General features: G+C 38.1%; 2 protein-coding genes across 3 annotated transcripts; one reads left to right on the top strand and one right to left on the bottom strand.

Moving 5' to 3' along the window:
- Positions 1-29,384: 29,384 nt before the first annotated feature.
- On the bottom strand, positions 29,385-37,446 carry LOC121266100 (50S ribosomal protein 5 alpha, chloroplastic-like). The gene is made up of 3 exons (XM_041169826.1): positions 37,146-37,446; positions 36,439-36,810; positions 29,385-29,557 (listed from the first exon to the last, which is right to left on the bottom strand). Exons 1-2 carry the CDS (start codon positions 37,237-37,239, stop codon positions 36,494-36,496), a joined length of 411 nt encoding a protein of 136 aa, XP_041025760.1. The 5' UTR covers positions 37,240-37,446; the 3' UTR covers positions 29,385-29,557; positions 36,439-36,493.
- Positions 37,447-64,537: 27,091 nt separating this feature from the next.
- Positions 64,538-68,559, top strand: LOC121263976 (protein ROOT PRIMORDIUM DEFECTIVE 1). Of its 2 annotated transcripts, none has more exons than XM_041166987.1 (2): positions 64,538-66,399; positions 68,227-68,559. In XM_041166987.1, the coding sequence occupies exon 1, from the start codon at positions 64,867-64,869 to the stop codon at positions 66,136-66,138; it is 1,272 nt and encodes a 423-aa protein (XP_041022921.1). In that variant the 5' UTR covers positions 64,538-64,866; the 3' UTR covers positions 66,139-66,399; positions 68,227-68,559. The 2 variants fall into 2 exon arrangements, with proteins under 2 accessions (XP_041022921.1, XP_041022920.1); XM_041166986.1 differs by lacking the exon at positions 68,227-68,559 and adding an exon at positions 66,574-66,877.
- The last annotated feature ends 3,530 nt before the right edge of the window (positions 68,560-72,089 follow it).

Raw genomic sequence — 72,089 nt, forward strand, 5'->3', positions numbered from 1 at the left:
TTCACTAAGATCTAGAATGTTATTCAAATTGATAGATATCGAAGATGCATTCTATATAAGGAAATAAAAGAAACTCAGAATAAATAAATATCCCATCAATCTTGAAGTATTAATGAACAAATCATAATTTTCATCATAAAAACTTTATTCCTAATGAACTACAAAACCAATCAAACAACATGACAAAATTAAACCAAAAATTTTATGGTTTTATAAAAGCGGGCCGATATGAGATACCTAGTACATCATTGCAATCAAGTATTTGGACAATAACTACAACATGCAAGTGGTCCTCTCCCAATAAGGTTGGTAATCATGAATAATGCAAAAAATTGTGCCTGGCCAAACAATAACATTCCTTTGAGCTGACTATTGAATGCCTAGGCTAATTCCAAAAAATTATACAATCTGGCCAAAGAATCTTCTTGTAGGCCGATTATTGAATGGATAGGTTAATTTGAAAAATTATACAACTTGGCCAAATAATAATCTTCCTTTAGGCTGACTATTGAATGCATAGGTTAATCCTAAAAATTATGCAATTCACATATAACTACCTTATACCATCTATGACCGGCCAAACAACAACCTTTCTTTAAGCCGATTGTTATTCACATGGATATAGACTTGATGCAATTAATTAAACTTCTACATTTGAGGCCAAGGAGAAAATTTCCATGACAGAGGTCACTTAGGTGATACATCATTTTAATTTCTCTAAGCCACATGTATGAATTGTCACTTAATATCTTAAGAAAAATAATCATGCATACAAATAAGACAATATTAAACATGTCTACAATAGGGATATTCAAATTTTTTTAAATTATTAAAATAATAAATAATAATATTATATTATGTTAGATCCAGGTCAGGATCCGAATTTGTGTCAAACTGAGCTGGTCAAATGGGTCAAAGTCAACAGTCAAAATGGTTAAGGGTCAACCTATAGGTATGGGCTGGTGTAGGGCTGAGCACCGACCACTTTGGAGTCGGAGGGCCCAACCTCCAACTCCGACTACGACTTTGTCGGATGTTGAATCCGACCTTCGACTCCGACTCCGAGATATACATAATCCACTTCACCTCTGACTCCGACTTATCGGAGCAGAGTCGGAGCGGAGTTGGATTTTTAGACTTTCTTTTTTTATCTTTTTTAACTTCATATTTGACCCATTTTTTAAAAAAAAAATAATTGTGGGCTTTCAAATTTTAATTTTCTCAAAATTACAATTTAAACTAATTAAACTTTTGATTATAACAAAAAATACAACTAAATATAACAAGTAACATACTAACATGCATTCAAAAATTAAAAATAAAAGAAAGTTCTATTTTTACATGTACTCCCATCATCCATGATTCCATATCCACATCCAACTAATTGCTACAATAAACATCCACACGGACCACACCTACCATCCATCATGCACACCCATTATAATAATATTTACTTACCACTACTACAATAATGTTTTCTAAGTTCCATTCCAACAACAAAAGAAATCCAAAATTTTCTAAATGCCAACCAAAATAAATGTTCCCAACAACATTTAATTACAAACGTCCAAATGCACCAAAATAAAATAAATTACAAACTTCCAAATTATAATATTCTAAATGCCCAAAAAATGAACCAAAATATATTAAATGTCACAAACTTCCAAATGTTTCAACTTTCAAGTTGTGCTTGAAAAAAAAAATGAAAATATTAGTAAGAAAAACAACCCAACTTTAATTACATCTGAAAAATAAATTTAAACAAACATAAAAAACATGTATATATCTTATTAGGAAGATGCAGAATCTTACATAGTTGTAATATTCTCAAAAAGCCTATTTGGAGGAATTGATCCATTTAGCTTGTCTGAAAAATAGTAACTCAAACTAGGGTTGTGCAAAATTCTGAAATTTTTTATTCCGCCCAACATCAGCTCCGCGGAGTAGTCGGAAAATGGAGTCGAAGTGCGGAGTGGCTCTGAATAGGGAGTTGGAGTTGGAGTCGGAGCTCCAAACTCCGACTCTGATTTTTCTTTTAAAAAAATCAAACGAACGCCATTGTTTCATCATACGGGGGGTCCAAAACACAGGACCCCCCTTCCCTTCCCTTCTCCCTTCTTCCTCCTTCCTCCTCTCTTAAGTCTCACGTCTAGCGGGCTGAACCAGTGAACCTCCACCTCACAGCCTCGTTCCCTCTCTGTTGCCGCCATGAGTCTTTGCTCCTCCATAGTGCGTGACTTCAATCCAAGCTTCAACTTGCGGTGAGAACCCGATTCCGAGCTCTAAAATTAAATTGCTTGATTTAATTTTATGTATTCCGTTACTCATACTCTCATACATGCATGTCTGGGTATTTTGTTGTGATTGAAATGAGTTTGTTTTGTAAATTTGTAGTAAGGAAATGTGTAACACCCCCTTCCCAAAGGCTAGGAGTGTAACGTACTTTTCATAACAATAAATCCGGCAAGAGATCTCAAATTTCATAAATGAAATTAGAAATTTATTTTGTAGAAAAAGTCTAATAAAAAGTCTTCCAAAAACATTAAATAAATAAACTGATAAAATCCATGTCATAAAAACATGTTTTTATTTTATTAAATCTGAACTAAATATTATATGCTCCTTCTATTCCTGGCCTGCCTTTATCATTCCGAACTACACCACCCACACCAGAAGGACCCGGATTCCCAAACGAACTTCCATCTACATTTAGTTTAAACTACCCAGTCTTTGGCCTTGACCATCTTACTTGTTTCATAGCCAACAGAGATATCTATGTAATCGGCAGTTGCAGATTTTTCAAAATTTCTTCATCACGCCTTGATATTCCTTTTGAATCCTTCAACCTCAAGACAATCCAGGAAAGCCAATGCAATATCGAATACCAAACTGAACTTACAGACTCAAATTTTCCTTCCATCTGTGCCTTGCAGTGTCGCCACCATAGTCTCCACGTAATCACGGAAGGAATAATACCCAACAGTTAACCCTTTTGTGTGGACCCTCTAGCAATTCGGTGCCAACTATCTACCCGTCCTCTCCAATTAATCCCAGACATATTTCTCATGCCAAGTCGAACAGCACACAAGCTCCAAATCTTCTCTGCAAATTCCCTTGTTGCAAGAACATGACTCATATCCTCATAAGCCCCGAGTACACAACAATCGCATCTTGAAGCAATTTGAATTCCCACTTTACGGATCCTATCATCCACAACCAAACATTCATGCATAGCTTTCCATATTGTTATTGAAATCTTATTAGGAATAGCCGAATTCCATACCCATTTAGCCCAAGGAACTTCCAAAGCTCTTGCCCGAATACACTGCCAAGCACTACCAGTAGAACACTCCCCACTTGGATTCTGAAGCCATATCAACTTATCCTTAGCATGTTTCAGACAACCCAGTTGTTCGATTAACTCTTCTGCTTTTTCTATTCCCTCTAAGTGTGAAAATAACTCTCCATTCCATCCACTCTCCGTTTTACAATCCTTCAATAATAACTCCGGCCTCTCACTGATTTCTTGCTGTACATAAATTGGGCCATTTACAAACCAATTATCCCTAAAAAAAAAAAACGTTTCCTTCCCTCACCTTCCATCTTGAATTTTCCAGCACCTTATTCAACGTCTGCATAATACTTTTCCAGAACTTCGAACCTTTATTCATAGGCACCAGAGTTATATGCTTTGTCCTAACATATTTGTTCCTAAAAAATGACGCCCATAACGATGTTCCTAGAATCAAATTCCAGACCAACTTCATTTGTAATGAGCTCTGCACTTCCTGCAGATTACGGAGACCCAATCCTCCCTCCGAAACTGGACTACAAATACTACTCCAAGCTTTCCATTTCTTTTTTTCCTTCCCCTCCTTTATACCCCAAAAAAAGGTGCTCATAAGTTTTTGAATTTTATCCACCACTGATTTGGGTACTTTTATCACCGCAAGACAATGAATTGGGAGACTCTGTATCACATGTTTTAACAATAGAAGACGAGCACCAGCAGACAACAAACGAATTTTCCATCCATCTAAACGATTTCTGATCTTATTTATAATAACTTCAAAATGAGCACTAAGCAACCTACCAGAAACAATTGGAACTCCTAAATAAGTGAACGGAAAAACCCCTTCCGAAAACCCCATCATCCTTAAGATCATCCGACTCCTTCCTTCCGAAACTTTTTTGGAAAAGAAAATCGAAGATTTCCTATTATTAACAACTTGACCCGCCCATTCCTCATAGACTTTTAGAGTATTAATAATCGCTCGTATTGAAGCTTTTCCCCCATTAGAAAATAAAACAATATCATCCGCATATAGAAGATGTGAAATAATAGGCGTACCTCGAGGCTGAGTAAACGGCTTGATCTTTCCCAGATCCAATGCTCTCTTTGTCAACCGAGTAAAAATCTCTTCAACTATCGTAAACAGATATGGCGACAACGGATCACCCTACCTCAACCCTCTTTCACTTTTAAAAAACCCCTTAGGAATCCCATTCATCACCATCGAGAACCAAGGAGTAGTGATACATTGTCGAAGAATACCGTAAACTATTTCTGAAAATCCAAAAGCCCGTAAAATATGCATAAAAAATTCCCAATTAATACTATCATAGGCCTTGGCCATATCAATTTTTAACATAACATTTCCACCACGGCATGATTTATTCATACTATGGACCATTTCTTGCGTTAAACTAATATTCTCGAAAATGCTCCGACCTGGAATAAAGGCCCCTTGTTCAGGTGAGATTATTTTTTTTAACAATGGGGAAAGCCGATTTACCAATATCTTTGAACAAATCTTGTAAAATACCGAACACAAACTGATCGGTCGAAATTTATCAAAACTTTCAGAACTTTCCACTTTCGGAATTAATACCAAAAAAGTGGTTGTATAAAATCGAGGAAAATCCACACCGTTAAAAAATTTAGCTACTGCGTCAACCACCTAGCTACTGCACGATAAAATCCCGACCCAAAACCATCTGGACCCGGACTACTGTCACTCGGAATAGACAAGAGAGCATCAAAAACTTCATTTAAACTCGGCACCCGACGTAACTCTTCATTATCCTCTAGTAAAATGACCTCTTGAACCAGCCCATCCAAAGAAGACAAAGAACAACTAGCCCCTGTTGCTAAAAAATTATGAAAATGAGAAATAGCACCATCATGAATATCCTCTGGCGATGAGAGTATAGATCCATTCTACATTTTCATTTCACGAACAAAAAGGGACTTACGACTTCGCATAGCACTGAAAAATTCTGACGAAGCTTCCCCCGATTTAACCCAAGTTAACTTCGACTGAGAAGCAATTCTCTGCTCTTCACGATCCAGCCAAGTGGAAAGCTCAACCTGTGAAGCCACCAAGTCTAATTCAACATGTTTCGAATACCCTACCTGTAAATCCCGTTCTAGCCCCTCAATACGATTTTGAAGATTTTGAATATGTATTTCAGTTCGACCAAAAACATTTTTATTCCATTCCTTCAATGCTACCTTAACACGCTTTAACTTAATCATAAGTTTTAGTAAAGCCGATCCTGCGAACACCTCCCCACCCCAAGCTTTATCGACACAATCCAAAAATAAAGGATGGGAAATCCACATCTGCTGAAATTTAAAAGAAGGAAATCCATACTTCACAGCAGGCCTCTCCATAGAAATTAACATAGGGGAATGATCAGATGAAGACCTATTTAAATATTTTAATTGAACATTCTGAAATACTACCATAGCAGAAACATTCATCAGTCCTTTATCTAATTTCACCCAAGATCTGCTAAGACTTGAATGACCATTACACCAAGAATATTTCGGACCAAATGATTGAATCTCCACCAATCCACAGCCCTCAATACAATTATTAAAATCATCCATCACTATCACCGGTCTTGGCCTACCCCCACGTCTCTCATTATCATTCCGAATGATGTTAAAATCACCAATCACCATCCATGAACCTTGCTGAGTGCTGAAAGACAATAAACTTTCCCATTATCTCCTACGCTCCTGATAGTAACATCTCGTGTACACAAAAGTTAAATAAAGCTCTTTCATACTTTCCTTTACCACTATAGAAATATATTGATCACCCATGCTCACCAAGGTTACTTCAGTATCCTCTGACCAAAACATCCATAACTTACCCCCAACCCCAATATTCGAACAACAGTTTGCAAACTTCATTTTATCCTTCCAAATTGCCATCCGAGCATGATCCAACATTGGCTCCGCAATGACAAAAATTTTAGGATGAAATTTAGAAACTAATTGCTTTAAAAGCCGCTCGAATTACCAACACCGCAGACATTCCAGAAAAGATAGGAGGAATTCATAAATTAACTCTAGAGGGTTTACTTTTAACCCTTGTTAAGCATCGTACTTTGACTTCTTTGATACTACTATCCTTCTCCTGCCTCATATCAGAATCCAAAAACACCAGTTTCTCCTTGACCAAATGTTCTAATTTTTCTCCCGCCTTTGTATCGGACCCAATGTTTATTTCTATATTCCTGTCCAACTCAAAAACCCCCTCCTTCCCCTGCACCTCCTCAATCAGTTCACCACCATTTGTTGTAATTTGCATATCCCCAGGACCCCCCTCAGTGTCCCTTACAATCTCCTCCAGAACACAAACATCAGTCAGTAATGAATGATCATTCACCAAAAAAGAATCCACCAAAAAATTGCTTGAATCATGTTCTCCCATTTGTTCCACTGCTCTACCAACCTCCACATTCCTACTTGAATTTAGGCACAACTCCCCACATCCAACTGGTATATCAATTTCCAAACCACCACCACTTCGATCAACCCTTCCCTCCTTTTCTACCTCTTTTCCAATAAGAATAGGAACCACCTATGTATCCTGTGACACTGGTTCTTCCACGAACAACTCATTATCATCCATTTTACCTTTTCCTTTATACAAAATCTCTGTCTCCAGCAAAATAAACCCTTCATCCTTTCCCTCCTTTAACATTTTATCGGACTGATCTTCCTTTGCATCCTTTCCATTCTGTAAATACAAAACATTACCAACCTCTAGATTCTTTCCAGACTTATCTACCTTTTCATTACCTCCATCCTCCTTGTCCTTCTCCTTAGACACCCAGACTCTACTCGATTTAATGTGCTTCCAATTCTTGAACTCTTTTCCTTCCTTTAACTTAGATTTACACATCTTTAAAGTATGGCCTTGCACTTTACAGCAAGAACAATAAGTCGGCAACGTTTCGTACTCCACCTCCTGTAAAATACTTGTTGGGTGTCTCGACGTCCCAATCTAAATGGAAGAAATTGGATTTTGATCAATCTTCATAAGCGCACAGACCCTTGCACCATCAGTTATGGTCGCACACCATGTTGCATTATCTCTTCGAACGAAGACACCAATAGGCGCCACAATGTTACGTAAATATGCTTCTTGATATAGATTAGGGGGGGGGGGAGACTAGGTAGCATAATCCAGACTTGCACCATAGTTGGCTCCTCCTTTTCTTTAAAGTCTGTTGTCCATTGAAAGGTCTGGTAAGCAGCCCCTTCAATATCACAACTCTCCCTTGAAATAGCCTTCAGGAAATCATCTTCATTCGAGAATCTCACAAATACGTTTCATGTCTTTCACATCACAGAAACCACTGGTTGCGCAGCAAGACCCCATCTGCTATGAATAAATATTCTAATACGATCCAGAGAAGGCCTTTGCCGCAAAAACTTCAGTACCAAAGAGAACCTAAACAGAACCGCAGAACGATCCAATTCTTCCTTCGTAAACTGTACAAAAATATCTCCATTCACATACATGGGTTGCCGAAACGGAATACTCACCTCAGGAATGGCCTGAGGGTTATGTCTCAGCAAGTCCACATACGATCTTTGCCTGGTTTGTGACGCTGGCGGGGGTTGGGTACCCCCTGCAGAATCCATACACGTTAAGTCAAGTCCCTCCCTAGGCAGGGAGAACACTTTCTGTGAATTTTATTTCTTGGAGCATTCTTGCTTTATTAGTACGTTCTTTAGTCAGTGTTACTGTAGTTTATGCAGTGATTCATAATGTTTACCTCTGAGTTGTCTCCACTTTCCCACTCAATTTACCTTTATACTGTTCTCTTGCCTTTGGTTTTTCTCTCTTTCTTTTCTTTTGCCCTTGCCTGCTGCCTCGGTAAAGTCATCCCGGCCCCCATATCGCCAATAATGCTAGTTGATGCCCCTCTCTGCAGTATCTCTCTGCTTTGCTTTCCAATATTGCATGCATTTGCATCTCTTTACATATATAACATATGATCATCTCCATCTCTTCCTGACCATGTCTGTCCTAGCTTATCTTCTATGCATGGCACAGGAAGCTAGGTCATTTATGCATGAAATATCCATTTATATCTCATCTAGGTTGATCTGGATTTTAGCTCCACCTTAATTAAAACCCTATTATTGCATGGATGCTACTCATTAATTCATATATAGGAGTACTAAACCCATCGTCTGCATGACTGCATACAGGCTTCTTGACTATCATATATTCATTCAGAATGTAAAGTTTGACAACCAATGCAGATGCATGACAACCTTAACAAATTAATGTCTTTTTTGACTTATTGATCACATCATCATGATTACATATATTCAAAAAATATATTTAAAGATTGATCACATCCTTCATTCTGATCCTTAGGTTTTCTTATCTCTCTGCATAACCTTTTGAGATACAATACTGATTGATATAAAATGAAGATGATATTTATCCCAATATTTATGATGAATAATAATAACAATAATAAAACCCTTGCTGAGAAAAAAATAATAAGAATAAAAACGTTTAAACAAATCTCGTTCACTAATCATTAATATAGGATCCCACTTAAGGTAACAACACTGAGTATAATAATAATATACCTTTTTAAATGTGTCATTGAAAGCAAGATTTTAGGGTTGTATGCATTCCCTCGACACAAAATCTTTAATAAATTACTCAATTTAAATAATGCCAGAGACAACATTGACTGCATGTATAATAGTTTCGTCAATATTTTACAAAGTATATATATATATATATATTTTTTTTTATATTGATTTTGATCTTTAGTTTATGCTTTTTTCTATTTTTTTTTTTTAAGGATGAAAAAGGGTACGTAGGAGCGAGTAAGGAGAGGTGGTTTTCCAACTCATGCAATTAGCACTTAAAATTTGAATCTCTTATATATTTAGTGAACAAATATTTAAACTGTACGCAGGGGTGGGCAACGGGGGCCCTGCTGCCTCGCCCAGCTTCCGCTCCGCCCCCGCATGGCGGGGCGGGCAACCCCGCTCCGCCCATGCGGGGGCGGAGCCCCATGCCCCGCATCTAGGGCCCCTAGCGGGGGTGGGTGACGGGGAGGGCCCACCCCCGCCCCCGCCCCCATTAATATATATAGAAGGAAAGGGCGGAGCCTGACTGAAGAAGAAGAGAAGGAAGGGAATGGAAGAGACAGAGTAAATTGCACAATAATTAAATTATGCAAGCATAAAATAAACAGACGGTTAAACCGACCATATGCATGTATGCGTATGCAAAGATAATTGTAATAAACATATAAGCTTTATTAAAATTAACAAGCTTAAAGTAATTACAGGCACAAGGTAGTGCAGATTTGCACTTACAGAAATTAGGATAAATAAGGAGAGTCAAGAACTAGGTGGAGAGGGTTAGAGGTTTTCTCTCAAGTGAGTTCTGGAATGAGCTCTACCTTAGCTTAGAACGAGGTTCTCCATTTATAGAAATAAGGAGTTCCTGTTTACAATAGTAAAAGTAAAACAGTAAATCAATCCGTGAGTGAACAGTAGGATAACTGTTTAGGCACGGGGCTCAGAGTGTCATCATTGTGTCTTCCAGCTGTCCTCGTGGGCGGCTGCTTTGGGCGCAAGACGACAAATTAGGATTCGGTCGACTCTGTGTCTTCCAGCTGTCTCTGTGACTGCTCTTAGACTCAGAGTGTCAATTAACTCAAAGAGGACTATGGATGGTCTTCTTTGAACTCAAGTAGTAGTCAATCATCTTCCAGCTTTGGAATGCCTTCTGAATCATGACCAAAAATATTACTGTATGAAGCCTCAGAGGATGCTTCCGAATTTTCTTCAGAATTATCGCTCGTAGACTTGGACAGTTTTTGTTCCAACAATTTTATCAAATCTTTTTTACCGAGTCTGCTGAGGATGTTATCTTTGGCAGACTTGGAGGATTTCTTCGAGGATGAGCTGGTGGCTTTTCCTCTAGATGAAAAAGTTGGAGAATCAGGGGCCTGAATTACCAAAGGATATTCAGGTATTACTGAACCAGATTTGATTGCAGGGAATTCCTTCTTGTCTTCTAAATCAGGGGCGACTTGAGGGAAATCTTTAATCATCTGGCTGATCACTTTTTCAGTATATCCAAACCTATCCCACCATTTTGGGAAATAAGCTCGGTCCAATATATTAGCGTTTTTCTCATAAGTCCATTTGAAGATCCACGACAGTTTGTAGGTCTTATAGAAATGGAGCTCATAAGGAAACATCTGTGAATGCCGGTTTAATTTTGTACCAGCAACTTGTTGATAAAATGTAAAAGCTCTGGCGAGCTGCTCAGGAAGATTCTGGGAAATTAATCCAAATTGGTCCCACTATTGGAGAAACCAGTAAGGGAAAGTTTCTTTGAACCTTGTATCAAAATTGATGAACCATGAATGGCTCATATCTGGTACCTGAAAGAACATAAAACGTCTCCAGACAGTTATGTAATCAAAATAATTATAACTCAGTGCAGAATCTGGGAGTCTTTTAAGAGTAGATGGGTTTGTACCCTATTCCTCTTCTGTGGTAACTCGAAGAATATAAGCACTGTGATAGATCAGTTTGGTGGAATCATTCTTATCATAAATGGGTTTTATGACAAGAGAGTTGGTGAGAATTAAAATACTGGAATAATACTGGAGATTTTTGGAGGAATCTTCAGGTATCCAGTGGAAATTAGGGGGAAATATGAAGAGGCTATTTTGTACGGATCTGTAGAATTAGAACGACTAGGTTCTATATGGAATAGATGGGTAACGAATGGCTTCTTCATATACATAGATTTTCCTTTTGGGAGGAAAAACTGGGGAGTAATCAAAGTAGGTCCTTTTGATGCAATTGCTTTCGTATAGGGATCAAAAGGGGTAGAAACCGTAGACGCGAAGGTCGACGGTTGCGCAATTTTACCAAGAGGTGTGAACCTATTGGCAATATCCAGTGCTGTTGATGGAGCACTGGGCACAGTGGATGATCCAGACTCATTCTTGATGAGTTTTATACTGGGTATTGGAGGTGGGGGATTCACTCTCTGTTTCTCTTTTCCTTTCTTTTTGCTGACGCTCATGGTTGGGTGTCTGCAAGAATTCTCTGGTAAGAAAATCAGGGATAGAATTATCAGTGCCTTTGATATATTCAATGTCAAAATCAAAAACACTTAATATACCTTGCCATCGTGCAAAAATATGTTTTGATGCAATGTTTTGAACATCTTGTTCTAAAACAAATTTAGCACTCATGCAATCAATGCGAAGTAAAAACTTCTTGTTTAACAAATCAGATTGAAATTTAGAAATAGATAGTACTATAGATAAAATCTCTTGTTTAATAGTACTATATTTTTCTTGTGCAGGGTTCCAGGTTCCAGAATGGAATCGAACGATTTGTTCAGACAAACCTGGTGAAACAGATTGTTTCAGAATGCCACCATAACCAATTTTGGAGGCATCTGTTTCAACTATTTTAAATGAATCAGAAGTGGGGATACCAAGGCACGGCAGAGTTTTGACATGTGCTTTGATTTTCCTCACTATTTTAGTATGAATTTCTGTCCAAGGAGGAGGATTGGAAAGAAGTCTTTTGAACAAAGGACGACATTGTTTCCTCATATCCTTGTAGAAATCAGCAACATAGTTAAGAGATCCTAGAAATCTCTGTAACTGGTTTTTGTCAAGAATGACATCAGGGAATTTGTCGGCAAAATCAATGGCTCTTTGGATGGGCCTGATTTTTCCTTCAGAAATATCATAACCAAGGAATCTAATCTTGGTTTGGAACAATTTGATCTTTTTCGCAGAAACGACAAGACCATTGAGTCTAATGATGTCTAGAAACGAATTTAAGTGTTTCCAGTGTTCATCAATAGATTTTGAAAAGACAAGAACATCATCTATGTAGACGATGGTAAAAGCAGTGAACGAATTGAAAATGTCGTTCATGATATGTTGGAACTCACTAGGGGCATTTTTGAGACCGAATGGCATCACATTCCATTCGTAATGGCCAAAGGGAGTAACAAAGGCTGTCTTATACCTATCTGACTCGGCTATCTGGATTTGCCAAAACCCGGATTTGAGGTCAAATTTGGAAAATACTACAGCATCACTCAACCTATGAATTAAGTCATTTTTGTTGGGAATAGGGTACCTAATCCACTGTAAGACTTTGTTCAAAGGTTTGTAATTAATGACTAGACGAGGGGTACCTCTCTCTAGTTCGGCCTTTTTTCGGACATAAGAAGCTGGGCAAGACCAAGGGGACTTACTCTCTCTAATTATGCATTTTTTCATTAAATCAATAATCTCCTTTTTGCAGAATTCTAAAGTCTGACTATTCATCTGAATTGATCTGACTTTAGTGGAAATTGTGCGTTCATCAAAATTTTTGATATAGGGAAGAGAAACGATGTGTTTCTTCCTATACCAAAAAGCATTTGGTAAATCAGAACAAACATAAAAATTAAGACGCTTGTTGAAATCATCAATTTTTGAAATCAGAATGGGCGAAGATAAATGTTCAGAAATCTTTTTGTATCTTATTTCCTGTTTGAGGAAATTCAGATGTTTTTGTTTTGCAAAAAGTAAAGATTTCAAACCTTTATCTTGATCAATCTCTTGACGAGATGCAAATTTGAATTTGACTTTTTGACCAAAAGGGTCGGTAGTAATACCATCTTTTTCAGTCAAAAAAAGATATAAAGCTGAAATAAAAGGAATGCCTAAAATCACTTTGTTAGACATGTTTTTGACTAAAACAGAAGGGATTTTAAAGCAAACATTATTTTGGCAAACATGAGCGTTATTTAGCTCATAAGTAATTTTCATCTGAGATCCATTTGCAGAAAACAATCTCTCAGAAGATTTTTCAAAATACTTGCTAGGAATGAGTCCTTCCTGAATACAATTCAGGTCTGATCCGGAATCAATCATAGCAACAACAGAAAATTAAAAATCATGGGCAACCACAATGGTAACCCTTGAAAACCATTTTGGAGGAATGGTATGATGGATTAAACAAATCTGGTTATCAGCAGCTAATTCATGTTGGCTAGAACCAGAGTCATTCGTTTGCTCATTATCAGAAGGGATGTCCTGATCAAGTTGTTTATCAATTTTGAACACTAAAAATTCTTGTTTTAAAATCTCATTTTCAGACTTAAGGTTATTAACCTCAGATCTGAGTTCAAGGATTTCTTTTTTAACAACATTTATTTCATGTTGTAAATCATTTGTAGAAATTTCCTTGGGTTTTTTCTTTTGAAATCTTTCCAAGGTTTCTTGAAAACTAATCCTGTGTTTTGAAGGTTCTGGTTCTTGGCGACTCAGAAGCTTTCTTAGCTTAAGAAGATATTCTTCTTTGAGCTCAGGATTTGTAATTTGAGAAATCAAGGTTAGCAATAAATTCTCCTGTTCTTCAGACTTGGTCAGCGTATGAACTGTCTTTCCTTTAGTCTGACAACAAGTATCATTACAGTTGCAACCTAGCTTAGGACCAGTAGAATCTGGAGATTCAGTTTCTGAGTGATATTCTGAATCACTTGAACTGAACTCGAGGATATCAGATGATGAAGACGAAGCTATTTCTAGGAGTCGAAATAGTTCTTCTTTATCATTGTTATTAATATTCAACTGATTAAGCTTCTTTTTAAACTTTTTATCTTTTTTGGCTTTCTGGAGACATTTATTAGCGAAATGCCCTGGATTGCCACAGATATAACATTTTCTTTGAAAAGAATCTTTAGATTTCTTTTTCTTAGAAAATGGCTTAGAAAATGGTTTTTTATAAGTTTTCTTATAAAATTCATCATGGGGTTTTCTCCTGATACCACCATGAGGTTTAGAAAACTTGTGCCTCCTTTTAGAGGGAGCTATAGCAGGAAGTCCAAATTGTTCACAAAATGTTCCCATTTCGTATTTGGCTTTCTTGCTATTTCTCATCTGCTCTCGGAGCATCCTTTGATCATTACACATACTAATACCAAGTTTCTTTATTACTGCACATATATCACCATAGGTGTATGTATCATAATTAAGAGACCCAGCAACAGTAAGTTCATCCTTCACTTTATAGGCAAATAAGTGAGGTAAACCATCAATAAATTTCTCCTTCCAGTAAGGCTTCTGGCTATCATCACGAAGCATTACTTTAGAAATAAAAACATCTTGGTACCATCTATAATCAGACATCTGATGACATCTAAGATTATTTAACTGGTCGCTGATACGACTGGTTATATCAGATGGTGTGCCAATAAAATGCTTTAAAATTGTATAAATCAAAGTATTAACTCCCTCAGATTGGGCAGATCCAATGGTTTCATCAAAAATAGGGAACCCTTCATCATTACGCTTGACGGCGTTCTAAATGGTTTCCTTGGCATCTCTGGTTAGGTGTTTATCCCACCAGTTTCTTAAAACACCGGAAAAACCTTGTGTTAAAATCTTAACAATATCAGGCTGTCTGATATTATTATTCACATAAGCATTTGCTACAAGGGACATTTTACTCATGGTATTCATGATCTCTTGTTCTGAGAAACCATCAATATTCCACTCGTAAACCTTGTCAGCAGAATAAGAAGATTGGCTTTGAAAAACTTTTTCTTCAAACTGTAAATCCGGAGGAGTAGGCCTGGAATACCAGTTCTTCGTCAGACTCATTGGTTTGGGTCCTTTTGAAGAAAATGTGGCGATTTCAGGTTTTAAAACAATATCTTGAAAATTGTTTTCAAGCAAATCAAGATCATTTTCTTCAGAGGAGTGATTGTTAGAAGACTTGTCTGTAGTTTCAACAAGAACTTCTTCTTCTATTTCTTTGTTAGACAAAGCACTAGTAGAAGGCTGTTCTTTTTTCAGATCATTAAGCATTTGATCAATCTTATCTAAAGTCTGTGCCTGAGGATTTTTAAAATCAATTTTGGCTCGACTTTCAGGTAAGATAATCAAAGGTTTTTCAATTATTTTCTTTGGTTGATCTGTATTAAGAACCAAAGGAATAGGATCAGGTTTTTCAACCTTTTCTTCAATCCGATCTAACTGTTGTCCAATCGTATGAAGAGCAAGATTCACAAAGTTATTTTGAGAAATAACCTTTTTTGTTTCTTTGAGAATCTTTTCCTTCTCAGGATCTCTGGAAACAGTTTCCGAGATTTTGAAAGGTGAAGCAGTTATCTCAACTCCCTTGTGGGTGATGAGGACAGTCTCCAAAGGTGGATGGCTTGACTGAACTACCATCTTACCTTCTTCCTGGACAAAATTAGTTTTAACAAGGTTTAAAGTGTTGTTTGAAACATAAATATTTTCAACAAAATCAAAGAAAATAATATGCTGTTGTTGCTTATTCATTTCTTCTTTCCATTTCCGTTTAACACGCTGCTTTTCTTTTTCAGAATACTTTGCATGGTAGGCTTTTCGCCTAGCACTATTTTTTGAAAGTTTGTATTCTTCAAAAAGATAAATAAGATCAAACGCAAATGGCTTATTCAACACAGTTAAACTGTGATGAATCTGGGGAGCAACAGGAGCTACCATTTCTGAAGCTGTGGGTGATAACAAAGATTCATCTTCTTTATCGGCTTCATTATGAATAGGCTGGTCTTTAGAAGAACCAGCATCCTGTGCTGAGTAAAAAGCAGAGGTAACTTGAGAGGACGTAGAAAGTCCCTTCATTTTCAAAACAGGATTAACAGGTTGGGTAGTTTTAACAGAATCTTCTAGAAATTGTTTGAGATTTTGGTCTCTTCTTACTGGAATTTCTGACCCTTCAAAAGAAGAACTAGATCCAGCATAAGAATTTCTTCTTAGCCCTGGAGATCTATTCTGCTCAAAACTGATTTTAATGGTTCCATCCAAATACTGTTGAATGTTACTTGGATAACTATCAACAGGGTTTCGAGGGATAGCGATTGGAGGAACTTCTTCTTCCAAGATCCATTCTTTGGGAAGAGTTATATCTTTCCAAAAAATCATTCTTGGGGTTGAAACTTCCGCATCTGGGGTTGAACTCTGGATCAGTAGAGTTTTTCCCTGGATGGGTTTTGCAATAGCTCTAGGATTTAAATTCGTTTTTAAAAGACGATAATAAATCCTGTAAATCAAAGTGAGAGGTTTACTCCCTTCAAACATGTCGTAACCAGAGGTCAAAATATTTAAAGTTAAATATTTTGAAATATGATTATCATCAATAGCAAGAGTTAAATCAGGATAACAATTAAAATGGACTGGTCCATTCGTTAAAGACGATTGGATCATTCCGAGAATATTTGTTTCAAAATGATTGAATCTGGCATCCCTTAAACAAAAAAGAACAGATGCATCGATGCCTCTGCTTGTTAAAGGTTTGGCAGCAATTTGGACAGATCCAATATGTATATATCTAAATCTTTCCTGGAAAAACTTAGCCATCTGTTCTTTTGGGAACAGGTAACATTTTTCTTGGGATTTAGATATAGCATAAGTTTGTTCAACAGTACGCACGCAATTTCTTGTGTGCAAGGTTCTTTCAAACCAGTTGGTCCGATAGAGCTTATTAACATCTAGATTTGGAATCTTCCACGATCCCAAAGCAGAAGACTCAACTGCTTTAAAAGCACAGTCTTCCTCGTTCACAATGTCAGGCGGCATAGCCGACCTGGAACTAATTGTTGAATTGGATCTATTTATCTAACTCATTTTGTCCTAGGACAACACCGACCGTTGCATCTCAGGGGTCTGCGAACTTACCACTCTCGGCCCTCGGGTTTGAACCTATATCTGCCCTCAACGCCAACCTCGGCTTAACACAGGACTTACCAGGTTCCTCACCTACTTGTCGAAAGATGATCCTGAACCAACCAAAGTAGAAACTCAGGGTGGGGGTTGTCAGAAAACAAAATAAGTTCAACAAAGAAGAAACAATTCACAACAATTAGATACTAGATTGGCTCTGATACCAAAACAGCGAGAAGAAGGAAAGGGCGGAGCCTGACTGAAGAAGAAGAGAAGGAAGGGAATGGAAGAGACAGAGTAAATTGCACAATAATTAAATTATGCAAGCATAAAATAAACAAGCGGTTAAACCGACCATATGCATGTATGCGTATGCAAAGATAATTGTAATAAACATATAAGCTTTATTAAAATTAACAAGCTTAAAGTAATTACAGGCACAAGGTAGTGCAGATTTGCACTTACAGAAATTAGGGTAAATAAGGAGAGTCAAGAACTAGGTGGAGAGGGTTAGAGGTTTTCTCTCAAGTGAGTTCTGGAATGAGCTCTACCTTAGCTTAGAACGAGGTTCTCCTTTTATAGAAATAAGGAGTTCCTGTTTACAATAGTAAAAGTAAAACAGTAAATCAATCCGTGAGTGAACAGTAGGATAACTGTTTAGGCACGAGGCTCAGAGTGTCATCATTGTGTCTTCCAGCTGTCCTCGTGGGCGGCTGCTTTGAGCGCAAGACGACAAATTAGGATTCGGTCGACTCTGTGTCTTCCAGCTGTCTCTGTGGGCGACTGCTCTTAGACTCAGAGTGTCAATTAACTCAAAGAGGACTATGGATGGTCTTCTTTGAACTCAAGTAGTAGTCAATCATCTTCCAGCTTTGGAATGCCTTCTGAATCATGACCAAAAATATTACTGTATGAAGCCTCAGAGGATGCTTCCGAATTTTCTTCAGAATTATTGCTCGTAGACTTGGACAGTTTTTGTTCCAACAATTTTATCAAATCTTTTTTACCGAGTCTGCTGAGGATGTTATCTTTGGCAGACTTGGAGGATTTCTTCGAGGATGAGCTGGTGGCTTTTCCTCTAGATGAAAAAGTTGGAGAATCAGGGGCCTGAATTACCAAAGGATATTCAGGTATTACTGAACCAGATTTGATTGCAGGGAATTCCTTATTTTCTTCTAAATCAGGGGCGACTTGAGGGAAATCTTTAATCATCTGGCTGATCACTTTTTCAGTATATCCAAACCTATCCCACCATTTTGTGAAATAAGCTCGGTCCAATATATTAGCATTTTTCTCATAAGTCCATTTGAAGATCCACGGCAGTTTGTAGGTCTTACAGAAATGGAGCTCATAAGGAAACATCTGTGAATGCCGGTTTAATTTTGTACCAGCAACTTGTTGATAAAATGTAAAAGCTCTGGCGAGCTGCTCAGGAAGATTCTGGGAAATTAATCCAAATTGGTCCCACCATTGGAGAAACCAGTAAGGGAAAGTTCCTTTGAACCTTGTATCAAAATTGATGAACCATGAATGGCTCATATCTGGTACCTGAAAGAACATAAAACGTCTCCAGGCAGTTATGTAATCAAAATAATTATAACTCAGTGCAGAATCTGGGAGTCTTTTAAGAGTAGATGGGTTTGTACCCCATTCCTCTTCTGTGGTAACTCGAAGAATATAAGCACTGTGATAGATCAGTTTGGTGGAATCATTCTTATCATAAATGGGTTTTATGACAAGAGAGTTGGTGAGAATTAAAATACTGGAATAATACTGGAGATTTTTGGAGGAATCTTCAGGTATCCAGTGGAAATTAGAGGGGAAATATGAAGAGGCTATTTTGTACGGATCTGTAGAATTAGAACGGCTGGGTTCTATATGGAACAGATGGGTAACGAATGGCTTCTTCATATACATAGATTTTCCTTTTGGGAGGAAAAACTGGGGAGTAATCAAAGTAGGTCCTTTTGATGCAATTGCTTTCGCATAGGGATCAAAAGGGGTAGAAACCGTAGACGCGAAGGTCGACGGTTGCGCAATTTTACCAAGAGGTGTGAACCTATTGGCAATATCCAGTGCTGTTGATGGAGCACTGGGCACAGTGGATGATCCAGACTCATTCTTGATGAGTTTTATACTGGGTATTGGAGGTGGGGGATTCACTCTCTGTTTCTCCTTTCCTTTCTTTTTGCTGACGCTCATGGTTGGGTGTCTGCAAGAATTCTCTGGTAAGAAAATCAGGGATAGAATTATCAGTGCCTTTGATATATTCAATGTCAAAATAAAAAACACTTAATATACCTTGCCATCGTGCAAAAATATGTTTTGATGCAATGTTTTGAACATCTTGTTCTAAAACAAATTTAGCACTCATGCAATCAATGCGAAGTAAAAACTTCTTGTTTAACAAATCAGATTGAAATTTAGAAATACATAGTACTATAGATAAAATCTCTTGTTTAATAGTACTATATTTTTCTTGTGCAGGGTTCCAGGTTCCAGAATGGAATCGAACGATTTGTTCAGACGAACCTGGTGAAACAGATTGTTTCAGAATGCCACCATAACCAATTTTGGAGGCATCTGTTTCAACTATTTTAAATGAATCAGAAGTGGAGATACCAAGGCACGGCAGAGTTTTGACATGTGCTTTGATTTTCCTCACTATTTTAGTATGAATTTCTGTCCAAGGAGGAGGATTGGAAAGAAGTCTTTTGAACAAAGGACGACATTGTTTCCTCATATCCTTGTAGAAATCAGCAACATAGTTAAGAGATCCTAGAAATCTCTGTAACTGGTTTTTGTCAAGAATGACATCAGGGAATTTGTCGGCAAAATCAATAGCTCTTTGGATGGGCCTGATTTTTCCTTCAGAAATATCATAACCAAGGAATCTGATCTTGGTTTGGAACAATTTGATCTTTTTCGCAGAAACGACAAGACCATTGAGTCTAATGATGTCTAGAAACGAATTTAAGTGTTTCCAGTGTTCATCAATAGATTTTGAAAAGACAAGAACATCATCTATGTAGACGATGGTAAAAGCAGTGAACGAATTGAAAATGTCGTTCATGATATATTGGAACTCACTAGGGGCATTTTTGAGACCGAATGGCATCACATTCCATTCGTAATGGCCAAAGGGAGTAACAAAGGCTGTCTTATACCTATCTGACTCGGCTATCTGGATTTGCCAAAACTCGGATTTGAGGTCAAATTTGGAAAAGATTACAGCATCACTCAACCTATGAATTAAGTCATTTTTGTTGGGAATAGGGTACCTAATCCACTGTAAGACTTTGTTCAAAGGTTTGTAATTAATGACTAGACGAGGGGTACCTCTCTCTAGTTCGGCCTTTTTTCGGACATAAAAAGCTGGGCAAGACCAAGGGGACTTACTCTCTCTAATTATGCCTTTTTTCATTAAATCAATAATCTCTTTTTTGCAGAATTCTAAAGTCTGACTATTCATCTGAATTGATCTGGCTTTAGTGGAGATTGTGCGTTCATCAAAATTTTTGATATAGGAAAGAGAAACGATGTGTTTCTTCCTATGCCAAAAAGCATTTGGTAAATCAGAACAAACATAAAAAATAAGACGCTTGTTGAAATCATCAATTTTTGAAATCAGAATGGATCTCAGATGAAAATTACTTATGAACTAAATAACGCTCATGTTTGCCAAAATAATGTTTGCTTTAAAATCCCTTCTGTTTTAGTAAAAAACATGTCTGACAAAGTGATTTTAGGCATTCCTTTTATTTCAGCTTTATATCCTTTTTTGACTGAAAAAGATGGTATTACTACCGACCCTTTTGGTCAAAAAGTCAAATTCAAATTTGCATCTCGTCAAGAGATTGATCAAGATAATATAAACATAAATATATATTTATATTTTACAAATTGTGTATATATAAATATATATTACAATTTGTTAGACTTGTTTACAAAATATGCATTGGCAAATTTAAAAACTACATAGTTTAAAAACTAATACACTACAATTTACACAAAATATGCACTAGTAAATTTAAAAATTACATAGTTTTAAATTATAGTCAAATTTACAAAATTTAAATTTATAATTTAGATCTAAAAATATATTTTTAATTACTTTTGCACTTATAAATAATTTTTAAATAAAATAAATATAGTGTTTTTTTTAAGTAAAAAGAGGCGGGGCGAATTGGGAATCCGCCCCGCACCCCGACCATCGGGGCGGGTAGCACCCTTAGCTGTACGTCTACCATGCATGCATCTCTTCAATCCGGGTCACTGAAATCATGAGGTCATGCTGACTATATATATATATATATATATATATATATATATATTGTCTTTCATGAAATGTCAAACTTTTTCTTATAGCATTAATTAATATATATGGCACTTTGCAAATTTATTATTTAAGATTAACGATAGCAGAAAGCGATGTTGTAAACACCCTGAGTGTATAGTAGATGTTGTTTGCATGATACCTCATTAAGCTATGCATTCCAATGCTCTTTCTCCATGCCAGCTCGATTAGATAGAACATCATCTCCATACGTGGTAGTTAGCATCAAATGCAACGTATTGATCCATAATTGGTTGATAGGCCTGGTTTTGCATGTTAAGGCCATGCATGGCTTTTGTTCTAACCTAATGATTCCTTGTACAATTAATTTATCTTCTTTATTTGTGACTTTTTGCTCTGGTTTTTTCTTGGCTTGGTTGTTCATGCATGGCTGTTCATGTCCTATATCTTTGCGTTGATTTAAATTTTTAATATAGCCTAATTTATTTTTAAACTAATTTTTTACTTCTAATTTATTTTTTCAGCTTTATTGATTGTGATGTGGATCCTAGACGTAGTAAAGATGATCATCCAGAAGGAGATGTGGCGGATGCCAATGCTACAACTCCTATACCGGTGGGTACTTCCACCCCTAGAGCCACATCTAGGGTAGCTACATCTAGAGCAGCTACATATTGTACGAGTATTCGACTCCCACTCCCAGTAGATATAGAGGATGAGGATATGTTTAACGAAGAGGAGGAGATGCCCATTGAGCAAGATCAACCACCACGGCCTTCTAAAAAGAGGTCGTGGACATGAGAGCATTTCACCAAAATTTCTGGTAATATTGTGAACCCGATAGCAAAATGCCATTACTGTGGGCAACTTTGTGGATGCCATTCGGGGCAGTGAAGGCTGCAGAGTTTATTAGAGTGCTAAAAAGTGATATTGATGACCTATATAATCACTACAACAATAATTGTCAGCCTTCATCCGCAGCTGATAGCTCCTCACATTCGAGGCCGATAGGGTCGACAGCTTCCTCATGTGATACTAACCCATCTGTAGGGGTTAGAGGCCATCGTATTATCCAGCAGTATCATCAACTCATGTCAACAAGGAATATAATGCATTGTACATATGAGGTTGAACGATATTTTATGAAAGCTGTCGAGACACCTAGTGATGTATTTCAACTATTAACTTGGTAGAAAGTTAATTCCACCAAGTATCTAATCATTTCCCGTGTAGTGCTAGTTATTCTTGTCACTACGGTTGCCTTAGAGTCAGCATTTAGCAATGAAGGTCGTGTGTTAGATGCTTATCAAAGTTCATTGCCACTGTCAACCGTGGAGGCCCTCATTTGCACACAGAATTGGATAAGTGAAACACCCATTGGACTAGATACCGTTGGCGTTGATACCGAGAGCTATAGGCTTGAATCGGGTAAGTTTATATGCTTTTAAATGATTATTTAATTATTTTTAATATTCCTAACTTCTAATTTTTATGATTTTATAAATCTAATTGTGAACCCTAACATAATTGCCGATGATTGAGAGTCTGAGACGGACGCCACTTGAGAGTTGGGATGTCGTTAAAAGAACCCCATTTCTTGGTAAGAATGAAATTCTACTTTTACAGTGTTCAATTTTTTTTTATCAATTTTTTTTCATTTATTGATTGCAACTTTCTATATTCATTTCAGGCATAATCAATGAACTGTTGAGATTTGAGTGAAATGAGCATTTAATATTTATGTAGTTAACTTCCAAGGATAAGTCAATATTGTTATTACGTTATAAATGAGGCTGTATAACTTATGGCTACATCATACGTGTTAGTTTTTAAACTATTGTATTTAAGTTTTTTTTTTTTATATATATCTTTTTAGTATTTTTTTTTTTTTTTTTATAGGTTTGGACTTGGGCTTTGGTGATCATATTTAATAATTTATGTAGTTACATTACATTGTGCTCGTTCCGAGCAAAAACTAAAACAAGGACCCACCACATGGCACATGATACTCTTATTAGTCTTAATGTCTTATATTTATTTTTAGATCAAGTCGTAGACACACCTACCTCTGTTAATAGTGCTATGTCATTTAATGGATTAAATTTATTTTTGCATATAATTTATTTAACAAAAGAAATTGACCACATTATTTATTTAAGTACTATTATTATTATTATTATTTTTAGCCCAATAGACAGTCGGAGTTCTGACCTCCAATCGGAGTCGGAGTCGGAGTCGGAGCTCAGCCCTAACTCAAACCTCAAATGCTCAATCTGTCAAATTGTCAATTATCTTCACGAAGTAAGTTGGCCATACCAAAGATTAATTCTACATTAAGATGTTAAAGTATAGGAGATTAGTATCACAAAATGTCAAAATCAACATATATAACAACTTAAAAAAAAATCTCTAAATACATCACATAAGTCTAACTTATAACTCTCCGCATCATCAATGGCATCCGTATAATTTTGATTCAAGTATATAGGAGTTGACTTTAATCAGTTTTGTGTGCACACAAGAGCTTCTACAGTTCTAGGAGCCAAATAACTCCTAAATAGATCCAGGACACGGCCCCTTATGCTAAATGCTAACTCAGATGCAACGATGGTGATCAAAATGACCAAGATATTTCTTGCCATTAGAGCAAGAACTAGATATTTGCTTGAGTTGACTTTCCACCATACCAAAATTTCAAAATTCCCCGTAGGAATCTCAACATCCTCCAACAAATTGCACTCTAGCTCAAACTTACAATCCATCAAGGATGTTGATTTTTGGTCTTTATGGAATCCCAACAAAAATTTCATGGGATCATCATTACAAGTACTACTACTACTCCCCAATGTCCCCATTGATGCATTACCTTCACCACTCCGACTCCGAGTTGACTTAAACCTAGTTACGCGGCCATCACAAAACCCTACATATTGTTCATACAAATATTCCATATCCCTCTTGAGGAGTACATCAAATTTCTCATCCCTCTCATCACCCAATGTTTTGTTGAGCTAATATGCTTGAGCAACCAATTTGTACCATGGATCAAGAATGGCAGCAACAAACAACAATCGAATTTTTTTTTCAAGATCACCCAAATATTTATTATACTTTGTGTTCATTCTCAAAGCCATTGAACTCAAGTGTCTATTACTATTGTCACAAAAAGTATTAAAGTTTTTATGAATATTTATAAGCTCTTTGACACACAAATTTGATGTAACATATAGTGTACCAGAAATACATAGGGTGACATTATAAAATACATGAAGAAATTTTGAAAAGTTCCTTATGGTCTCCCAATCATTAGCCCCAGGAGCTCCTAGACCCTTTTTCCCATGTCCATCCTTAGACAAATAAACTTGTGAGTAGGGATCCTCATCAAGCAAAAGTTGAAAAGCTTTTTTATACTTCTCAGCCACGTCCAACATAAGAAAAGTTGAGTTCTATCTACTAAGCACGTCAAGACACAAGAAACTAGAACATGACACTTTTGACCTATCAACACAAGACTTGAAAGTAGCAAGTCTTTGGGGAGAAGACTTCATGTACTTAATCAAATTTCTAACTCTTATGATCGAGTCATCAACATCTTTCAAACTTTCACTCACAACAAAGTTTAAGATGTGTGCCGTACACCTCATGTGAATAAACTCGTGAGCTGCAACACAATCCTCACTTTCTATTTCTCTTGTTCTCAACCAATCAATAGCAGAGTCGTTATATATATATATAAATATATATATATATATATTTATATATGAATATTAAAAAAAAGGTTACCGTATACGAAATGAAGATTAGAAAAATAGTATTACTATTTTATATATAATATAGTATTGCTATAATATACTATTAGTCTATTACTATATCTTATAGTATAATTACTAATACTATAGTATCATAGTATTAGTATGTTAGTGATTTATAATCTCTTATACTTGATATATATATTAATATATATAAATATTAGTAATACACTAATAGTATTAGTATATTATATTAGTATTAGAATTAGTTATTATTAATACTATATATTATACTAATAGTAATATTAATAATATATAGTTATAGTGGTTAGTATAACTACATTAGTATTAGTTATGATAACGATAACTAATACATCATGGTAATGATATCGATAACTTATGTCATTATGTGTTCAACATACATCATGGTAAGAATGATAAAAGACAAGTTATGAAAGAAGATTTCAGAATGGCTAGCAGAGATGCATGGTACTAATGCAGTTATGGGTAAATGTACAAGCTAAGAACCTAAGCGTGGCCCACCACAGTATGTTATGATCAGATTAACAATTTCCCTTGTGGCCACAGGATGTGGAACCGGTTCACAACTCTGCACAGGGGATCAAAGTGTGTTGGCTATTAAAGAAAGAAAGATACAAGTTTCATGAGTTATGCTCAATATAAGTTACATGTTTATGTTAATATAAGTATTAAGTATGAATGTAAAAAGAGATAAAAGACAAGTTATGAAAGAAGATTAAGAATGGTCATTAGAGATGCATGGTACCAATGCAATTATGGGTGAATGTGCAAGCCATGAACCTAAGTGTGGCCACCACAATATGTTATGATCAGATCAGTGGTTCCCTTTGTGGTCATAGGATGTGGAACTAGTGCACAATCCTGCACCCGAGGGGTCAAAGTGTGTTGGCCATTAAAGAAAGAAAGATACAAGTTTCATGAGTTATGCTTAGTACAAATTACATGTTTATGTTAGTATAACTATTAAGTATGCACATATTTAAAAAAAAAAAATTATGTTTATTATATTTACTATATGGTGTACTACTTATTGAGTATTCGACTCAATTTATATGTTTTTATTTTTATTTTTTAAATGATGGAACTACAGGACAGGACTTGGCTCAAAGAGGCGTGATAAAGACTTAGATCATATACAAAGTTTTTAAGTTATGATTTTAATAGTAAAAGGTTTGAGAAATTTTAATAAGTGTTTCCACATAAGTCTCTTTTATATTTTCAAAATTTTAATAAATAATGATTATATTTAAATTATGGAATCTTTTTTATCTGGTACTTCATTAAGAATAAAATTTTAAAATCAATGTCAATAGCATTTTAGTTCCCTAAATTTCTAAAAATAACTTTATTCTTAACCTTTGGGAACGGGGTGTTACATCTTCTGTACGATCCACCATATTTGCAACACCGCGTTCATCTAGGATTATAAAGTTAAAGGAACTAAATGCTACTAAGTGCATGTTTAGGATTATGGTAGAAAATATAACTTATAGCTTTAAGACTTATAGCTTATAACTTAAATAATAAGTTCTACTGTTGAAAAGTTATTTACTGTTTGATAACTATATGTTTAAATTTGTATTTTTATTAGTAAAATGTTTAAAGTATTTTTAAACATATTATGTTTGTTTGGAAACAAATTAAAAAAGTATTTTCTGACGTAGAAATTACGATTATTTGAGTTTTTAAATATTATGATCATATCTTTAAAAGTTTGGAAGTTATAATTATTTGAAATTTATGAGTATTTTCATCCATTAACAATCTTTTTAAAATTCGAATTACGTTCCGCATTATCCGAAAAAGCACAAAATGATACTTCTCAAACATACTTTTTAGCTTATTTGAGATTAAAAGTGCTTTAATATGTAACACCCAAACAACTTGATTTTTCCATTAAAGAGCTCTTAAGACTATTTAAGCACTTTTTAAAACTCCTACTGCAACCCCAAACAGGCCCCAACTTTAAAACAGTTACAATTTAGTTCCAAGTACAAAAGATCCCTCTACTAGAAGTCATAAAATCAGAGTATTTTATATATAAAAGCTCTCAAAATAAATGTTAGTAACACTTATTTAAAAGAGTCGAAAACATTTTTGTGCTACAAATCACTCAATACCGAAAATAAATAGGGTTCGCCTCAATATCATCTCCTTGAGCAGCTTCCAGTTCTACTGCGTTCTCATAATTATCTTCACTTGGGTTGGGAAAAACATAAATTAAAAAAAAAAAAAAGAGTCGAAAACTTAGAACTATATCATGTAATAAACATAATAGCAGTCTAGGTTTTCAATCAAACATTAACAACCTCAATCAATATTAACCTCATATCATACATAACATTAAACCTCAAGGAAAAACATACATTTCTTAACCAAATCCTTAATGGTCGTAACACTATTACCCCCTTGCGTTAGGGCTAGTGATCCTTGTGGTCATGGCTTTACTTAGAGCTAGCAAGTTAGAACCTTGCCCTCCTCGAGAATGAGCATCACTAGGTGCATCGCTAGTAATGCATTCCGGCATTGTAATCCACCCCTTAAACCTTGTACTGTCTTCACTGTCATGGCCAGATCATTTGCCTCAACAAGCACATGCAATCATATATTTACGTTTTCATTTTCTTTTCCTTTAACCTTGGCTTACCTTTCATTCATTTGAAATACATAGTCGTACCATTTAGTATTTAGTCACATCATCAGTCATTCATTACATTAATAATAATAATAGGGTTCATGAATAAGGCTGCCAAAGATGTTTCATACATATGCATATACCTTCATAAAATGTACTAAACTATTTAGTTATAAAATGACATTTTCAGTTTACGTAAAATGGCATTGAAAAATATTATTATAGTCACGTACCTCAATCATTGTGCAAAATAAGCTTAAATGCACAAGTCCTAAAGCGTCAAGCAGAACCTATAAATGTCATAGTCGAGCAAGCATCTCCTTCTGCTAAATAAAATATGAAACATGCATCGTGCAACTAGGCCCAAAGAGTGAACAGTGTGTCTATAAAACCTTCCCAAACCCCATCCTATCTATAGGTGTAACTTTTAACCTAATCCTTACGGTTTCACACTTCTCTTATGCATTCTTGAAATCATACCATAAAACCTCAATCTCACCAAATCAACCTTGTTTAACCTCGGGTCATCCACAAAAAATGATGAAACCCTAGTGTCCAAAACCCAACTCTCCAAACCCCTACTATCCGAAACTTCAAGTGGATAAAATCCTTACTTACAACACCTGCTTTGAACTCACATCAAAATCTTTAAATTCATAAATGACTCTACTATAGTCCACAACCACTAATCCAAGCCTTACTCCCACTTGCTCATGGAATCACTAATCTTAGATTGCACCGCTTAGCACCCAAACCTCTCTTTCTCACCTTTTCACAATTTCACCTAAAATAACCTAGATCAAGGATCATGATTATAATATCATTAAGCTCTACAACCATCAAACCACCAATACATATTAGGGTTACATGCATACCACAATCAAACCACTCAGGTACATACTCGGTTTGCTCCTTGGACTCATGCACATGGGGTTCTACTTGGTTCACACTTCGTAAACCTCTTATCTATACATGATCTTATGCATTTTAATGGAGATGAACAATGCAAAAAGGGTATCTTTATCAAGAGGGTGGGATTGTGTTGCACCAAGGGTGTATACCGAGCGGTATCTAAGGTTCCTTGGTTGGCAATGATGTCTTTGAGTTGTGGCAGCTCACCGGTGGTGCTAGGCAGTTCAAAGGGTCTGTGATGGCTGTGGCATGGAGTGTAAAACGTGATGAAGAGGTGCTAAGTGGGTGGTGATGGGCAGTGGAGCTGCTTCATTATGTCTGCTTAGGAAAAATTTTGAGAATTTTTCTAAGACATGTTTTATTGAGTTTTGGGAAAGGAAAGAAAAATATATGATTTCTTTATACAAAAAATATATTGGGAGTTGACAAATCAAATAAGTAAGAGTTGAAAATTTGTTTGAATATAATTTTTAAAATTAATTTTTGTTTTTTGTTTGTAAAAGTTGTTTTAATTTTTGTGTTTGAGTAATGATTAGATGAAAATTGAAAAGTTGAAATACCGTATTGTTTTTTTTTCTTTTTAAATTTGAAGATATTTAGTTTGAGATTTTCAAATTTGAAGTAGGAAATTTTACAATAAGTTAATAATCTCAAATAGTTAATTGGTTTATTTATAACATAGGTGGTTAAAGGGTGTTAGGGTTTCACGTTAAGCCAAAAGAAAGTAAGAATATCCACTTCATTGCCAGAGCCAGAGGTCCATCTGTATTACAGAACAATTATAACAAATTTCACTAACCCGGCTTAGTGAGGACCAACAAAAAGACACAGCCCTGAGGTTTCAATACGAGCTTAATATGTTACCATGCTCTTCGGTTACCACCACTTCAATCACTGCACAAAAGGGAAAAAATACTGAAAAAGTTAGCTGGTCAGGAAATCTCCGAATAGCCTGATACAGCAAGAAATGAAAGCAGGATGAGTATATTAACTTCCAATGCTCAAGAATGTAAATCGGTAAAAGCCATATATTTTCTAATGTGGGCAGAATACCATACGATCAATTAATCTTGACCCTAACTCAACACAGGCCTCAAAGTACTGCAAACAATACTTGTGTTTCTAGTGATAGTCTAAAATATCCTATTGTTCTTTCCATGCCAAATGGCATGCACTGCTGCCATTAACATAAATATTTCCCCTTAAAGTACTATTAACCGTCTGCTACACAATTTCTTCCCAACATCTGGAAACCCAAGGTAAAGGGTGCGGGAGGTGGGGACGCCAGGGTCTAATTCTCTGAGGCCATGGAAAGAATACCCGAAACCTAACCTGAAAGTTCACCTATCAATACCATGTTAACTTCATTACAAGTAGGGTCAAGGTGTAAGTGATCCACATCTATAAGTTTAGATTCATGCTTTTCACACGACCAAACAAGCAGGAAGATATTTCAGGGAGAGAGGGAGAAATCCGTGGGGAGGGGGGGGGGGGGGGGGGGGGGGGGGGGGGGGGGGGGGGGGGGGGGGGGCTTTGGTTAATTCAAGGCAGGGTTCATCCCGGTTTCAGTATCAAATTACTGCAGCAGTATTTATGTGATTGGTAAAAAAACTCTCATTTTTTTTATAAGTATTGCTAAAAAACCCTCATATAAACAAAATCTACAATATTACCAGTTTACCGTCCTAATTTACTCCTGAATCTTGCCCATAACTTTAATTTTCCACTCCTGCCCAAGCCAACCGACCTTGAAGGCAGAGATGCAATGTTTGACTTCCCAGAGAGTTCCACCAACCCAAGATCTTGCTAGTCAGATGGCTTCCATTTGCTGCTCCAGTACAGCAATCTTATAGCGTACACATAAGGCTATGGGTTTTTAGTTTTGTAGAGTCGCCTAAAACCAAATAATTTATTCCAAGTAAATGTGAAAACAACGGTCAATATTCTTGGTTTCTTACCCATATATTCTATTATATGAGTCTTCACTTATTACTTGTCTGAAAAACAGTCCTTGTGTAGATGCTCAAGAAAAACAGCCAATCTGGGAAAGTTGCCTTTTGTTGAGGACTTGCTAGATATTTGAAAGGATACTGTATAAATTGGATTTCACTGCTTTCAAAGATGGGGGGGTTAGTATTTTCTTTGATAAAAAACATAACATAACATATTTTCTCTCCGTACACTTTTTCACCTCTGTTCATGGGAGACTGAGTGTGTGATTCTAGAAAGTGTGGTAAAGAACATGGGTACGTTGAATGTTGTTAGTATTGATTTTAAAAATTTTGAGGTAGTAAGGAAGGGAAGATGGGTGCATATTACTGAGAGGGGATGGAAGTGGGTTAAGAATCTTCATCTGGAGTTAGCCACGGCATGGTGGTTCACAAAATCACTGGAGGATTGCTTAAAGTTAGGGAGAAAGGGTTTTTACTCAGCACACAGAGAAGGTGATAGGGGCTTCATAGCTCAGAGAAGCTCCAATGCACAAGAGGTTTTCATGGCCCTGGTGGAATTCAAACAGGGGGGCTGGCGCAACTGCATTATCATTCCTGAAGGTAGAGAGGGGAAGGGGAGGAGGAAAATGGTGGAGGTTTTGAAGGAGGGCAGAGGAGGCTGTCACGTCGGAGTGGCCTCAATGAAGATGGCAGTGACGTCGGTAGCTCAACCTTCGTCGCAGTCGTATAAGGAGGCTTTATAGAAACCCAAACCGACGCCTGTTGCTTACCCTAGCAGGCATGAGGTTGCCATTTTTGCAGAGGTACAACATAGAGGGGGCGATGGCAGGGGAGTTGTTTGCCCAAATAAGGAAGAAATACTTCGGGTACTGGCAGAGATGCAGGCTCAAGTGGGAGAGTTGCAGAGGCAGATGTTTGGCTTAATTCGGTATATAGAGGAGGATAAAGAGGAGGGAAAGAAATAGTGCGGACTGGAGGGTAGGGGGCAGGAAGCAAAATGGTGCGGATCATTAATTGATAATGGCGTGGGCTGGGGTGGGCTTGGGGGTCAAGAGTAAGGCCCGTTGGAGGGGTGTTGAAGGGGAAGGGAGTTGGGCAGTTGGAAGGCCTGGTTGAGGAGGAAGGCCCGTATCGGGTTTGGAGACCCAAAAGCCGAAATGATATCAGCGTTACGGGAGGGCTTCACACGACGGCGTCAACGCACACGACGGAGCCACCACTTACACAGAAAGTATCGCCGTCTCGTGGGGAGTCATCCGGTGGCGCGTCAGAGCCGATGTCGTCGCTAGAGGAAGAAGAAAAAAAAAATAGTAAGCCGATAGGGCCTGTGGTTGTTTTGCAAAAGCTGGAAATGGAAGAGGGGGAATTTTTTGGGAGTACGGTAGGAGATGAAGGAAGGGATCATGCTGGTGAAATACCACATGAGTCCGAGACTGAAGAGCCAGAGAATCTCTGGCCAATACAGAACACGCGGAGGGAGGGTGAGAAAGGGTCTAATAGTGAAGATATGGGAACACTGGTGACTATAAAGGAGAAGGAGCAGAGGGAGAGGGAAGGTGAAGGCTACTTGGTTTTATTCAATGCTGAATCCGAGACTGAAGAGCTTGCAGGGGAGGATCCCTCTCCGATAAGAATTATGCATCCTTTACCTGCAGATTGTGTTATGAAAATGGTAGAAGAATTACAGAGTTGTGAGGGGATTTCCTATGTGGGATATGCAGATCAGTTTAGGGCATTGTTAACAGCCGTTGAGGCAGGCCATTATCAACAGGAAGCAAGGCCAAAAAGAAACAGAGAACTGCAGCGACTGGATTGGTCTATTAATTATGACAATAAGGAGAGGAGTGCAAGTTGTGGTAGGAATAGAGGGAGGGCTGGTATGGTTGTTAAATGAAGCCAAAAATTCTGATATGGAATGTAAGGGGGTTGAATGAGATTAACAAACGCCTCCAAATAAGATCCTTATTAAGACAATGGAAGATGAACATTATTTGTTTGCAAGAAACAAAGCTGAAGCTTATTACAAGAAAAACCATACGGAGTATTTGGAGTTGTCAATATGTAGGATGGTCATACTTACCTTTGCAGGGGGCTTCGTGTGGTATATTGGTTATGTGGGACAAAAGGGTGGTGGAGAATATGAAAGAATTTGTGGGAGAATACACGGTGGGATGATTTTTAAAAAAAACTGTAGATGGTTTTGTATGGGCCTTTGCTGGGGTGTATGGACCTAACTTAGATAGCGAAAGACATTTGCTTTGGGATGAGCTGGCTGGTTTATGTTCTTGTTTGGAGGTTCCTTGGTGCATTGGTGGAGACTTTAATGTGACAAGATTTTCCAGTGAAAGATCCGACGAGGGGAGAAATAATCACGCAATGGTGGAATTTTCTGACTTAATATCTGAGCTAGAACTTATGGACCTTCCTCTTATGGGAGGTGATTATACGTGGTCTAATAACCAAGCTTGGTCAAGGCTGGACAGATTCCTCATATCTCCCTTATGGGAAACGCAATTTCCAGATGTATGCCAAAAGAGACTTCCACGGGTATGTTCTGATCACTTTCCTATAATGTTAGACTATAAAGCTTGAAGTGGATTTAAAGTCACGGAATGAACAGATTTTTGGAAATGTAATATTACAAAAAAAAAAATCTCCTACAAGAACTACAAAGTTTGGAGGATGTTGAAGATGAGAATGAACGCAAAGGCCAAGTATTATCCGAGTTAGAAAGGTTGATATTAATGGAAGAGATCTCGTAGAGGCAAAAGTCAAGAGCTTTGTGGCTCAAGGAGGGGGATAGATGCACAAAATTCTTTCATCGAGTTGCAAAGTCACACAGGAGGTTTAATGCAGTCCATGACAGTAGATGAAGGTATATCCTCAGATCAAGCCATAATTAAAGATCATGTTGCTGTACATTTTGATTGTTGACAGAACCCCGTGAATGGAGGCCAAAAGTGGATGGTCTAGTTTTTGAGGCCATTGATCAAAACAGCATGACTTCGTTGGAGAGACCATTGAAGAGGAAGAGGTACGACTCGTCGTCAGAAAAATGAACAAGGACAAAGCGCCAGGTCCAGACGGCTTTACTATGGCATTTTTTCAAACTTGCTGGGAGGTGGTGGGAGGAGATGTCATGCAGGTGTTTCAAGAATTTTTCTCGTTTGAAAAATTTGAGAAAAGTTTAAACGCTACTTTTATTGCACTTGTCCCTTAAAAGGTGGGTGCCATAAAGGTGCAAGATTTCAGGCCGATTAGTCTTGTGGGTAGCATATACAAGATAATAGCCAAGGTACTTGCCAATAGGATGAGCATAGTAATGGATAAGATCATTTCTAAGTCTCAAAATGCCTTGGTGAGAGGTAGACAAATACTGGATTCAGTTCTTGTAGCCAATGAATGTCTAGACAGCAGGCTTAAGTCGAGGGTACCAGGTATTTTTATGTAAGTTGGACATGGAGAAGGCCTATGACCACGTCAATTGGGATTTTCTGTTTTATTTGTTAGGTGATTCAGGGAAAGATAGAAGGGGTGGATAATGCATTGTGTGTCGACGGCTCGCTTTTTGGTTTTGGTAAATGGTGACCCGGTGGGCTTCTTTAATAGTTCGCGAGGACTACGACAAGGAGATCCACTTTCACCACTCTTATTTGTCCTCGTGATGGAAGCACTTAGTAGAATGGTGTCGGCGGCTGTAGAGGGGGGTTTTTCTCAGGTTTTTCAGCAGGGGCTTCTAACCATGGCTCCATCACTATTTCTCATCTTTTGTTTGCTGATGATACGTTGCTGTTTTGTGAGGATAATGCAGGACATATTCAATCTCTAAAAGGTATCTTACTTTGTTTTGAAGCGGTTTCTGGGTTAAAGATCAATCTTGCTAAAACGGAGATGGTTGCAGTGGGTGCGGTGAGAAATATTAGTGGGTTGGCCAGCTTATTGGGATGTGTGGTATCCTCGTTGCCGTTAAAGTATCTTGGTCTTCCGTTGGGTGCAAATTTTAAAGCCAAGACAATTTGGGAGGAGGTGTTAGAGAAACTAGAGCGTAGACTGGCCGGGTGGAAAAGGTTATACTTATCGAAAGGGGGAAAGATCACACTTATTAAGAGCACGCTATCTAACCTTCCCACATACTTCTTGTCTTTATTTCCCCTCCCGGTAAGCATTGCATCTAGAATTGAGAAACTCCAACGTGACTTTTTGTGGAGTGGACTAGGGGATGAGTTTAAATTTCACTTAATTGGATGGGATAAAGTATGTACTCCCTTGAGCGCTGGTGGGTTGAGGGTTCGCAATGTTAGATTCTTTAATAAGGCTCTACTAGGATAATGGTTGTGGCGTTATAATCATGAGAGGGAAGCCTTATGGAAAGGGGTAATTGATGCGAAGTATGGGTGTGCAAGGGGGGGTTGGTGTTCTAATAAGGGGAGGGGGGCTTATGGGGTTGGGTTGTGAAAGCACATAAGACAAGGGTGGGGGACTTTCTCGAATAATACTAGGCTGTGTTTGGGGGAGGGCAGTAGAATCAGCTTTTGGAATGATGTGTGGGTGGGAGATATGGCCTTCAAAAATGCTTATCCTAACATTTTCAGAATTGCAAGAGAAAAGGAAGCTATGGTGGCTGATGTGAGGGTGGTTAGACAAGGTTCACAGGAGTGGAATATTAATCTCACTAGGGAGGCACAAGATTGGGAAGTGAGTGAGCTGGTGGATTTTTTCAGCTTATTATATAACATCACTACCGCGGGTCCAGCTGACGACATGATGGAATGGAGGCCTTCCAAGAACGGGAAATTTTCGGTACACTCTTTTTATGACATTCTTACAGTTCAAGATAGGCCCTATTTTCCTTGCAAGAACATATGGAGGAGTAAAGCACCTCCCACGGCTACGTTCTTTGTTTGGACAGTAGCTTTAGGGAAGATACTAACCATGGTCAACTTAAGAAGGCGTGGAATCATAATTACGGATTGGTACTGTATGTGCAGAAATAGTGGAGAAACGGTAGATCATTTACTATTACATTGTGATTTTGCAAGAGACATATGGACTTACTTTTTTAGCAATTTGGGAGTTGCATGGGTAATGCCAGGAACGGTGGTGGAATTACTAGCTAGCTGGAGAGGGATCACAGGGACACCACAGATTGTAGCGGTGTGGAAGATGGCGCCTATTTGTATTTTCTGGTGTATTTGGAGTGAAAGGAATGGTAGATTCTTTGAGGATCATGAACGCTCCTCGGAGGAGTTTAGGAGTTTTTTTTGGAAGACTTTATTTATGTGGGCCATTGCTTTAGAGTTAAATGGTCTCAGCTTCCATGATTTCCTTGTAACAATTTCTAGTTTTTAATTTGGTATACTCATATGTATACCTCCGGTGTACTTGGGCTATGCCTATCTTTATCAATACAATTGCTTATTACCTATCAAAAAAAAAAAAAAATGGGGGGAAATAATAGATCTTCAAAGCTATCTGAAATGCTCACACATGTCCTCTTTTGCCTAAAGCCTAAAGCTCTTTGTCTCTCTAACAAACGATGCATTTACTTGTGTTTCTATCAATATTTGTGCAGAAAAGCCATATATTTTCTAGTGAGGGCAGAATACCATGGGAAAGGGCATTTTATCTATTAGGATACCAAATGATATGCAATGCTACACCAGTGATTCATCAATTCAACCTGGATCCATTGGAATCACTGAGATTCAAATGAAACGAGATACATCCATATGAAATGAATTTAAACTGATTACCTATAAAAAAAAAAAAAGAAAAAATTTCAACTGATCAAATTAAAAAGCACAAAAATCGTCAGCACTAAACCTGCAAGATTGCCAAGATAAATTGAAGCTCAAAAGTCAGACATTGCTTCACTTCTTCATCTCGAAGGAGGCCGGCGGCCTCTCTTCCTCATCCTCCGTTTCCTTTGTAGCTTCTTGCTTCGAAGCCTAATCTTCTTCGACAGTTTCATTTTCATCTTGTGCTCCAGCTTCCGCTGGAGCTTTGGATCCGCTGGAATTTTATCAAATGCCAGATCCACTTGTTCATCACTTTCTGACTGGGACCCACCGCCATCAGCAACTTCCAAAGACACATAGGCAATAATTCCAGCCCTTTTGTTGGTCACAGTGGGGGCACAAATGCAAACTCCATCGAAAGCATGCCGATCAATGGGATTCATAAGAAACCTATAAGCTAAAAAGAAGAACAAGATTCAGTCAAAGTACGAGTAATAAAGAGGGGAAAAATCAAGAGTGTTTAAAAAAAAAACCCTAGTGTATGATGCTGTAGTCTCCTAAAAAATTAGAAGAAACAAGAACTTTCATAACAAATAAAACTTTAGCACAAAGATCCGTGTTTCCACATTCCCTCCAAAGAAGATACATTGATATCCTGAGTAATTTGGCAGAAACTCATTTTCCCCGAAACTAGTAAAAGTTGCAACGTAAGAGCAGTAATCGTTTCTCATATTTCGCACCACAAAAGGAAGCAATTTCCTTAAGGAAAAGAGAAAGGAGAGACGGTCTTACTAGCAGTTATGGCCAATGCCGATGATAATACACTTGACGATAATGAGAGCGACGACGACAAGGAAGGTGAAAATGACAAAATCTGCACTGCCATTGTATCTTCTTCTTTGATTTTAGAGAGTTGCAGAAAATGACTATATTTAGAGCAAAGGAGAGAAAAGAAAATAGAGGAATTCACTTTTTGTGTATTTTTGTGTCGAAGTCTTCGAGAGATGACAATTGACAACCGGGACGAGGAAAGCAAAGCTCGGACCTTTTGGCTTGGCGAAGAGAGAGAACGGGAAGAAGAAATGAACTACGGGAATCGTAGGAGTGAAGACTTATCATTAGAAGAAACGACGTAGTTCAACAAGTATACAAACGCGGTCGTATTGTAAGCCTTAAAACTGCACATCTTAGAGCATCGGCATTGATGAAGCCAATGCATCTTTAAAATTTGAAGAAATATCTACATTGGCTTCATCAAAAAGTAAAAGTTTGAACTTTGAATTATTGTGATTTTAAGTACATCTTCAAATTGTATTGTTCATAATCAAAAGTAATATTTTATTATAAAAACTAAAACCAATTTCTTTCCAACGTAAATGGTGTACAGTAATATAATAGTTTGTTCTTTAAATAATAACCCAATTAAATTTGTATAAGGTTAATACTATAGGATTATATCTACAGTAATTTTTATTTGTTATAATAATATAACATAATATTATTAGCTAAAAAATCCGATGCTCTCATCTAATTCCAGGCCAGCAAAAAACTTCCCGATGCTATCTGGGATGCCTACCATTTAATTTTTTATTATTAATCATTGGGCTTTCTTTGGATAGTGTAATTGCAAAATATGAAAAAAAAATTAAAAAATTATTATTAAAAAAATAATCTTATATTCTTATTTTGATGAATTTAATGACTAATCCAATGTAGGATTATGGATATAGAGGTTTTGGAATTATGAAAAACATGTACTTTTCATCAAATTTTGAAGATGGCTTTGACGAAGCCAATGCCAATGCTCTTAGCAGTAGGGCTGAGCAGAAAGGCTAGGTTTGGATACCAAAACCATTTCAACCCATCTCATCTCATCTCATCATTATAATTTTCACAAATTTTCACATAAAATACAATAAACAATTCAACTTTTTTAAATCTCAAAACAATAATAATATTAAAAAATATATTATAATAATATTTTATTCAACTTTCATTTAAAATCATATCATCTCATCTCAATATCCAAACTTCACATCAATCAGAGTCGGTATGCCTTAATACCGACTTCGATTACTGTAGACTCCGCTCCAGCAAGTCGGAATTGAAATTGGAGCGAAGTCAGATCCACCAACACTTGGCACCTAATCACAGATCATAAACAACCAACCACAAACAACAACCAACAACCATGAACCACCCAATCACCGAAATTATCCAAAAAATAAAACCAAAATGCATATGTAAAATTAGATTAGAACCAAAAAATAAAACTCAAAAAAATTGACACAGATTGAGACTCGATAGACATAGATCGAGAGGCAGAGGGTGTTGGTTGCTTCGGTTCCATATCCGTGCTCCGTTGTTCGATCAGTTGCGCTCGATGGTGTTGGTTGCTCCGACGGTTTTGATGTCTCGAAATCCTAAATGAAACCGCAGATCTTTAAGAGTGAGTGAGTCAGAAGGCGAGGGGGAGGGTGAGTTGATCAACGACCGCACTACAGGAGAAGATAGAGAGAGGCGATGGCTAAGTTAGGACCTAGGGTTTAGAATATGAGATGAAAATGAGAGTGACGACACGAGGTCGCGCGAGGGGGTGGGGTTGGGTAGAAACGTAGTCAGTGTAGTCAAAACGACGTTGTTTTTCCTATAAAAACAACGCCCTTTTTTTTTTGGGTGGGGGGGGGGGACGCATAGAAAAAGTGGTCAAAATGGCATCTTTTTTTTTTTTTTTTCTTTTCAAGAAAAATAGCACCATTTTGACTAAATTTGGGCTGGTGGGCTGGGATACTCCGGTCGGGGGCTTCTAAACCCAATTTTTCCTCTATTTTGCATTTTTTTTTCTCTAAACCCTAAACTAAATCCTAAATTTAAATTTAATTTAAATTTTTGTTTTAGCCCTAATTTTTTTATTTATGGTTTTTATAATTGTTATGATTGATTATTAGTAAATATTAATTCACTAGTGTCTAATTATATGTTATCATACTATAGTTTGTTAGTATTGATAATTCTATTTATAGTTCTTATAATTTTTTTATCACTCAATTTAAATGTTAGTATTGATTATTAACAATTACTATTTAAATTGACTTTTTTTTTTTTTATATAGCAACGGATCTCATTCCATTAATTGAAGAAGGACATACAAAGTTGACTTAAAACAACAAGTCAATTACAAACGTTAGTAGTATCCCAGTACACTTTAGTGATTGACATAGTCTAGTCCAAATGGCTAATCTCTAAAGACTGAAGTCTAAGAGATAGCACAACTCTATCCACGACAAAGTTTGCAGTAACCAAATAACAAAACTCCATACCATAGTGTTTAAATATAATTTATTATACTAGTGTTATTATACATTAGTACTACATTTTATTAACTCATTATACTTGTACTATACTAGTATCTAACTTATTCATCTTATAGACTTATACTATAGTATTTAATTACATGTTATTATAATAGTATCTAACTTAATTATATACTAGACTTAGTATTACATGTTATTATATTAGTGTTATTATACATTAGTATTACATGGTAGTAATACTATGATGTTCATTGTTTATAAATACTAAACTATTCTTATTCAATTCAGTCTATTTATATTATAGTACAAATATATTATTTTATAATAATTGACTCATACTACTTACTAGTATTTTACCGAATTTAACTAACCACATAAATTCTATGTATATAAAATATATTTTTATATGCAATATCGAAGTCGGAGTCGAAACGAAGCAGAGTCAAAGTCGAAATGAAAAACAATGTAATTTTCCTTATATTAATACTTTGCGTTTAGGCAAGAGATGTTAAGTGGGTTAAATGGTCAATTTGGTCACTTGCATTTCAGTTCGTTAGGGGGGGGGGGGGGGGCACGAGTACTTAGTGCAGAGAGGAAAAGGGAAGAGGCATTCTGAATCTTGTTTGAACGTCGTTAGACCTGTGGAGGTTATGGGTTGTCTTAATCACCCAGTATTTGATGTTAATAAAATACAAATATGATTTCTATACATCTTCTCTTCATTCAAATATACAATCACTTCTATACCCAATGATTTTAACTAAGCTCTTTAACAAGTAGTATTAGAGCCAGGCTTTGATCCCAGTCATCACTTTCTGATTGGGACCCACCACCATTGGCAACTTCCAAAGACAAACAAGTAATAATTCTAGCCCTTTTGCTGGTCATAATGGGGGCACAAATGCAAACTCCATCGAAACCTGTAAATGCCTTGTGTGACACTCTTAAACTCCGCTTGGAATTTTATGGAGTTTGAAGCGTTGGGATGTGCAACACAAGGTTACATACCCTCATTCATAATAGTTAAGAATGCAATGCACCTAGCATGCTTCTAACAATATGCAGTAATCACAATAGATAAAATTTTCTTTGAGCAATACATAATGTAACAAAATGCTAATCCCAAGACATAATCATTCTTCCATTGATATATACATAAACCAAAGTTACATATTTCATTCAGAAAGCTAAGTTGAAGCATTCATATAACAAAAGTAGGGTCCCAAAACATAGACCCTCTTAAACCTAAAAACAATAAGCATTTAGTATATTACAAGATCCCAATCCTCATCTAGTATTTTCCAAAATTTCCATGATCTCGTCCAATAGTGTCAAATTGACTTCCATAAAATTGTTAGCTAATACAAAGCAACTCTTCAAGGTGAGAAACTCTTCATAGTATAACATCCATTGGGGCTCAAGATTCCCCACCAAAATTGGTTCAATACCGTTTTCTAGATGTATTATAATATCCATATAGTAATCAATCAACCGAAAAAGATCGTCTATAGTAAACTTGGTGTCAATCGGCTCTGGTCACACCACTCTTTACCTCATCCAATTAGGTTCCATTAGTCCCTGTCACAGCTACTACCATTCTGGGAGAATAGTAGTTAGGACTACCACAGTGAGATTTATAAATCTCAGGAAGTAAAACTCCTAAACTGCCAACAATATAAATAAACATGCATGACAGTAAATATGACATGTATACTTGATGAATATGGGCTTGCTTGTGAAAGCATGACTTATAAACATCAAAACTTGACATGATCATGGCATACTTGCTTGTTAAGACATAAGCCACTCATTCTTGTTCTTGCTTGTTACATAGAGATCTTATCTCATGGGGTTTCCACGATATCTTGATCTTATCTCATGGGATTATCATGATAGCTTAATCGAATCATGATTGACTGATAAAAGAATTTCATGACATGCTTGTATGCTTCATGACATGGCAATCGTAACATGTGACAAATATTCATGCTTGATATACATAACAACATGACATAGCATAATATAATTCAATTTAATGAACTTAAAGGAAACATGAACATGAACATAACTTGCATGAGTCTTACCATCATACATACATAATCATACTATAGGTAAGTTAGAAGCTAACTTACAAAATGTCGTGTAAACCTAAGCATAGTGTAAAAGAGTGAAAGCTGAAATTAGAGACGTTCTAAAGTTAGAATTTCTCACTTAATCCTCATAAATACAAAAATCACTAACTTTGGGTTAAATTTTCGAAGTTACTCGTCAACTTTTAGAAAATTATAAATTTGCCCCTAAACTTAAGGAAATTGCAAATGGACTCCAAAACTCACTAAAAATTGCGTTCCTCATATTAACTTCATTTTAAATCCAAATATGAACTTATAAATTTTAAAAACTAAACCCAAGTATGGAAACTCCTCTTAGCCAATTCACTCCGAGGCTAAAATCCATGATTTTGTTATCACTTGGCCAATTAACATACTAATATGCTAAAACCGACTATAACAACTCTCAAAACTCACATCCTTAGTTCTTAAATCATGCCAAGACACTAAACCATAAATTAAACAAAATCTTAAACTCAATACTTCAAGGAAATGCCCAAAAACATCAAGACTAGGTCAAATACAACCAATTTTTGATGTTCTAGGTCTAACACTTTCATATGAACTCCAAGGACTCCAAAAGTCTATAAATGACACTTATAACATGTTCATCAATCAAACCGAGGTGATAGCATGCTTGACTAACTTCAAAAATCACAAAACATAACAACTTAGAATCATTTTGCATGTAAATCATTGAAACCGAATCATGCATGCTCTTGACTTAAATCATAGTGATTAGATCCTTGATTTTCATGCAATAAATCTGTAAAGAATTTAACCATATAACTCACATTCAAGTTTTAAATCGATCAAATTATTAAATCTAGCAAGCCATAGCAAATAATCCATCAAAATCAAGAGCCTCTAAATCATGCTTAAAAACCTACTCGCATGTTCATCAACAATCTAACAAAAACTTAAGTTATAAATCTCCAAAAATCCATAGATCAAAGCTTTAAAAATAAGATTTACAAAAATCATAACCATTGAATCAAGATCCTAAAGATAAAATCACAAAAACTAAACCAAACAAAAAAGTCGTTTAGACCAATCGGTTTCTTTCAGTCCATAGATCATGCAAAACCACTTTATAAAAATTTAATATGCTTTGAGTCAAACTAGAAATTGCATAAAAATCATGTAAAAAATTTATAAAACCGAGATATACACAACTTCTCATAAAAAGTTCACAAAACATCCAAAGTTCATCATCAATCAGCATAACTGAACCATTCCACCATCAACACCAACTTTCATTCAACAAATCTCCAAGAAAAATTAGCCAAAACACTCCCAAGTAAACTAGACTCACTGCTTAAAAAAATACACAAGATTTGAGCTAGGAAAAATAACTTACTAAGGGGTTAGATCTCAAGAACACAAGGCTGCCAAAAACTCTTATCGAGCTCTCTCTTGGTTTGCTCTTGGAAATGGATGAAGAAAATGCACAAGTGTGGGAGGAAAGTGAGGGTGGCATGGGGTGTATAGAGGGTCTGACTTGGTGGTTGAGTTATGACACAATGAGGTTAAGCTGACTTGTGAAAATGAGAAGGACAAGTTGATGGAAGTGAGGGCTTGATGGGCTGGTCGAATGGTGATGAGGAACTTGACTCTTGCTTATTTGACTTGTCATAAATGGAACTATTTGGAGCTAATCATGAGATGGAATGGTAGCCAAGACATGGCCTTATAAGAGGGTGGAAGCTTGTGGAAGAACCTTGGAAGAACCTTGGTGCAACTAGGTGGTTTCGGTGGGACTAAGGGAGGCTAACCGTATGGCACTCCATTTGGGGTTTCAGTGGGGTTTCGATTAGGGTTTAGTCCAATCATAATTTTTCTTGGTTAAGTGAAATTACCAAGGTGTAAGAGAGTGGATGAGGGTATATGAGTTTGTACTTGAGTGGTGGATTGCTTGTGGAAGTGAATTAACCAAGTGAGAAAACACTTAGTCAAAACATAGTGCAATCATTTAGGTTTTGGTTACCCCAACTATGGGGGTTTCGGTTTTCATCATTAGGTTTAGGGTTTCATTGGGGTTGAAATCCTCTTTTGGTCGACCCAAAAGTGTTTGGTTGGATTAAATAGTAAATGGTGTAAGAGACATGATGACAAGACTTAATTCACACTCCATCACTTACACACTTGTAATCCTCTTAACAAGTGTCCGATGGCTTTCCAAGTAGATGACTAGGGTTGTACTATGTGTCCAACACTTTTATCCTAAGTGGATTTGTACATCCTATAGAGTGATTTGAAACTGCTTGAAATAGATGTCACGTGGCGCTCTCCCGAAGTGTTACTATTCACCCGAAAAACTCAAAATCTTTTTATTGCATCATAAAATCCTAAATATTCATATGAGTCTAATGATGTAATTTGTTTTGTAATATTATACTCCTAAGTACCTCAATCAAATAAAAATATAATGTTATAACCATATTGGATCGGGATCCAAATATGCTAACTGATTAAAACCTAATCGATCGCTCGATTCGTGAAATCCTTTTGGGATTTCATGACGTTTCTAAGGTCTAAAGAAATAAATCTATTGAATTTCTTTTGGAATGTTACACCTTGAGATGGAGATCATTAACAACAGGAAATAAGAGACCCTGGCCAAGAGTAGATTTTTGGTATTGCAATACTCTATGAATGACATCCAAATGGGATTGTCGTGGCTAATCCATGAACTGACTAAGAACTTTGAATGAGTATGCTAAGTCAGGTTTGGTTATGGTCAAGTAAATAAGGCGACCAATAAGCCTTCGATAGATAGAGGGATCTTGTAAAGGAGGGCCATCATCTTTAGAGAGTTTGAAATTTTGCTACATAGGAAACAACAAAGGTTTGGAGCCAAGAAAACCATATTTTCCTAAAATATCAAGAGCATATTTCCTTTTATTCAAAACAATGCTTTAGAGGATCTAGCCACTTCCAACCCAAGAAAGAACTTCACATCACCAAGATCCTTAATAATAAATTTCTGATCACAAAATGTCTTCAAAGTTATGAGGTGGAATCAAGGTCACCGCCAACTACAATTATGTCATTAACATACACTAGAAGTACAATGAAATGAGTAGAAGAATGCAAGGTAAACAGAGAGTGATTTGCTTGTGACTTCACAAAATCGTAAGAAGTTAAGGCTGATGACAATTTGGAAAACCATTGTCGAGAAGCCTGCTAAAGCCCATACAATGACTTGTTTAACTTGCAAACAATATGTTGCCTCTGTTGACTAAAATCAGGAGGGATTTCCATATAGACCTCCTCATCCACCATGAACAGAAGTATTATTAACATCCAATTGGTGTAAAAAGTAATTGCTAGATGCAACCATTGCTAATAAACATCTGATAGTCACAAGTTTGGCTACAGGTGAGAAGGTTTCTTGAAAATCAAGATCTTCAATTTGAGTGTAACCCTTAGCCACTAATCTTAGTTTTTACCTTTCAATGCTGCCATAAGGCTTTTATTTAATTTTGTACACCTATTTGCAACCTATAGGTTGCTTTCCATTAGGTAAAGTGGTAAGAGTCCAAGTGTTATTGGTTTCTAAAGCATGAGTCTCAATTGCCATGGCTTCATGACAATGGATATGCAAAACAACTAGTTTAAAAATTTTAGGTTCATAATGGATTGAAGCAAAAAGAACTAAAGATCTGTATGAAGGCAACAACTTATCATAGGAAAGGAAATAAGTAATAGAATAAGGAAGTGAAGTAGACTTACCAGCACTTGGTTCTGATGAAGTTGGGGAATGTATGAGCAACACCTAACTTGCAATGATAAACCTATAAGTAAGAGGGTTGCTTTTGAGCTCTTGAAGATTTTCTAATAGCAAGAGGATTTAGTCTAACATTGAAAGGATTGGGAAACGATGATGTAGAAGGAGCATTTTGTGACATGAGAGGTGAAGTGGAAAAAGAAATGCCATGGCCTGGAGTATACTTCTTCCAACAAAAAAAGAGGAGGAAAAAAAAAAGGATTGGAGCTGGAAAGGAGAGCCATGCCTGGTTTGATTCAACCAGGAGAGTAGAGGAGAAAAAAAAAAGACTTTAGCTTGAGGCTACGATGGAGTTTTTTTTTAATTATTATTATTATTAGATTGCCAAAAAGCTTTCGAGATTTTCAATTTTTTCATCCTATTACATTTTTTTTAAAAAAAAATTGGTTGTTGTAATGTGTGAAAATTCTCTAACGACAATTTTAAATTTTAATATTACATATGGATTAATTAGAGGCCGAAGTGGGGGCATTAGCCATGCCAATAAAACATAACATAAAAATATAAACACAAAATCGGCTTTAAAAATCCTAAAATATAAAAGTAACAAAAGTTTAAAACTAAGAAATATATTAAATAATAAGACTAAAAGAGCTTTGTTACTTGTAAGTTTATTAGTACACACTACTTATTGTATAACACAAGAAATGGTTCATGATCTACACAAGAAAACTGCAGGTGGTAATGTTATAGTGAAAATTGATATGTCTAAAGTTTATGATAGGGTTGATTGGGGTTTTCTTATGAAAGTTCTTGCTGGTTTTGGCTTTCTGAGAAATTCTGTAGGCTTGTGGAGGGATGTGTGAGCTCGCCCTTGTTTTCTGTTATGATGAATGGGGCGTACAAGGGTAAGTCTATGCGTGGTCTCCGTCAAGGGGATCCTCTGTCACCTTATTTATTCATTCTCATGGAGGATGTTTAATCTCAGCTTCTTCGGCAAAATTTTGATAAGGGTAGGATAAGGAGTTTCTCTCATCCAAGGGGGACGCCTTTAATCTCTCACTTTCTCTATGCCGATGACCTTTTAGTTTTTGTTAATGGGGAGAAGAGATCCATAAGACGGCTTATTCGCACTTTGGAGATTTATGAGAAATGGTCGGGACAGTTGATTAGTAAGGAAAAATCTGCGCTCTTTTTCTCTAAATATGTAAGCTTGAGTAGGCCATGGAATTTGATGCGGTTGACAGGATTTGTTGAGGGTTCTTTTCCTGTGATTTATCTTGGAGCTCCAACTGTTGTGGGGCGATTAAAAGTGCGAGATTTGGAACCTTTGGTGGCAAAAATTAGAAGAAAAGTAGTGGGATGGAAAACTTGTTTACTTTCTCAGGATGTCAAGCTCATTTACTTTCTAAGGATGTCAAGCTCATTTACTTTCTATGGATGTCAAGCTCATTTTACTTAGACATGTGTTTTCGCGTATGCCTACCCACCTTCTCACAGTTATGAATGTTCCTAATGTTGTGCATCAGACAATCAACTATATTCTTTCAAACTTCTTTTGGGGGGATTCACATGGAAAACATAAAAAGAAATGCCGTTCACGGAAGACTTTATGTAAACCTACTAGTGAGGGTGGTTTAAATCTAAGTGATTTTGGGGAAGTTCAACATTCTCTCCATATGAAGTTTGTTTAGTGTCTTTTGACGATGGATAATCTTTGGATAAATTACTTTCGAGCAAACTATGTGAAGAAAGGTCATCTCTCTCTCGCAGTTCATTCGAATGCAAGGTCTTGCTTGTGGAGATCTATCCTTTGAGTTATTTCGGATGTGATTGATCATGTGCATTTAAAGGTGATGAATGGGGAGAGTTCCTTCTGGTATGATCGCTGGCTGCAAGTGGACCTCTTAGTCAGCTCACGAATTCAGTCCAAAATGTTAACCTGAAAATTAGAGATGTGTGAGTAGAGGATGCATGGGATAGGGAAAAATTGGTCGAGTTGGTGGGAGAAGACAAAGCTGATGAGATTATTCTTTCCATTGCTACGGGAAAGGAGGGGATGGATTCGTTACTTTGGATGCCGAGTTCTGATGGTAGGTTTTCATTTGCTAGTGATGGAATTTGATTCGAATAAAGGCTCCAGAGGTTTAGGGCATGGATTGGATCTGTGATTGCCTTCTTCTAAATAAGGTGTCACTCTATAGTTGGAAGGCTAGATACAATTGCTTGCTTGTTGATGCCAGGATCCAGTCAGTGGGTATTCCTCTTGTGTCTAAATGTGACTACAGCAGATTGGGCCAAATTGAAAATGCTGATTATCTGTTGAGAAGAGGTGAGTTTGCTTTCTGGGTATGGAAACTTGCTAAAGTTGCCCTTGGCATCCCCAGATTGCATGCCAATAGTTGGTGGTCACGTATGGTTCACTGGTTATCCTATGCCAGGAAGACTACACAACGAGGTCTTTTAATCGCTTTTTGTCAAGCTTGATTCCTTGGAGACTCTGGTTGCACAGGTGTAAAGCTTGTGTAGAGGGTCATTTGGAATCAATAGAGAGTGTGTTTGGTTGGCAGTGAAGGTCTGGTTATAGAATTTATCAACTCAGTTGACTAAGAGCTTCCTTATCTCTCATTTTGATCAGGACATTTTACAAGCATTGGAGGTGCAGACTCGAGAGTCACCTGTTATCCATCCATCAATTGTGCGCTGGACTAAGCCATCAACAAGTAGGGTGAAACTCAACGTGGACTATAGTAGCAGAGGCCATCCCGAGAGTTGTGGAGGTGGGGGAGTAATACGTGATGAATGTGGAAATTTTCTTTGTGCTTTCTCATCTTTCTTTGGGTAGGGTACTAATAACGCAGCTGAGCTGCGGGCCTTAACTGTAGGAATTCTTCTCTGCAAGGACTTAGGCTATTTGCATGTAGAGATTGAATGCGATTCAAGAGTTTGTTATGAAGCTTGTGGGTTGAAGCCTAGTGAAGCGGAAATGGGCCAGAATTGATTAGGTGAATGGCCAGGCCCACGGATGGAGTGGAAATGCTGCGTTTTGAAGTTCTTTAGGAAGGCTTCCGTAATGAGAAAATAAAGGAGATGTTCTTATTTTAATGTTGTCAATTTACTTTTATGCCCTGCTTTACAATTGTTAGTTTTACACTTGTAAGCCATTGATTGGTTGAGTTAGTTATTTTTTGTAGAGGTAATCTAGAAAAGGTGAGGGACGTGCGTGCGATGGTTTTCATCTAGAAATTGTAAGAATTGGCCGACTGTTCTCGGAGGTTGGGTGTTCCTCGAAAATGCTCATTTGCAGTGAATGAATCTTGTGATTCTCTTCTATCCATTTTACTTTACATTGCAATTACATTATATGAAAGTTCATAACAAGTGGTATCAAGTCTCCAATCATGTACCCAAAAACTAACCACAAAATTTTCCTTCCCACACAAGCCAAACACCAACTCAGATAAACTACAAAATTGCCATTCCCACCTCAAGCCAAACACCAAACCAGAAAATCACCAACATTCCTCATGGCTAATAATACACGTTCTAAACACCAGGAACTCACAATGAGACATGATGCTTAAGATGATGAAAGGAATCATGCCATATGTGAAATTTTGACCTAGTTGATTGAGATGGTCTGAACCTTAGTGACCAATTCTGCTGCCCAGGTGGCTCACCGTGACCACAACCTACACCATGACAGAGAAAACAATGAAATTTGTAGAGGTACTAAACTTGATTTTCCTTACTGTGATGGTAAAAACCCAGCTGCTTGGGTGTTTAAAGCTAACCATTACTTTGATTATTATCAAACCCCACCTGCTCAGAAATTGCTAATGGCCTCATACCACATGGAGAGTGATACCTTAATTTGGTATCAAGATGTAGAAGAAACAGGCCAATTTAATAGCTGGGAGACATTCATTAGAACCTTGTTATTACACTTTGGACCATCTGCTTATGATGATCCTATGGAGGCACTTACTAGGCTCAAGCAAGTCACTACTCTATCTCAGTACAAGGTACAATTTGAGGCCCTTTCTAATAGACTTAAAAAAATCTTCCAGAAGCTCACAAACTCAGTTGCTTTCTTAGTGGGTTGAAAGATGAAATCCGTCTTTCGGTGTGGATGTTCAACCCATTGAACTTTACTGCTGCCTTTGGGCTAGCAAAAATTCATGAGGAATATTTGACCAGCTCTAAAAGATCAGTGAAAGGATGGGGTGAGAAAACAGGTTCCCCTAGCTCATGTTCAACACCTGGCACTCACCTGAGTTTTCTTACAATGCAGGGGCAACCTGGACAAGGGCAGAGGGTATTTAAGCCCATCAAATAGACTTCATCTGCTCAAATTGATGAGAAGAGGAGACCGGGTCTTTGCTATCATTGTGATGACAAATGGAACACCTTACATGTATGCAAGTCCCCTAAACTCTATGTGATTCATGGTTGGGAGAAAGATATGGATGAAAAGGGAGAGGAAGTTTTTTTCGACACACATGACATAGAAGATGCTACACTTGGAGACAAGGCTGAGAAACAAATGTAGATTTCCTTAAATGCCATCACAGGAGCTCCATTTTAAAAAATAATGCGCTTATGTGGTTCTATTGGAGGAGAAAGTGTGGTAATCCTAGTAGATTCAGGAAGCACCCATAACTTCCTAGATCCCTCGATTGCAAGAAGGGCCAAATTGGAAGTGGATCCTACAAAGCAGCTGAATGTTAAAGTTGCAAATGGAGATTCAGTTACCAGTGAAGGGTTCTGCCCCAACACCTCCATTAAATTGCAAGGTAATCATTTCACTGTCCCATTTTATTTGTTAACTCTGAGAGGTTGTGATGTTGTGTTAGGCATTCAGTGGTTAGAGACATTGTGCTGCATTAATTGGAACTTTTCCAAGCTTATTATGAATTTTCAATGGAAGGGGAAACCGATAAAATTTTTGGGTTTGCAACTAGGCAAATCCGCTTTTGAGGAGGGCAGTAGAGTGAAACTTACTCCTAGTAAGGGTTCCAAGGTAGTCTTGATTCAACTAAGGGCCATGGAACTTTTACCATAACTAGATAGCAAGCCTCCGAGACCTATAAATGGGTAGATTGATGCATTGTTGAGACAATTTGGGGGGATTTTTTAGGAACCTATTGGGCTTCCTCCAGTGAGAACCTAAGACCATAAAATCATTTTAAAAGAGAGAACAACTCCCATTTCAACCATACCCTATTGATACTCCTTCTATCAAAAAATTGAAATAGAAAAGCTTGTGGCAGATTTGTTAAAATCTGGAATGATTAGACCCAACTCTAGTCCTTTTTCCTCACCCATTCTCTTGGTACACAAGGCAAATGGTAGTTGGCGCCTGTGTATTGACTACAGGGCCCTCAACCAAGAAACAATTAAAGATAAATTCCATATCCCATTCATTGATGAACTTTTGGATGAGTTACATGGCTCGGTTATCTTTTCAAAATCGGATTTAAGGTCCGGGTACCACCAAATCAGGGTGGCCCCTGAGGATGTTCCCAAAACGGCCTTTCGAACCCACGAAGGCCATTATGAGTTTTTGGTGATGCCATTTGGGCTCACCAACGCACCAGCCACGCTCCAAGACTTGATGAATGAGTTGTTTAAACCTTTTTTAAGAAGGTTTGTTTTGGTTTTTTTCAATGATATATTGGTTTATAGCCATTGTTTAAAGGACCACTTGAGCCATCTTAAACAAGTGCTGGAAGTTCTTGCAACAAATCAACTCTTTGCTATGTTGTCTAAATGCACCTTTGGGGTGGCTAAAGTTGAGTATTTGGGACATATGGTGTCATGGGAGGGGGTTAAGGCAGACCCTAGTAAAGTGTCTTCTATGTTAGAATGGCCAATCCCTAGTAATATAAGGGCACTACAGGGGTTCTTGGGATTGACGGGATATTAGAAAAATTTCATTAAGAACTATGGCCTCATAGTTGCACCCCTCATTGATCTTCTCAAGAAAGATGCATTTTCTTGGTCCCCCGAGGCCACTGTGGCTTTCCAATAGCTTAAAACTGCAGTTTCATAGCCACCAGTTCTTAAGCTTCCAGACTTTACCAAGGCATTCACAATTGAGTGTGATGCTAGTGGATGTGGCATAGGGGCAGTGCTCATGTAAGGGGGCAACCAATCTGTTTTTTCAGTAAGCCTTGAAGGGTAAGGCCTTGCACTGTCCACTTATGAAAGGGAATTGTTGGCACTGGTCACCGCAGTGCAAAAGTGGAGGCCATATTTGTTGGGCCAGGCTTTTGTGGTCAAAACTGACCAACAAGCCTTAAAGTTTCTGTTAGAACAGAAAGTGGGAATAAAGTGGCAGATGCCTTGTCTAGAAGGTTCGAGAGTTCTGTGGAGGAAGATGGGTTATTAGCAGTCATTTCATTTCCCAAGGCTGAATGGATTAGGGAACTGAAGCAAAGCTATAAATCTGCACCTGAATTGTTGGACTTAATGCAGAAAATTGAGGATCACCAACTAGTTCCTAAAGGGTACACAATGCTGCAAGGGCTGCTGCTTAAGAAGGGGAGGGTGGTCATAGCCCCTAATTCTGAGTTTAAAGCAAAGGTTTTACAGTTTATACATAGTGATCCAGCTGCGGGTCACTCAGGGTTTCTTAAGACCTACCAACGAGCGAAGAGAGATTTTTTTTTGGCATGACATGAAGAAGAACATCAAGAACTTGGTCAAGTTTTGTGATGTGTGCCAGATCAAAAAACTAGAAAATGTCTATCCTGCAGGTCTTTTACAGCCACTAACTATTCCTAAACAAGCTTGGCAGGAAATTTCTATGGACTTTGTGGAAGGCCTTCCCTCATCTAAGGGGGCCAATGTCATCTTGATGGTTATTGACAGGCTCACAAAGTATGACCATTTCATGAGCTTGTCACATCCTCATACAGCCACTGATGTAGCTCATGTATTTTTTAAGGAGGTATTTAAACTGCATGGTTTTCCAAGAGCCATTACCTCAGACAGGGATCCTATTTTCCTAAGTGCCTTCTGGAAGACCTTGTTTGCATTGCAGGGAACATCACTAAACTACAACTCGGCTTACCATCCACAAAGTGATCGCCAAACCGAGGCTTTGAACAAGGCAGTGGTTGGGTATTTCAGGTGTTACGTGGGGGCCAAACCTAAACAGTGGGTACAGTGGTTGACCCTTGCAAAGTGGTGGTATAATACTTCATACTACACCTCAGCAAAGATGTCACCTTTCGAGGCCTTATAAGGGTATCAACCCCTTAAGCTCACATCCTATGTCTCAGGGACTACTGCTAATGACTCAGTTGACAAGCTACTCAAGTCCAAAGAATAGCTCAAGCATATACTCAAAGAAAATCTCAACTTTGCTCAGCAAAGAATGAAGAAATATGCAGACTTGCACAGAACGGAAAGGGAATTCGAAGTTGGGCAGTGGGTTTACCTCAGATTGCAACCCTACCGCCAGAAATCAGGGGCGGTAAGGCACAATCACAAACTATCCCCCAAGTTTTACGGACCCTTTCGGGTGGCGCAACGCCTGGGGACAGTGGTTTACCGTTTGGAGTTGACACCGGAGTCGAGGATCCACCCGATCTTCCACGTATCTTGCCTCAAGCGCAAGCTAGGTGCCCAGATCAACCCTCTGCCATCGCTGTCTCCTATCAATGACCTTGGGGAAGTGAAGCTTGAGCCGAAAGAGGTGCTGGACCGTCGTGTGAGTCACCGTGGGAATCGCCCTCTCACATAGGTTTTGGTAAAGTGGCTCAGGATCTCTGAAGAAGACAATTCGTGGGAGAGCTTGAAGAGGCTTCAGGAGGAATACCCCCACTTGGTGGGCCAGGCTCTTTAAGCGGGGTGGGTTGTTATGAAGCCCGTGGGTTGAAGCCTAGTGAAGCGGGAATGGGCCAGAATTGATTAAGTGAATGGCCAGGCCCATGGATGGAGTGGATGCATTTTGAAGTTCTTTAGGAAGGCTTCCGTAATGAGAAAATAAAGGAGATGTTCTTATTTTAATGTTGTCAATTTACTTTTATGCCCTGCTTTACAATTGTTAGTTTTACACTTGTAAGCCATTGATTGGCTGAGTTAGTTATTTTCTATAGAGGGAATCTAAAAAAGGTGAGGGACGTGTGTGCGATGGTTTTCATTTGGAAATTGTAAGAATTGGCTGACTGTTCTTAGAGGTTGGGTGTTCCTTGAAAATGCCCATTTGCAATGAATGAATCTTGTGATTCTCTTATATCCATTATACTTTACATTGCAATTACATTGTATGAAAGTTCATAACAGAGTTGTCGTGGATTGGGTCCATGCTCGAAGTTGTTCCATCTGGTACCTGTGGGATTATTGGGATGAATGAGTTTAGTCCCTTTCTGATATGCAATTTTCCATTTCACATCAGTTTAGAGAGGGGAATTTGCCTGCTGATTTTCTTGCAAGATATGGTGCGAAAGGCTTGAACAGGAGATATGAGGCTACTGAGTTGCTTCTTCGGCAATTAATAGGCATGTTGCGCTTGGATAAATTGCGTTTGCCACACTTACGTCGATAGTTTGGGTTCTGTCGATATTTTATTTTGGCTGGTTTGGTTTGTTTTTACACGTTGGTCTTATTTGTTTGGTATTGCTATGATGTATAAGGTTTCCTCAACCATAAGTGAGGTTTTCTTTCAATAAAAATAGAGGTGTAGCCCTCCTTTTTTGTTTTAAAAAAAAAAAGAACACAGTAAAATTATTAAAAGAAATAAAAACACAAATATTTTATGCTAATTGCAGCGATAGGCTTCCACATCAATTGGTGATGCAATTTTTACATTGGCCAGACTGGTGAAGAGCTCCTCCTGCAAATTAAGGAAACTATCACTGAAATTTTCTTGGGTCCAGAGATTGGTGACACTACTGATGATTAAGTCAGTTTATTTCATTTATGGAGAGAAAATCAATGGTAGAGAGAGTTATTTAGAATGAATTTGTTATCTTCTTTTATTGTGGAACTGCCCTTCTTAATGTTTTTTTTTTCCTTAATTTATGAGTAGATTCCATAGATGTTTGTCACAATTTAGGCTTGGAGTTATTAGAATAATTAAAGAAATTATCCCCTAAAAAAGTGGGGTTGCAAAGTTGTCTTCCTTCATGGGTTTAGTGAGAGGGACCCATTAGATAATGGGTGGCTCTACAACCACCGCTCCCAGCTCCCGCTGAGCTACCGTTAGTTATAGGATCATTTTTTTTTTTTACATTTTCATATATGTATTTTTTAACACTTTTAAATATTTTTTTTAAAAAAATAAAAAAATCACAATATTATTAAAAACACTTTCTTAATCATTAAGTAAAAAAAACTAAATTAAAAATTCCAGCGAGAGCTACCAGCGGTAGCCCCCAATGGGAAGAGTATCATTTCCCTTAGATAATTTCTTTTTTGGGGCAAAAGTAATTCCTAGAGCTCAACCCCCCCCCCCCCCCCCCCCCCCCCCCCCCCCCCCCCCCCCCCCGGGCCCCGGATAGCATAGCTCACCATCTTATCATGTCGCATCCCTAGTAGGGATTTCTTAAGGCAATCTCGATTTATTAAGATTATTTTTATAAGGATTTTCATCAATTATTACAAATCAACCAAATCCTAAATTGATTCGCTCTCCTACCAAGCGTGAGTGAGGCCTTACTTTCTTTTCTTTGCTCAATGGTTCCAAGTGATGTCCTTTGTGCCATTATAAGGTTAGTCCAAGTGCTATTGAGAGCATGATTAATTTGGATTAGGTCTTTTCGTGCCACTTCAGAATTCAAACTTGTACAAGGTCTTTGATGTATTGCCAGGGTACTAGCTTGTGCAAGGCTTTTTTGTCCTGCTGGGGGTACTAGCCCGACAAGGAATTTTGCGATTTGGCTCACTCATCTGAACCCAAGTGAAATCCTTGTTCCTTGAATTCCTGCCTGCTTAATCCCAGGACACATCTAAACTTAGGAAAGCATACATAGTGGCTGCACCACTAACTAGCTTAAATTTGGTTGGATATTGATATGAGTCCATTCATATATGTATCTTTGTAAGATTAGAATCTGCAAAATAAGTTTGAGCTAGATTCCTTCATCGGAAGAGAGTTATCAATGGCAGAATTGGCTTAGAAATGTAACATTCCAAACTGGGCACCAAGAATCGTGCCACCAAAAGAGTAATGTCATAGTAGAATACCTCAAACCCTATAAATACCCTACCAATTACGCTCTAAATGTATTATTCTAAGTTGAGTACTGAGAGAAGTAGTTTCTTCTCTAACTTAACCATCGAAGGCATTCCCATCTGGGTTCTCTGAGACTCTTGTTTTGTTTACAGGGCTTGGAAAGAAACCTCAACTTGCTCGATGAGAAGAGAGCAGAGGCTGAGGTAAGAGCAGCAGCCTATAAGAAAGGGCAACGACTTACTTCAATAAGAGGGTCAAACACAAAACATTCAAAGTCGGAGACATCATGCTAAGGGAAGTCAGCACCACCACTCAAAAAGAAGGAAAAGGCTTTCTTGGGCCTAGTTAGGAAGGATTATGAGTCATCGTAGCCAGCAACAGACCTAGCGCTTACCATTTGGAAGATATGAATGGAAAGAAGTTGTCACACCAATGGTACACAGAGCACCTAGGGAAGTGTTTCGTTTAATAACTTCATGTAACCAAAACAAACGATGAATAAGAATCACTCTTGTTCAAGTAGTCACACCCATGACTCTTCGAATGATTAACGCAGGCTAGTAAGGAACTGTTACTGCTTGCATAAGCAAATTCAACACATATACACTTTCGCCATGATAACGGTCGAGGAAACCTCTTGCGGTAAAAAAGTAAAGCCTAGCAGTGTGCAAGCTGAGCTTAGGCAAACAAGGCATATATACGACTTCAACACGATAAGACCTTCTAGCCCAAAGAGCCAAGCCTACCAAAGTGCATGTTGAACTTAGGCAACTAAGGCTAGCAAACGCCTTGCAACCATAGCGATTGAGGAAACCTCCCATGCCCAAATAGCCAAGCCTAGCAAAGTGCAGGCTGAGCTTAGGCAACCAAGGCTAACACACACCTTGGCGACTGTAGTAGTCGAGGAAACCTCTTGCGCCTAAAGAGCCAAGCCTGGCCAAGCTTAGGTTGAACTTTGGAGACCAAGGCTAACAAATGCTTTGGCGATCATAGTGATCGAGAGAATCTCCCGTACCCAAATAGCCAAGCCTAGCAACATGCAGGTTGAGCTACAACAACCAAGGCTAACACACAACTTGGCGACCATAGTGGTCAAGGAAACCTCCCACGCCCAAAGAGCCAAACCTAGCAAAGTGCAGGTTGAGCTTCAGCGACCAAGGCTAACACAAATCTTAGCAACCATAGCGGTCAAGGAAATCTCTCGCACACAAATAGACAAGCCTAGCAACATGCACGTTGAGCTTCGGCAACCAAGGTTGACACACGCCTTGGTGACCATAGTGATTGAGGAAACCTCCCCCTGACCAAAGAAGCAATCATAGCAATGTGCAAGTAAAGCTTCAACATCCAAGGCTGACACACACCTTGGCGACCATGGTGATCAAGGAAACCTCCCGCACCCATGATGGAGACCTAGAAAAATCCCACGCCATAGTAGATTCATGACAAGAAGGACAAGTGGGGTAAACCTTGGGTGATCAGATACATAACCTAACTAGATCGAAGGGGAAGAAATAGCCAAAGGAGGTGTAGATCTTGGGAAGTGCAATGCAAACAAAAAGCAAAAGAACAACAACAAGATTGGTGGCAAATGTAAAAGAAAATTTGCAACAACCATTAGTCACAAAAATATATCTATTACAAAATATACCCCTTACAAATAAAGTATGTTATGAAATATCCTAACTAACATTGCAACCAATGTAGCCAAAGGGAGGAGCTATCCCTGAGGCTAAGTTAGGCTGTTAATAGGAGGATGAGGAAGCAGTTGGGCGAAGAAGGCTTCGGGCATCACATCGACTCCTAAAGAGTCTAAAATAGCCAAGGTCACCATGTTGGGGAGGACATTATGCAGCTCCAAGGCCCTAAAGTCTTCTCCAATATGAGCTAATAGGAACCTTCTCAATTTTTAGAGGCCAAGGTTATATCCAAATTTCCATGCTCACGCCGAAAGTCCAACACCTCGGCCTTTAGTGTGACAATCTCCACCTCTTGCACAATCGAGTGACCGCTCATGCAGGAGTAAGCCTCCCCCCATCATTTCGTCTCTTCTATTGCCTCAGAAACAACTTGACAGGCTCCTTCCGTGAACGAATGGGAAGACTGGACCTACTCCTCCAAACCAAACTGGTGTTAGGTGACCCATTGAGCCAAAGAAGATAAGCCCTACAAGGAATGACCTAGGACAATTATAACAAGCAAAAGGAAGATTACAACATGCTAGTAGCAGAGTTACGTATTGGAGAGAGGAGATGTTCAAGTTTCTTGGCTATTTTGGCAACTAAGGGATCGAAAGACTCGCTTTTGGGTTTAATGAAGTGGGCAAAATCTTGGAGGAACCGAGATCCTCTAAATAAGGACCGAGGAATTGCATCAAGCAAAGTAAGGTCCACCTACTCAGTAGGGGCCACCAGGGAGGCCATCCTCGGAGGATATGCAATGGGGAGGAGATTTCCCTTCTTGGAGAAGGAACCACAAGCTGAGGCTCTAGAGGGTCAGTAGATGTAGTGTTGCCCCCACCAACACTCGGGAATTGCCTAAGCCAATTGCAATAGCAGTCTCAAGTACTTCCTCCCTAAAGAAAAGACTAGGCATGGGTGCGCCCTATGTAGAGGTTGCTTCACCTACAATAGTCTCACTGACAATAGACAGAACTTCTTTAGTCAGGGCCCAATTCATTCCATGGATGAAGGCGAATCAGTGGCGGCTTCGACACTCCCCACCCTTGCTTGGGTGAGGAGTTAGTTTTTCCCTTGCACCTCGTCCCCGCCCATATATACTCCTTAGCCCTGTCTGTTTGACAGGCGGACGAGTGGCAATGACCATCTTCATATCCCTGCCCTACGCACTACTGTTAATCCAATTTGGTGGGAAACCATGTTCGTGTTTGATGGATGTGGCTCTCCATGCACGGAGACCATCAGATCAGTCACTTGGCCGATCCTCCACGCCTACCTTGAATGAGAACCGAGTCAACCAACTAACCAGACAACCAATGAAAATCAAATTAAACTTGGAAGTAGGACATAGAGAAGAAATGAAGAAAAAGAAGAAACATAGATAGTTGGGCAAGTTTTGGAGGAGAGATAGATAGGCAGAAGAAGAAGAAGAAGAAAGTAAACCAAAAAAAGAATGAGAAATGAGAAGAAGGTGCGGAGAAGAGGGTGCGAAGAAGAGAAGGGCAATGAAGAGAAGAAAAGAATGAGGAGATAGAGAATAAATGAAGAAGAAAAAGAGGAGGAGGAGGAGGAGGAGAGAGATAGAGAGAGAAAGATGGCGGCTGGGAGAAAATGAGTCAAGTTTAGGGTTTTTTCTTAAGTGTATGTGTGTGTGTGTGTGTCATAAACAACGAGGGAGGGGGGAAGTAGAACATGGACAAGCTAAAGCCTAACCCGCCCTCACTCACTTTCATTAAATTTATAATGAAACACGGCACCTTCCTCCCTAAAGAAAAGACTAGGCATGGGTGCACCCTATGTAGAGGTTGCTTCCCCTACAACAGTCTCACTGACAATAGACAGAACTTCTTTAGTCAGGGCCCAATTCATTCCATGGATGAAGGCGAACCAGTGGCGACTTCGACACTCCCCACCCTTGCTTGGGTGAGGAGTTAGTTTTTCCCTTGCACCTCGTCCCCGCCCATATATACTCCTTAGCCCTGTCTGTTTGACAGGCGGACGAGTGGCAATGACCATCTTCATATCCCTGCCCTACGCACTACTGTTAATCCAGTTTGGTGGGAAACCATGTTCGTGTTTGATGGATGTGGCTCTCCATGCACGGAGACCATCAGATCAGTCACTTGGCCGATCCTCCACGCCTACCTTGAATGAGAACCAAGTCAACCAACTAACCAGACAACCAATGAAAATCAAATTAAACTTGGAAGTAGGACATAGAGAAGAAATGAAGAAGAAGAAGAAGAAACATAGACAGTTGGGCAAGTTTTGGAGGAGAGATAGATAGGCAGAAGAAGAAGAAGAAGAAGAAAGTAAACCAAAAAAAGAATGAGAAATGAGAAACCAAAAAAAGAATGAGAAATGAGAAGAAGGTGCGGAGAAGAGGGTGCGAAGAAGAGAAGGGCAAGGAAGAGAAGAAAAGAATGAGGAGATAGAGAATAAATGTAGAAGAAAAAGAGGAGGAGGAGGAGGAGGAGGGAGAGAGAGAGAAAGATGGCGGCTGGGAGAAAATGAGTCAAGTTTAGGGTTTTTTCTTAAGTGTAAGTGTGTGTGTGTGTGTGTGTGTGTGTCATAAACAACGAGGGAGGGGGGAAGTAGAACATGGACAAGCTAAAGCCTAACCCGCCCTCACTCACTTTCATTAAATTTATAATGAAACACGACACCTTCCTGAGATAACGGGCCCTTACAGGATGGGCGGATTGGGTGGGCAGATTGAATTTCGAGGGCTTTCCGCAGCCTTCTTAGAGAAAGCCTTTTGTCACCAACCTCTAACACCTTGACGGATTTGCACGGATTCCAAGATGAAAAGGACAATGGGCAAAACTTCCTGAATAGCGCATTAGGGAAAGAGCCTAGGAAGACGTTAGCAATTGTGTAAAAGAAGTTGGAATCCAGCAACGAGTCTAGATCCTAGGCCCCATGGCCTATTACATCCGTGAGGCGATAATCATGCAACGGTGGTTGCGAATGCCGAGTTTCTCGTTGATCCCCAGAGGTAGGGATAACAGGAGTTTGGGTAAGCGGGGTCACTACAAGGACATGACTTGTCGCGGGTTTCGTCGCCCTCTATGTAAGTTCTCTTTCCATTACGGTTCGAAGGAGTAAGGGCAGACCTCTTGTGTTGATGGGTGTGCTCTAGATCCGTTGAGCTCGGGACTTGACAACCCAACATGATCTAAGTTCTCCTAACCCATGCGTAGATGAGATCCAAACATGCCATGTTCCCGCTAGTGGCAGTCACTTCAAAGCTGCGAATGTTAGGGATAGAACTCCAAGAGGCCCTAATAAGAAATTCACAACAAACAAACTTGTTGGCAGAAAATTCCCAACCAACTCCAAAAATGAAAAAGAATTCATGATCCCAATTCTTGATGTGGGAGTAATGGGACTCTAGGTGGATGACTCGCTAACCGTTGTGCGAACGAAAAATGCATTGGTTCCCGTCGTGCCTCCTCACACCATGGACATGGAAAAATTCATGGGCGGTAAGGTTGTGGTTCTCTTCTCCCACTGCTTTTAGGGCATGCCTCCAAATAACACAACAGGACAACAAGATCCTCCAAGTGTTGGGAAAGAGTTGAGCAAGAGCCAGGCCCAAATAGTCCAAAATGTCACGAAGTGGAGTCTTAGTCCCATCAAGAACATGCCGATGTAGAGCCTGACGTATTTTGCAGTGCCCTCCGAGTTGATAATGTTGCTGTGAGAATCAGAAAGGACCTCCCTAACTCAGGAATGTCGTATTGTTCTCTCATGGTGTCCAGTTCCACTTGGGTGGTACTCCGTGAGAATAGTCCAGTGACTGGCATGAGCAAGAAGAACGGGGAGTATTATGGGAAGGATTTTTTGGAGCCATCAAGGGAGAGAAGTGTGAAGACTTGAGGATGAAGGAAGATAGGAAATGAGATGAGGTGGTAGAATGCAAAAAAGTGAACAAGAGCAAAAAGAAAAGACTTAGAGTAGAAGGAAATAAGGAAAGTAGAAAAGGAACGTAGATTATGGGAAGATGAAGTAGCAAGAAAGCGCAAGTGCTGAGCAAAGAAGAGGGCGCTAAGTGTTGGTCAGGGCAAACAAAATCTCACTTTCGCGTTGAACGAATGGATGGGTAAGTCTTCTATCAGACGAACTTTTGGATTTCACGCTGCACAACGAAGTAGGTATAGAAAGGTGTCAAAAGAGATGTCGAGAAGGAGCAACATCCAGAAAGACGAACAAAGAACAATAGGGAAAGAGCCACGTGTCCATGGGAGTGCCTAGCAGATTCGAAAATGGTACGCATCAAAAAGAAAAATTCACACCTACACGTCTATGGTAAGAATTTGTGGGATAGCTGTTGTGTGTAAATAAATATTTTGTTGGGGAGGAAGGTTAGCTGGTGAAGAATGGTTAAGTCACGGGGGGTTCACGTGACTAAGGACAAGCAAAGGATAGAGTTAAACAAAACTCACTGTACGAGCCCATAGATAAAGCCCAGAAGGATGTCATGTTTACCATGGTAAATCTTAGCCAATTGTATCTTTGTAAGATCGGAATCTGTAGAATAAGTTTAAGCTAATAACTACACCAAAAGAGTGCTACAATGGTATAACTGAGCTGGGGAAGGTAATATTCCTAACTAAGCACCAAGAATCATGCCCCCGAAAGAGCAATTCCATAATAGAATACCTCAACCCTTATAAATACCGTACCAGGTTCATTCTAAAGGTATTCTAAGTTGATTAATGAGAGAAGTATTTTCCTCCCTAACTTAATTATCGAAGGCATTCTCTACAGGGTTTCTCGAGAGTCTTATTTTGGTTGCAGGTTGGTAGATCAGTACGTGAAGGTGTCACGCGAATATACATCAACATTACAATTGCACGAGATGATATTAAAGAACCTTACAATTTTTATTTGTAATTTGATTAGTGCATTTTATTTCTATCGTGTACAATTTTTTTTTCCTAAGTTGAAAGGGTAGGAAGTGGCTTCCTTAACTAAGTTCTATTTGCTGGAATCAAACGTGATAGACTTAAACGAAGAGAAGCCCCTATTTATATCGTGAACATGTTAGTCAACACTGAATGTTGCATCAATAATAAGGGAAATGATACTCCCACCTACACTTTCTACTGACAAAGTGTACCGATTCTATATCTTTTTTAGGATTTTTGTTTCTTTATATTTTAGTATTGTGTTTTTCATTTTTTTATGCATTTTAAAAACAAAATACATAAAAAATGCTTTGAAAAAAGAAAAAAAAAATTACACAGTCGGTACCGAATTCAATATCGACTATCGGTGGCTCTAGCACCACCCCAATAAGAGTTCTACTATGCTTTAGCCTTAGTTTGTAACACTCTGGCCACACTGGCCAGCATGTACATTGAGTTGGCTTAAGTGAAAAAAAGAAACTAACAGCAAATGCCCCATTTGGTCAACCTTTTATATCTTTCAAAAGAGTAAAAAAAGCCTTAAGGAGCAGCCAAAAGTTTTCCCCATCTGCTCGATCCCGAAGCTGTGTTCTCTAGTGTTGCATTGCATCCTCATAGCCTATAAGTGAAGATTCAACCCACGAAAGCAGAGTTCTTCAATGACACCGTGAAGCTCTTGCATTTGCATTTCGATTTTCTTCTTGTTGATTTGATTTTGGGATTTTTTTCAGATTCTCTACTTTACATTTCGAAATCTTTGTAGAGTTTATGCTAAGATTGTTAAAAGGTACGTCTTTGCCTTTCTGGGTCCTCTCTGATTTTTGGGTTGAATAACTCTATTTTCCCTTTGGTTTTGTTTGTTTTTTCTTTTTACTTTTAAATTTGGCCATTCCCATGTTATCATTTTGACTAGCAAACACAAAGAAATTTCATTTCCACTAACATGTAATCATTTTTAATATTTCCAACATAAACAAAATTTGTGAAGGATTACCTTATTGTGTGCTTGGGAACCACCATATTGTAGTGCGAGTGTGTCACCCATAGCCTTATAAACTGTCATTAAGTTCTCTGCTAAATGAGCAACATGGACTGCTTAAATCGCACAAATGTTGTCCAATAAGTGTATGGACAAGCTGCCCTTGGTAGTTAGCTGCATGCTTTAGGATTTATAGAATTCCCTGCTCCTCAGGACCCCTTCTTTAGACATGCATTTGATGTCATAGTTTCCATTTGCATAACAGCTTCCACCTCCATCAGAAAAATTTGCTTCCAAGTTCCCAACATCCCCATTTTTATTAACAAAAATTCTATTCTTTAGTCCTTTTTTTTATTATAGAGATTCTCAAAAGAGTTGTGGCCGTTATATTTACTGCATCACCTAATCCTCTAAAGGGAGGCCATGAACAACACAAAAAGTTTCAACAGTCAAAAAGATCGTAAAAAGAAAACAGTCAAAAGTTTGTCGTCGTCGAGTGACCTAGCTTTTGCAATTTGGGTTGGTACTGTTTGAAGAAAGGAAGCCTCCCTGGCCAATGTCGTCGTCGAGTTAAATAGCTAGTGTCGTTGTCGGTTTGAAGAAGTTGCTGTCGGAACTCATCGCATTTGATTTTGAGAAAGCCAATTCGTAGTAGGGGTGTAAATCGGTCCAGTTCGATCCGAAGAGATGTCGGTCCATCATTTTTCAGACCGAATCGATCACTCCTAGTGGACCAGACCGGACCGTTAGCTATCGGTCCGGGCTAGTTTCAAAATGGGGCCCAATCATACAAAAAAGCCGATCATTCTTGAAGTATACTAAAAAGCCTATAATGTGTATTTTTGGCTCATTAGTATAAAAAAAATCGACGATGTTTATAATTTTGAATAATACAACTACAACTATTTAATTTAATTTGCATATGTTTTACTTAAAAATAGCCTAAAAAAAGTTGTTCAAATTATCAAAAATGATAATTATATATTAGTTAATTGATATTAGTTAATTAATAATTATATATTTAACATTTTATATTTTTAATAGTCATAGATTAGATGAAAATTACATGATTCACTTATATAACTAATATATAAAATAATATATATAATTTATAAAAAATATTTAGAAATATATATATTTATAGTTTGACCAGTCCAGTTCGGGATGAAAAAATCTCATCCTAAGACAGGACCGAAATAAATTCGGTTTCACAAATAATAAACCGAAACCTACCAAAAAAGTTTTCAATTCGATCCAATCTGGTCAGTTTTTCTAGATCGAAAATTTTAAGCCCCTAGTTCATTGAAGAAGGGGTTCACGGGGGCCAATTTCTTCCTAATGCCAATTCATGCCCTTTTTGGATGGAGGGTGTGGCCATAGTGTCAAAGAACAGTCTAATAAATAGAATTTTCGCCCCAATATTAAACCTATTTCGTTCTGAAAAGAGTTTCTTGGCTAGAAACCCAAACGGGGCCTCAAGTCCCTGAATGCATGGAATAGTGATCAGTGATTCCTCAGCTTAGTTTCACTCTCCCCCGTTGATTCTCCGTTCTGACTGCGAAAGTATACTCGTATTCAGAGCCCTCTTCTCCGAATCGAATATGATGAGGGTATTAGATAGGTACAGGCTCACTATCTTGCCATTTTCTCTGCCTTTCACGAGGCCGCAAAAGTTCAAATTTGGTCCATTCAATTTTTTCACTCAGAGGAGGTTCAAAAAACCAGTAATCTCTGCCCGAACTCGCTTGGAAGACCGAGTCAGGGACCCCAAGCTTGACAAGCTCGTCACCTCCATAAAAAAACTCAGAACCATCTTCAACCTGCTTGAGCTAATGTTGCAAAGAAAACGCGGTCCCTTCGTTTCCGTACAGTTGATGTCCCGGTGGAGGAACATCGTTGGACTAAACATCGCTATTGGCGGTTTTATTAAAAAATACCCACACGTGTTTGAGCTGTTTACGCATCCAATTAGGAGGAATTTATGCTGCAGGATTAGGCAGAAGGTAAGAGTTTTGATGAGGGAGGAAGAGAATGCTGTTAAAGAATGTGAGTTGGAAGCTGTATACCGCGTGAAGAAGTTGTTAATGATGTCGGTCAGTGGCACTGTTCGTCTTCATGCTTTGAGGTTGATAAGAACGGAATTGGGTTTGCCCCTCGATTTTCGTGACTCGATTCTTGCAAAGTATTCTGGTGATTTTAGATTAATTGGTTTGGAGGTAGTGGGATTGGTGTGTAGGGATGAGAATTTGGGAGTTGCCCAAGTTGAGACGTGGAGGGAGAAAGAGTATAGAGAGAAGTGGTTGAGTGAGTTCGAGACCAAACACGCATTTCCAATTAATTTCCCGACTGGGTTTAAGATCGAGGCAGGTGTTAGAGACAAGTTGAAGAATTGGCAAAGGCTACCGTATTTGAAGCCGTATGAGAGGAAAGAGGTAGTTCGGGTTCGAACTTGTGGAGGGATGGAGCGGTTTAAGAAGAGAGCAGTCGGAATTCTTCATGAGTTATTGAGCTTGACAGTGGAGAAAATGGTTGAAGTTGATCGTTTAGCTCATTTCCGAAGGGACTTTGCCATGGAAGTTAATGTGCGGGAACTACTTCTTGAGCATCCTGGAATTTTTTACATATCGACGAAAGGGAATCTACAAATGGTCTTTCTTAGAGAAGCATATTGCAAAGGATATCTGATTGAGCCCAACCCAATATATGTTGTTCGAAGGAAGATGTTGGACCTTGTCTTGCAAGGGTGTCGAAGTACTGGAGAATTTGTGACTGAGAAGGAAGTCAAGGAGGCTAGTGATTCTTTAGTCTGTAGAACTGATGGTGAAGGTACGAGAGATGGAGACTGGGTTATTCCAATTGTGGAGAGTCTTTGACAAAGGAAATCCTTACGACAGTGCAGGCGAAATCAATTATTAATATGAAGAAGTTCACTGGAGGTAGTGAAAGTGATGCTTGCATTAAGGGTTAGTCGAATTTAGCCATGTGATGATTGACATCTAATCTATGGCAAGTGGTCTTCTTCTCTCTAATGAGTCAGATGATATCCTTCGTGGACCTCAAGAAGGTTGCCTCAAACAATGGACCACCCAAGACGACTAGTTGCTAATAACTCCCCGTGAAAAATATCGATTTTGGTAAGTTCCATCTCCCTGAATTCTCGTCTCGAGTGTGTTTTTGGCCTGGATGTAGTAGTATCTCTTGATTGTTTCCCTAAACACCTGTTTGGCGCTGAAGAACCTGTATTTAATTTCATTGGTTAACTCGTGACATCTTCTTGGGTTTTCTTTTCTTATGGTTCATATCACAAGAATTTAGCACTTGCACGAAAAGAAGTGGTGCTTTCCTGTATGCTGAATAGTGTTCTCTATAGAAACAATTTTGTCATCAGTAATCGTTATGATCCCCATATGTCTGTCTCATGTGCTGCCTTTAAATGGAGAGAAATGACGAGCTTTGAAGATCGGGAACCTTTTTTGGATGAGCTTTAAGAGATTCTTTCTTCCTTCTAACACATTTTTCTGTGCATCTGTAGTTGTTCTCAACGGGGCTAGTTTCCCTGATTTCTTGTATCCATTTGTAGTCCCTAACTGTAACTAGGTGTTCTCTTTGTGTCCCTGGATTACGTCTATTTACCTGTATTAATAAAATTTTATTTTACATATAAAAAGAAAAGAAAAGAAAAGAGAGGCCAACATCTTAGCGTTCACAATGACTTCTTTATCATATTCTTCTAAATACATCACCAAAATCTACATTTTATTATTATTTTACATATTGACTCTTACAATACATCATACATCAACTTATCTATTTTTTCTCTATACAATTTAAATATTCTTTTTTTAATTTTTTTTATTCATTTCAAATATTTCCTCTAACTATCAATGATATCCTCGTATCTTTTGATATTTACAATAGCTCTCTATATATAATGTCATATTTAAATTACTTCAAAAAATAGAGACAAAATTAAGAGTAAAACTAGGTTTTTCTTCTTTTTTTTTTTTTTTTTTTTTTTACACCAAATAATGCATGATGTCTTGATCATTTTCACTGGAAAACCAAACTAACCTGGTTTGTTCAGAGAAAATTCATTTAATTTTTAGTATCTGTTCAATGCATCTATTTGATCCTGATGCCCCACATTTGATTGAAAGGGTAGCCTTATTATTAACATCAAAACTTCTAATGAGTCAAAGACTCACAGTCAAATTTTTGGCTCCAAATTCTGTTTTTTATTTTTTCTGATGTTGCTTTTGTTTGTTTTTGGATGATTTTTTGGGCTCTCGCCCCATTGAATCTTATATCTTTATAACCACTTAGTTAATCTAAGTTATGCTTACCTTGAAAAGATAAAAAATAATAATAATAAAAAAAGTCAAAGACTATGTAAACGGAGTGCTAGAGAGTAATGAGACGAGGGGCTTGTGTGAAAGTGATAAAGGGTTAAAATGAAAATAAGATAAAAAAGAAAGGAGGATGAAATGAGAGAGAAATAATATAAAGTTGTTTAGAAAAATGAACAATAACCACATGTAACGGGTTTACTATAGCTAAATAGAAAAAAGAAATAGAATAGATAATCTGTTGGAGGGGACTTTTGGTCATATTTTTTTATATTCTACAGAAAATTGTATTTTACAAAATCTATTGTGAATGCTCTTCTATGTTTTATATTTGTATGCCATCATTTGCAATAACTACTCTACGTCAAAACTAATGCGGAACCCGATAAATCACGAATTCAGGCAATTAAGTATGTTAAATTGTGTCTGTCCAAGGCTCCAAACGTGATAATTCACTACTTGGAGATTCTAATCTTTGCTTATTAAAGACTCAAGTGGTGTAAAAACATCTCTAACTTATTTTTAGGAGTGGAAATTCGAGTATTGTGTTAAATTATGAATATTAGATTATATGAGTTAATCCGAACACGATCTGTTTAATTGCAATGGTGCTAGGACGGTATAACAAGTTTTGTGACTAGGCTGCGGTGGAAAGAGGTTGTGCTTCACGGTGGGCTACGGTTTGCTTTCAACAGAGGGTGGCGACGTGGAGGGGTTCGTCACGCAATTTGGATGTCTAGGACGTGGGATGTGAGCTTCTCAATGCAATCAGTTTGGGATGGTTTATGGTGCCGTGAAGGATTTGCCTTGGGTGGTTCTAGGGCTGGCTCAATGCCAAAGGCGGCCTTAGAGCATCTTCATTGGATTATGTAAATGTAAATATAAAATTTGTATAATATCACATGATTTTATATTTGATTATTCTATTTAAAACTTATTCCCACATTAGATTATCTATCTATTAGTCAAAATAATAATAAAATATTATCAATTTAATAATATTTTTTTAAATAATAATAAAATATTATATATGCTGCAATGTTTGATGACCATCTAAAAGTGATTAATAAACAACCAGAATCATTTAAAACACATCAACAAGATAACTAATTCCACAACAAACACTCCACAATTAAAACACAACAGCAGCAACAGGTAACTAATTCCACAATTCCACAACATCAATTCCATCAGCAGCAGGTAATTCCACAACAACATTCCACAAATTGAAACAGCGGCAGGTAACCATCAGCAGTAGGTAATTCCAGTCGTTCAAAACACATAACTATCATTCCAGCTGTTCAAAACACATAAGAATGCATAAGAAAAACACTGCCCAGTCTCAAAATGACAATGTTACCAAACAATTCATACACGTGAGCACCATACACAAAATGAACCACTGTCCCATTCTTTAAGTTATGATAATCCAAAATAGACAGCACTCATTTTGAACAAGCGAATATCTACCTTCTCCAGAATTTTTTATTGCTCTTTGATTCTTGCCACTTCCTCCAAATATGAAAAGTCATGCTTTGGTCGAGAACAAACTTTTCAGATTTTTGAAATGAGAGATTTATTGAACTTGCAATAAGATGATGTTGCTGAAAGTAGGACTATTCATCCTGATTCCGGCCTAGGAACCTGGGTTTCAAACTTGGGCTAGGTTAGCCCGAGTCAGACCAGAATGAATCTGGGTTGTAAATCCGGAATACGGGTTTACAACCTGGAACCTAGTTTTTTTTTTTTTTTTTTTTTAATGTTTTGAAACTGAAACAAATAAAAATGACATTTGGAAAAGACAAAGACTAACCGACAGAAATTGCAGACTAAAATATGTACCATTGCAGTTGCCACCTTTGCTAATCACTGGAGTTTGGAACTCTAAATTTTTTCACCAAACCCTAGAAAACCGCACAAAGTCTCGAAAAAGCTGATAAATGAATTCGAGTATTCGAACCAGAAAATTATTGACAGAAACAAAGTTTCTCCTATGGTTCTTTCTTCCGTTTCTTGCACTTTCTTGTTAACTTTCTTTCTTAGCTACTAGAACCATTTACTGTTGTTTTGATTTTTGAATGTTTTGAAACTGAAACATACATTCAAACTGACAAACAAAAAAAAAAAAAAAAGGGGGTACCGGGCTGTAAATCCAGGTACCCGAACCGGGTGTACCCGAGTTTTGCAACTCGGGTTCCAGCCCAAAACCGGAATTCGGTTTTCTAGGCTCCAGACTGTACCCAAAAAAAAAACCCGGCCCTGATTAATAGTCCTAATTGAAAGTAATGGCTACAATCGTCCCATGATTAGTAATAATGAAGTGCATTAACTCATTTTTCTACCCAAAGCATTTTGGTATCCTCTCTCAAATTAAAAAATAATAGCACCTCTTAATCGTTTCCCACAGAAGCACCAGCAAACAAAACTTGTATACGTTTAAATATGTCAAACTTACAAGACATATTTTTTTCTATTTTCCTAAAGCAAAAGCATAAAAGGAAAAATGAAACATCAAGAGCTGGGTGATGAGTGAGAGAGCTTCCCAACGGCTTAGCTAAAGCGAATCTTCCATGGAACATCACTGCAGCAACCATAGTATCTGCAAGGGCTTTGGCTCGTCGATAGTAGGTAGAGATGGAGTCTGACCCCTTTTTGAGAGAGGCAAGTTGGAGTTGGGTTTGGATGAGACAAGCTTGGGATACGGAAGCGTAGGTGGATTCTAGAGATGAAATTAGTGTAGACATCACTAATTGATCTTGTTGTAGCCATAGGTCATATGCAGGGTTGGGAGTATGATTTACGAGCTTTGGTTTAGGGGCTGGGCAGGTGTTGTCAACGAACTTATAGAGACGTTAACCACGTAGGTAAGGGACCAATTGAATCTTCCATAACAAGTAATTGTCTTGGGTTAATTTGACAAAAATTGTATGAGAAAGGGAAGGTTGTGGGAGTGGGGAGAAGAAGACATAGGATTAGCCATGGACGTTAGTCCTTGTTGGCTCTGATACCATGCTACAAAAATGTATTGTTTGTATTTCTCATTAAATTAAATGAATTTACATGAGGCTCTTATATAGACGTGAGCCAGTGTTTCTGTACAATGTTGTAATGCAGCTAGTGCTAGAATATTCGATGCTACACTTGGGTGTGATACGAAAAGTATTAGGGAATCTACATAATCTATGGCAATTCCATGATTTATGTTTCTGTAAATATATTTGTAATCAATTTGTTTTCCACCTTCTATTCATAGATGTACATTCCTTTATTAGCTTCAACCTTGTATTATATTTAGACAAGTTGTAATGGAAAGAGATTAAGCTTCTTGCCAACTTATCTGTGCAAAGTCTTATGTGGTATCAGTAGGTTCTTCTCTCACGAGAACAACGATTCTGTCCTAAACCATGTCGTCTAGTGATCAATCTAATCCCAACTCTGTCTCAGGAGGCTCTAACCCTCCCTCAGTCTTACCTCTTGTCTCCATTCACACCTCCAGCCAACTTCCCTATAAGCTTACCGCATCAAATTATCCTTCTTGGCGTGCAACGTTCATCACCATCCTCTTTCGTTATGATCTGATGGGTTATTTGGATGGCACCCTTCCGTGCTCTCCCACACCCACTGCGACCACTCCTCCTGCTGCTGTGGCTTGCTATGCACACTAGTATCGACAAGACCAATTGTTGTTGAATGCGATTTTTTCTTTGGTTTCTGAAACCGTAATGCCTTTCATCGCAATGACTACTACCAGTCGTGATGCTTGGCAACATCTAGCCCGCTTGTTTGCAAGCAAATCTCGAGTTTGAATTATGCAGCTCAAGGAGGATCTCACCCTTATCCAACGGGGTTCTCGCACGGTGTCTGAATTTCTTCATGCAGTCAAGGTGATCGATGATGAACTCCCTCATTGATGCACCCATTTCGGATGATGATTTGACGCTCTATGTACTTAATGGCATTGGTTTGGACTTCAGAGATATGGTGGCTCCCATCCTCACATGAGAGATTGCTTTGTCTTTTGCTGAATTACATGATCTCCTCATTGGGCATGAACACTATCTCAAACGCATGGATGGCAATACTTCCACTCTTGTTGTCACATCAAACTCATCCCAATGGAAGCCGTCTAATGGTCGATTCAAGAACAACAAATCTCGCTCCAAACAAAATTCCAACAATAAATTTGGCCTCAAGAGATCCCCTGTTGTTTGCCAAATCTGTGACCAGTCTGGACACATTACCAAAACATGTGCTGAACTTCAGTCCCGCCCTGTTGCGAACTGCACTACTTCGACGACTCCAACAAACAGCAAATGGCTTCTTGACTCTGCTGCCTCTCATAACATCACTTCTGATTTGGCTAACCTCTCCATCCATTCTGAGTATGAGGGTCAGGATGAGGTGGTTCTTGGGGATGGTACAAGTTTGCACGTTGCTCATATTGGGTCGACCACCATTTCCTCACCTTCCCGATCTCT

This window comes from Juglans microcarpa x Juglans regia, chromosome 5D (assembly GCF_004785595.1).
Source record: "Juglans microcarpa x Juglans regia isolate MS1-56 chromosome 5D, Jm3101_v1.0, whole genome shotgun sequence".
NCBI lineage: Eukaryota > Viridiplantae > Streptophyta > Magnoliopsida > Fagales > Juglandaceae > Juglans > Juglans microcarpa x Juglans regia.

What these genes read in the sequence shown, in the direction of transcription:
- LOC121266100 (XM_041169826.1), bottom strand. Translation starts at nt 37,239, where the DNA reads ATGGCAGTGCAGATTTTGTCATTTTCACCTTCCTTGTCGTCGTCGCTC. An exon ending in GGCATTGGCCATAACTGCTA is followed by an intron (nt 36,811 to 37,145) that starts GTAAGACCGTCT and finishes TCTTCTTTTTAG; the next exon opens with CTTATAGGTTTCTTATGAAT.
- LOC121263976 (XM_041166987.1), top strand. Translation starts at nt 64,867, where the DNA reads ATGATGAGGGTATTAGATAGGTACAGGCTCACTATCTTGCCATTTTCT.